Consider the following 71497-nt stretch of genomic DNA (forward strand, 5'->3'; position numbering starts at 1 on the left):
GTTCAAGGCCAGCCTGGACAACACAGCAAGACTCTGTCTCTACAAAAAATAAAAATAAAAATAAAATAAAATAAAATATAAAAGATGAGGAAACAACGTGTATATACTTAAGCAGCTGCTTCCCTATAAAATACAAGTTTAATGTTGGATGATGATTTATTTCCTGATATCCTGGGTGTATTACACCACCTAGAACTTAAAAGGTTTTTAGTAATTTCTGCAGACTTAAGTGACAGGCGTCTCAAAGGGGATCATATGATAGAAGCAAGACACAGAACAAGTGACCTTGGCTTTCAAGGGTTTTTCTAAATTAATCTGCCATTATTCTTTACCTATTTAATGTATATTAAATCCTATACATATGGCAGTAATTCAAATTATTTATCTCTAATAATCTCAAACCCCAGAATCTGCATTAGAATGAGGGAAGAAGTTAGACTCTAACTCCTTTTTTTTTTTTTTGAGATGGAGTCTCACTCTTGTCACCCAGGCTGGAGTGCAGTGGCGTGATCTTGGCTCATTGCAACCTCTGCCTCCCAAGCTCGAGTGATTCTCCTGCCTCAGTCTCCCAAGTAGCTGGGAATACAGGTGCCCACCACCATGCCCGGCTAAATTTTGTATTATTAGTAGAGATGGGGGTTTCACCATGTTGGCCAGGCTGGTCTCGAACTCCTGATCTCAGGTGATCCACCCACCTCAACCTCCCAAAGTGCTGAGATTACAGGCATGAGCCACTATGCCTGGCCTTAGACTATAACTCCTAAATGTCAACCAAGTGTTTAAATTCTTATTTGTCTTGTTTGTTTGAACTGCTTTTCAAAGTTTCCTGCCCAGGCTCCCCAACTTACACAATTTCTTTTTTACTTCCCCCTCCTCCACCTTTTTTTTTTTTAATCTCTTGAAGAGACAAGTACATAAAGCACCCAGCAGAAAGCCTGAAACAAGGAAATGTTCATCACTTAACGTTTATTAAAGCAAGGGGATGAACAACATAGCCTTTGTTCTCCAGAAGCAAACAAAACAGCTCGCCCTAAATCCACAGGGAAGCTACCTAGATTGAAGCTCTTGGAGAGCGCCTCCCAGTGGCCAACCTGGGCAACTGGTTGAGAGTGGCTGGGTTCAGCACACCAGGAAACCTGTGCGGTTCCAGTTCCCGGACCCTTCCCCACACATCTGGCGCCATGTCTTGCTGTGTAATGTTAAAGGCGAATATTGTCAAGCTGAATTGGGTCTTTAAATATTTCCGAGATAAGAAGAGTGTTGTGACTTTTTGTTTGTAATATTTTGACTCACCATCAATCAGATTTCGTATTTTATTTCTGAAATACTCAGTTAGTTTTCTCACTCCTAAATAGTAGCTTATCTCTTCAGTTGAAATACGTGTTAGCCCTTAAAGGTCCAGGTCGAATGCCACTTCTCCAAGAAGTTTTTTATAATTGTTCCAGCAAGAATGTCATGTTCCCGCCACTAAAATGCCAAAGCAGTTAATTAATTTAAATTCTACCACTCTCAAGGCACACGTCCTTTCATTTTGTAGATTTTTCTTCTTCTTTTGCCCATATATCTTCTGCTCCCAAAGAAAAGAAATAATTTTTAGTCACTTTCAGCACTGAGCTCATTGCTATCTGTATAATAGAGGTGCAATATCTATTCGATAAATAAATAAAAGCTGCCATTGAAATTGCAGACTACTAAAAAATTTTATTATATCACAGCTGAAACCAATCTTCAGAGACAATTTTATCCTTAAAGCTGAGGAAAATTGCTTCATTAATTGGCTTACTCCAAGTCACACCTCACATTTCTTAGCTCCTCCTCCATTCTCCAATATTTCTTTACTGAAAAAACTGCTGACAAATTATTTAGTGTGTGTGTGTGTATTTGGAGACAGGGTCTTGCTCTGTCACCCAGGGTGGAATGAAGTAACAATCAGCTCACTGCAGCCTTGAATTCCTGAGCTCAAGAGATCCTTGTGCCTCAGCCTCCCAAGTAGCTGGGACTCAAGCCTGTAATCCCAGCACTTTGGGAGGCCGAGGCGGGTGGATCAGAAGGTCAGGAGTTCGAGACCAGCCTGGCCAAGATGGTGAAACCCCGTCTCTACTAAAAATAAAAAATTAGCCGGGCGCGGTGGCACGCGCCTGTGGTCCCAGCTACTCGGGAGGCTGAGGCAGGAGAATCCCTTGAACCCAGGAGGTGGAGGTTGCAGTGAGCCGAGATTGTGCCACTGCACTCTAGCCCGGGTGACAGAGCGAGACTCCATCTCAGAAAAAAAAAAAAAAATTCCGTCTCAAAAAAAAAAACCAAAAGCTATTATTTTAAGTATACATTCATGGAAGTCCTCTCCCGAATTTCAGAGTATATGTTTGACAACTGTTGCAAATTCTCTTTCCTGGAAATATATAAATAAATAAGGTGAAAAAAGCAATAAGAAAGGAAATAATATGAGTAGAAATTCATATTTAGAGGGGAAAAAATAGACTCGCCCCCTCCCCCCCAACATACACACACACACGTATCCTGTATGTATCTACCTGGAATACACTTTGGTGTAAGTTGCGAGGTAGAGATCAACTGAAAGTATTCTCCAGATGACTCCCCGACTTTCCCTGAGCTGTGCTGAGTAACCTGTCTTTTCCAGACTGGTAGGAAATGACAGATGTACAGATGACTTTTGAACAACGTGGGTTTGAACTCCTCAACATGGACACTTATACATGGATTTTTCTCAGTAAAAGTTACACCAGGAACGCCTGCCTCTCTTGCCCAGCCTTCCACTTCCTCTACCTGCCTGGCCTCTGCCACACCTGAGACAGCAAGGCCGGCCCTCCCACCCTCACCTCCTCCTCCGCAGCCTCCTCAACGTGGTCATGGCAAGGGTGAGGACTTTTATGATGATCCACTTCCACTTAGTGAACAGATTTTCTCGTAATAACATTTTCTTTTCTCTAGCTTATTTGATAAGAATAAAATAATACATGTAACACAAAAACATATTAATTGATTGTTTCTGTAATTGATAAGGCTTTTGGTCAACAGTAGACTATTAGTAGTTATGTTCTGGGAAAGGTAAAGACAGTTTTTGACTGTGCGAGGGGTCAGCACCTGTAACCCCTGCATTGCTCAAGGGTCAACTGTAGTTTTTTCTTGTTTGAAATCTCGCTCAGTGCCCAGGCTGGAGTGCCCCAGTGATTGTGTCTCACTGCTGGCTTTGTCTCCTGGGTTCAAGTGATTCTCATGCCTCAGCCCCGAGTGGCTGGGATTACAGGCACCCACCACCACGCCCGGCTAATTTTTGTATTTTTGTAGAGACGGGGTTTCACCGTGTTGGCCAGGATGGTCTTGAATTCCTGACCTCAGGTGATCCACCTGCCTTGGCCTTCCAAAGCTCTGGGATTACTGGCGTAAGCCACTGGGCCTTGTTAACTTTATTTTTAAAACCAGGCTTTTAAGCAATGCATTTTTCAAATAAGCTCCCATATAGTCCACTGCCGCATCAACAAATAAGCCCTTACTAATTATATTTATAAAATTTCTTGTTTTCTGCATGTACCAACCCTGATGGCATCTGGGTGATAGTTGATAGTTGTGACTGTGACCCCCTTGGGGTCCCCCTAGCGTCACCCTCTCAGGAGAGAAAAGCCAGAGAAGGAGCTACTTGAGCTGTTGATCTCCGAAGCCGTGTCTGGCAGTGCGACTGGGTCATATATTTTGGGAAGGCTGGTCTGCTCTATGAATGCATTTCATCTATGAAATAAGCCCAGGTAATATGTTTAGAAAGACGGTAAGGAAGTCTGCCTTCCCAAGAGTGAATGTGGCCAGTGATTTCAGATGCCTGTCACAGGAGTGATGACTCCATCGTGACAGCTGTCTGACTTCCTTCTGACAGCAATTGGACAATGTTCATTTTATCAAGAAAACTGGAAATTTTCACCCACTCACCAGTCAATAAGTGAGACGCAGTATAGTGTGTTGACAAAATAGAAAGAGTGGGAGGTAGGCGCTCCAGTTTCCTGTCCTAATCTGGCCTATGTAGTAAGTAAGTATCAGGGGACGAATTCAATTTATTTGAGCCTCAGTTTTCTTTAGCATCTGTGGAAGGTAGTTGGACTATAAGATCTCTTGACTTCCAGCTAAATATAAGACTATGATTCCATAATAATATAGTTCCTCTATTCATCTGTAACCCATGTAGAGAAAAATCGAGCCGTGTACAAAGAATTCTTGTAGTCACCAATGAATAGCACATGGTCATTGTGTTACAATGCTTATAAAATAAAACAATTTATCCAGAAGAGGGAAGTGGGATGGATCAGATTGGCGTGACTTGAAGACAGACTATGCCAGCCTCTCTATTCCAAACTGGAATGCTGGCTCTGTGATGTGCTGTAACTGTATTGTGAGGCTTATTCTAATGATTTCGGTCAATGGTAAAAACTCCTCCTGGGGTTGTGTTGGAATAATACACTGAATGGAGGTGCTGGCTAGTTCATAAACTCTTTTTCTAATGGTGGTAGTTAGTTGTAGACCTTTTTTTTTTTCCTTCTTTGAGATGGAGTCTTTCTCTCCTAAGCTGGAGTGCAGTGGCGGGATCTTGGCTCACTGCAAGCTCCACCTCTTGGCTTCAAGTGATTCTCCTGCCTCAGCCTCCCAAGTAGCTGGGATTACAGGTGTGCAACACCACGCCCTGTAATTTTAATTTTTAACTGTTTTTTTTGAGACAGAGTTTCGCTTTTGTTGCCCAGGCCGGAGCGCAATGGCACAATCTTGCCTCACCCCAACCTCTGCCTCCTGGGTTCAAGCAATTCTTCTGTCTCAGCCTCCTGACTAGCTGAGATTACAGGCATGCGCCACCACGCCTGGCTAATTTTGTATTTTTAGTAGAGACAGAGTTTCTCCATGTTGGCCAGCCTGGTCTTGAACTCCTAACCTCAAGTGATCTGCCTGCCTCAGCCTCCCAAAGTGCTGGGATTACAGGCATGAGCCATAGCACCCGGCCTAATTTTCATATTTCTAGTAGATACGGAGTTTCACCATGTTGGCCAGGCTGGTCTTGAACTCCTGACCTCGAGTGATCCACCCACCTCGGCCTCCCAAAGTGCTGGGATTACAGACGTGAGCCACCACGCCCGGCCAACTTTTTTTTTTTTTTTTTTTTTTGCAAGCCTTACTTAAGACTAACTCATAGCAATATTCTGAAGCTGTGACAAGTCAGTATCCTGGAAGCTATCTCGGTAGAGGTTTCACAATACCACCGTGATACCACCTCTCTTCCTCTTTACAGTAGTGTAACTTTCGCTCTGTGTGTGTGTTTTTTTTAATAGCTTAAATTCTCATCCTAGTAATTCACGTATGTTTACGAAGGATGTATATAGGATTTAAACATTTTGAATTAATGATTTCAGAAAGGTGAGTTTTGACTCGGAGAAAGGAAGGTGAGGAAAAAACATTCTCAGCCAAAAACTCCTTTTTCCCAAAGTTCAAGGTAAGAAAACATCTAACATCCTCTTGGAGGTAAGTGGAAGAGAAGCGGCAGTCAGAGCCTTGACAGTCAGAAACCAATGAATGGAACGACCTGAGTAACGGACCCGACCCACGGAAGGTTGCCAAGCCGGAGAGTGAGGAACGGAAACAGAAACACGGCGTGATGGGTGAGTGGGGGGTCAAACGCTCTAGCGTTTGAGGAACAGCTTTTGAGGTGCCACTTCCCGGCGTGCAGCGAGCGGAAGGCGGGTCAGGACGGGAGCTGACCCCCGAGCAGGGGACACAGTGAATCTGTGGCATTTGGCACCAATCTCGGTGTTCACTGTGCACAGTCTCTGCACTAGGTATTTATTTTTTCATATGTCTAAAAAAAAGTCTGCACACTTCATTTCTGTCCAGTGAGAACTGATAGAGAATCAGGGATTTGAAAGGGCCTAGTCTGGAAATTTTCAATGGGTGAAAATAAGTGAGCAAAATTACATTCATACTAAAGTATAATTCTTTCCATCTGCTCCATAGTGGGATAGCCTCTTGAGGCAACTTCCAATTACAATATCATTTTAGATGCTTTCCATGGTGGCAGATGGGTGAGGACTAGGGTCTGCAGCGAAGAATAATAAACACAGCTCTGGGCATCCGTGGTGCTTCTAACACCAAGGAATACTCCAGTGGAAGAGTTCTCATTTTGTTGGGATGAATAAAATTAAATAAAAGTACACAGTACCCAATAAAGGATCAGAAAGCTTAAGCTTTGGTCAAGCAGAACAAAGGGCTAATGAGAAAAGGACGATGTATTGCAGTTTTCTTCTTTCAGTTCAAAACTAGGTTTTATTAGCGGAGTCTCCCAAAAGATTTGGACCAAATTTCCAATTCAGATATTATTAGAGATCATCAAAACTCAAGTCTCTTTACTGGTTTACACCAAATCACCCAAACTTCCAGCCCAAAACCCACATGTTCACATGGTTCCACAGTGCTGTTTATGGATGATAACCAGTTCTCGAAATGATAATCCTGTTAGAAGCCAGAGCCCTCAGCCTCTAGCATGTGTGCTTTGCACAGAAATGAGTCTCAAAGTTTGGGGCTGGTGAGGAGCCCAGTGCACAGGAGTTCCACATTAAGTCATAATTGGCTTTGTGTTGGACAGTGGATGTCAGTTGGTGAAATCAGGCACAGAAGAGGTAAGGGTTTCTTGTAATAACAACATAGCAACAAGCCACCCACGTGTTACTCAAAACTGTGGGACTGCAGGGAGGGCTTCGCTAGTCCCAGAACAGAGGTGTGACCTTGCCCCATGTCCGGCCTCGAGAAAATGTCTACAGCAGATTTGATGGAGAATCTCAGGGAAGAACTCACCTGTTTCATCTGCTTGGACTATTTTAGCAGCCCAGTGACCACCGAGTGTGGGCATAGCTTTTGTCTGGTGTGTCTCCTCCGGAGCTGGGAGGAGCATAACACACCTTTATCTTGTCCTGAGTGCTGGAGGACCTTGGAGGGCCCGCATTTCCAACCGAACGAGCGTCTGGGGAGGCTGGCCAGCATTGCCAGGCAGCTCCGGTCCCAGGTGCTGCAGAGCGAGGATGAGCAGGGCAGCTACGGGAGGATGCCCGCCGCTGCCAAGGCGCTCTCCGATGACGAGCAGGGTGGAGGCGTCTTCGCACTCCAGAGCCATGGTGTAAACAGAGAGCATCTCTCCAGCGAGGCTGAGGAGCATCACAGGGTAAGACAGCTGCTCAGCGTGAACCCCAGGACTCATCATAGGCTCCCCCCGTTAGCTTTCCTAACGTCCTCTATGGGGGACAGTCAGGAGTGCCCATCTGAGCACCACATCACAAACCGGTGTGGGTCCCGCTTACACCCCCCTTTTTCTTTCTTTCTTTCTTTCTTTCTTTCTTTCTTTCTTTCTTTCTTTCTTTCTTTCTTTCTTTCTTTCTTTCCTTCTTTCTTTCTTTCTTTCTTTCTTTCTTTCTTTCTTTCTTTCTTTCTTTCTTTCTTTCTTTCTTTCTTTCTTTCTTTCTTTCTCTTTCTTTTCCTTCCCTCCTTCCTTCCTTCCTTCCTTCCTTCCTTCCTTCCTTCCTTCCTTCCTTCCTTCCTTCCTTCCTTCTTCCCTCCCTCCCTCCCTCCCTCTCTCTCTCTCTCTCTCTCTCTCTCTCTCTCTCTCTCTCTTTCTTTCTTTCTTTCTTTCTTTCTTTCTGTCTGTCTGTCTGTCTGTCTTTTTTGAGATGGAGTCTTGCTCTGTCACCCAGGCTGGCGAGAAGGGGCATGATCTCGGCTCACTGCAACCTCTGCCTCCTGGGTTCAAGCGATTCTCCTGTCTCAGCCTCCTGAGTAGCTGGGACTACAGGCACCCGCCACAATGCCTGGCTAATTTTTTGTATTTTTAATAGAGATGGAGTTTCACCATGTTGGCCAGGCTGGCCTTGAACTACTGACCACAAGTGATCTGCCTGCTTCGGCCTCCCAAAGTGCTGTGATTACGGGTGTGAGCCACCGCCCCCGGCCTGCCCTTTGTTTCAGAGGCCTAGTACTATGCTGTCACCGGTCTTCAAAGCCCCTTCATGACCTGGTACTCTGCTCATTTGCCACAAAGGGTTTGTTTCTATTGCAGGAGAAACTTCAGGAAATCCTGAATCTTTTGTGTATGAGGAGAAAGGAAGCTCAGGCTGTACTAACCCACGAGAAGGAGAGAGTGAAACTGTGCCAGGTCGGTGTCTGTCTGACTTTTGGTGCTTGTGTATGACCCCATGAGGGGGACTAAAGGGAAATTTAGTGAAATATCAGGAAAAAAAAAAAGACAAATTTTTCCAGTCTCACCCCTAAAATATGTAGTTTCCTTACACTGGACTGCCTTCTTCTGACTGTCTTCGTTGGAATCTCAAGGCTCAGCTCCAATTCCCCCGCTCTGGGCAGACTCCTTTGTGCAGCTAGACAGTACCGTGGCTTCCTCTATGATGGCTCTGGTAGAATTATTTAAAACATAAGTGATACTTATAGACACATAACAGAAGACGGAAAGCAATTTAAAAAACAAATAGCTCAAAAGCATTGAGGGAAAAATGCAAATTAAAAAGAAATAAAGAGAAAGACATATAAAAGCAAAATACTGGTTTAGATGAGACCTGACAAGTCCTCAAGGTTGGTCACAGACATGGATTTGAGCTCTGCGGCAGTCAAAGCATTTGAATTCTTTTTTTTTTTTTTTTGGAGATGGAGTTTCACTGTCACCCAGGCTGGAGTGCAGTGGTGTGATCCCGGCTCACTGCAACCGCCACCTCCCAGGTTCAAGCGATTCTCCTGCCTCAGCCTTCCGAGTAGCTGGGATGACAGGCGCGCGCCACCATGCCCAGCTAGCTTTGCATATTCGTAGAGATGGGTTTTTACCATGTTAGCCAGGCTGATCTCGAACTCCTGACCTCAGGTGATCCACCTGTCTCAGTCTCCCAAAGTGCTGGGATTCCAGGCGTGAGCCACCGTGCTTGGCCATAGACTTTTAATTCTTCAGTGAGAATATTTGCCATATATATTTCTATTCCTTTATGGTTATCTGATACCTATTTTCACTGAATAAATATTTATTGAATAAATGAAAACGCATTTTTCATAATTTTTCTTAATTGTGTTTTATTTGTATCCTAGTCCTGATCACTACCTGTCATACTTCTTACTCGTTTTCGGTTTTCTCCACTAGAACGACAGCCTCCTGGAATGGAGATTTTGGTTTTGTTCACTATTGTGTCTACAGTGCACATACCTCTGAAAACATCAGCCTCTACACCCAGCGCATCAATAGAATATATGTGTTATATGTTGGGTTTCAGGAATTGCTGCCATGAAACTCTAGGACTTGGCCAGGCACAGTGGCTCACACCTGTAATCCCAGCACTTTGGGAGGCCAAGGACAGTGGGTCACTAGGTCAAGACACTGAGAAAATCCTGGCCAACATGGTGAAACCCTGTCTTTACTAAAAATACAAAAATTAGCCGGGTGTGGTGGGGGCGCCTGTAGTCCCGGGTGCTTGGGAGGCTGAGGCAGGAGAATGGCGTGAACCCAGGAGGCAGAGCTTGCAGTGAGCCGAGATTGCACCACTGCACTCCAGCCTGGGCAACAGAGCGAGACTCTGTCTCGAAAAAAAAGAAAAAAAAAGAAACACTAAGACTTGTAAGGATTAAAAATCTACAGACAGGTGCATTTCTCTTACTATATCTCGTGTGTGTGTGTGTGTGTGTGTGTGTGTGTATGTGTGCATGTGTGTTTTGGCAGGAAGAAACAAAGACTTGCAAACAGGTTGTTGTGTCAGAATACATGAAAATGCACCAGTTCCTGAAGGAAGAAGAGCAGCTGCAACTCCAGCTACTAGAACAGGAAGAGAGAGAGAACATGAGGAAACTGAGGAACAATGAGATCAGATTGACCCAGCAAATCAGAGGCCTGAGCAAAATGATCGGACAGATGGAGTCCTCCAGTCAAAGCTCGGCTTTAGAATCTCTTGAGGTGAGAGTAACATTCACGAGAATCATGGGAAAAATTATAGTAACTCATAGTACTTCAAGCCATAGGAAATCATGTTTTCTTTATTCATCTTAAAAACTAAGTTCTGGTCCAAAAGTAGTTTTCCTAAAGAATTGACATTCTATATGTCAATAAAGCCTTACAGAAGAGAGAGAGAAAAGAAAATCCAGAGGAATGCTTATCCCAAACAAGCCTGACGGTGGCTTCAATTTCTTCTGTACCTGCCTCTCTGCAACCTCAGCTTTGTTAATTTTTTTTCTAGTTTATTAATGTGTATTTACTGTGTGCTGGGCAGATTAAATTTAATCTTCACAAAGACCTGACGAAGGTAAGTACCATTATGATATGAACTCTAGGTCTACATGACTGTCATCTACAGGATGGGTTAATAGCAGCACTGAATTAATCATTCATACCGTGGTACTCGGGCGATCTGCCCACCTGATAGTTAATAGATGGGAGAGCCCCACTGTTCCGTGCAGGGGACTCCTATTTGTCACCACTTTTGGTCTACTGTCTTTCTAGGCTACTGCATTCTTCAGGACCTTCTTTTTTTTTTTTTTTTTTTTGAGACAGAGTCTCACACTGTCACCTAGGCTGGAGTGCAATGGCTCAGTCTTGGCTCACTGAAACCTACACCTCCTGGGTTCAAGCAATTCTCCTGCCTCAGCCTCCTGAGTAGCTGGGATTACAGGTGTGCACCACCACGCCCGGCTAATTTTTGTATTTTTGGTAGAGACAGGATTTCACAATGTTGGCCAGTCTGGTCTCGATCTCTTGACCTTGTGATCCACCCACCTCAGCCTCCCAAAGTGCTGGGATGACAGGCGTGAGCCGCCGTGCCCGGCCATGGACTTTCTTATACATAAGCCACGTGATCCAACCCCAGCTTCAGGTCTGTTTGTAGACTGGTTCCACAGAATGCTACTGTTTAATTGAGGGCCTTCCAAACACACCACCCCAAGCCAACACAGGCTTGGTTAGCCTCAGTTGTCACCAGCCCATTTTCCTTTGTTATCTCTGTCCTCTCGCTGGATGGTCAATGAGATCAGCAAGTTGGCTTGTTTGCAGAACAGGTTCCCTGGACAAAGTGATGACACGAGAAAAAGAAAAGGAGCAAGTATTCTCTAGTCATTGTGAGGAACATCCTGTGTTCACCACGGCACACCCCTTTTCTCTGCTCTGTGTGCTCCCACTCGTGGCGTGCTTCATGGGAAGCAGATTCTGTGAGCTTTGCAAGGACTGCATGCAACATGAATTTCGTCTGTGTTATGATCAGAACGCACAGTGCTAACTTCTTTCTTTTTTACCCTTAGGAAGTGAGAGGAGCCCTGGAAAGGTAGGCTTTCATTCTGTGTTCCGTTATGCAAGCTGTGGGGAAGGGGTGCTGATAGCCGGTTTGGAGTGGGGAGAGAAGGTCTGTGCTGTTGCTGGGGGAGAAATGAGGTGGACTCTCCAGCGGGAGCAGGTCACGCGGTCTGTGCTGAGGAGTGAACCTGTCTGCTGTCTTGCAGGAGCGAGCCACTCTTGCTTCAGTGTCCAGAGGCCACCACCACAGAGCTGAGTCTGTGCCGCATCACGGGAATGAAGGAAATGCTAAGAAAATTCAGCAGTAAGTCAGCCTGATGTGTTACCCCTCCGGGGCTCGTAGAATTAACTTCAGCAGACGTTCTTCCAGTGTCATTCACTGTCTGACACTAGGCTCCCGGTTACGGAATCTGGGCCGGCAAGGAACATCAGGGAGGGCTGGGGCCACAGACCGTCTCTGAGCGTGAGCAGAGAGAAGCAGTGAGACTTCACTCAGGCTTTGTCTGGCTTCGTTTTCTGTCTAAGAAGTCCTGGTCTTTCCCTTTTTTTTTGAGATGGAGTCTCACTTTGTCACCCAGGCTGGAGTGAGTGGCGCGAACTCAGCTCACTGCAAGCTCCGCCTCCCAGGTTCACGCCATTCTCCTGCCTCAGCCTCCCAAGTAGCTGGGACTACAGACACCGGCCACCACGCCCGGCTAATTTTTTGTATTTTTAGTAGAGACGGGGTTTCACCGTGTTAGCCAGGATGGTCTCCATCTCCTGACCTCATGATCTGCTTGCCTCGGCCTCCCAAAGTGCTGGGATTACAGGCATGAGCCACCACGCCCGGCCAATCCTGGTCCTTTCTTTGTTGGTTTTGTCATTGTTTCCATCCCCACCTTGCACATGCAGACACACCCCCTCATGCAGGGGCGTCTACGTTTCTAGCTCTGTTCCTGTTAGGATAAAAGCTGACTTAAATTCTACAATCCCAGCAAGGGTGCATTCGATGAACTGTGCTTGTAGAATGCTCCAGATGTTTAGTCTGGCTAACAACACCCAGAGACGTCAGGATTAGTTCTCAGCTTTTATCTTGGGGACAGTCTGACCCTCAGAGGAAGGTCTAGTGAGCTTTGAACTCCAGAGTGTTGAATGAAGCCCTGCCATGGGCCCGGCGCTGTGCTGTTGGGCTGTGCGCTTACTCACAACGATAAATAAGGCAGATTTGGCCTGTGCTGTCGTAGAATTTTCAATGAAATTGAGGAGACAGGCATTAATCACACAGATAATTAGTTATGGTGGGATCTGGTATATACATAAAAGCATGAAATGGTATGAGTGGGGCCGGGTGCAGTGGCTCACGCTTGTAATCCCAGCACTTTGGGAGGCCAAGGAGGGCGGATTGCTTGAGGCCAGGAGTTCGAAACCAGCCTGGCCAACATGGTGAAACCCCGTCTCTACTAAAAATACAAAAAAAAATTAGGTTTGTGTGATGGTGGCGTCTGTAATCCCAGCTACTCGGGAGTCTGAGGCAGGAGAATCACTTGAATCCGGGAGGCAGAGGTTGCAGTGAGCCAAGATTGCACCACTGCACTCCAGCCTGGGCAACAAGAGAGAATCTCCGTCTCAAAAAAAAAAAAAAAAAAAAGGAATGATTGGGGCACCTGATCGTGTCTGGACAGTGAGTAAAAGTTGGAGTCCTTAACCGGGCACAGTGGCCCATGCCTGTAACCCCAGCACTTTGGGAGGCTGAGGCGGGTGGGTCACCAGAGGTCAGGAGTTTGAGACCAGCCTGGCCAGGATGATGAAACCCCATCTCCCACTAAAAATACAAAATCCAGCCGGGCGTAAGTGGCGGACATTTGTAATCCCAGCTACTTGGGAGGCTGAGGCAGCAGAATCGCTTAAATCTGGGAGGTGGAGGTTTCAGTGAGTCAAAATCGCACCACTGCACTCCAACCTCAACAACCAAGAGTGAAACTCTGTCTCAGAAAAAAAAAAAAAAAAAAAAAAAAAAAGGCCCGTATGTGACTATCGGTTCACAGCGTGTGTGTGCTTCATCACGTGGTCCCCGGATGCTGCACTGAACCCAGGAAGCTGCATTTGTCATGACGTAATGAAAAAAGCTGGTTAGGGATTGTGATTCAAACACTCAGTAACTGTGTAATCTTGGTGAAGTTTCCTAACCCTCGTGAACCTGTTTTCTGTTTTGTAAAAATGATAAAAGAATGCTTGCAGTGATTAAATGAGATAATGTATAGAAAATGTTGGGCACATTAGAAGTTCAGCTAAAGGTAAGTGCTATTTTCTCTCCCACCCAAAACGAAGAACCAGAACCTACCATGGCTAATATGAATGCAAACAACCAAGGGTATCCCTGTGTGGACACACAGTTCAGAGCTCTAAAGATGTCCTGTAAACAGAGCAACGTCCATTCCCTCACAGGGATTCTCCTCCCCACCCCAGGCAGGCCAAAGCTCCTTCTCCACGAGGCTCTTCTCTCTTTCCATTTGGAGCTTCATGCTATGTGTTGTGGAACAGTAGAAGAGGAACTCAGAAATTTTGTTCTAAACCAAATCCTTTTTTTTTTTTTGTTGAGGCTGAGTCTTGCTCTGTCACCCAGGCTGGAGTGCAGTGGTGTAATCTTGGCTCACTGCAGCCTCCACCTCCTGAGTTCAAGCAATTCTCATGCCTCAGCCTCCTGAGTAGCTGGGATTACAGGCACACGCCACCATGCCTGGCTATGTTTTGTATTTTTAGTGCAGACGGGGTTTCACCATGTTGGCCAGGCAGGTCTCGAACTCCCGATCTTGTGATCTGCCTCCCTCGCCCTCCCAAAGTGCTGCATTACAGGTGTGAGCCACCGCGCTTGGCCCCAAATTACGTTTAAAAAACCAGGACTAAATACTAAGAATTCAATGTAAATCTCACATATGTAAGAGGTTTTTCAAGCATGCCCAAGGGAAATTTCTTCTTTCCTCCTCTTGCAGCGGAGATAACGCTGGACCCAGCCACAGCCAATGCCTATCTCGTGTTGTCCGAGGATCTGAAGAGTGTGAAATACGGGGGAAGCAGACAGCAGCTACCCGACAACCCGGAGAGATTTGACCAGTCTGCGACCGTGCTGGGCGCTCAGATCTTCACCAGTGGGAGACACTACTGGGAGGTGGAGGTGGGAAACAAGACGGAGTGGGAAGTGGGCATCTGCAAGGACTCGGTGAGCCGAAAGGGGAACCTCCCTAAGCCACCCGGGGACCTGTTCTCACTGATCGGTTTAAAAATCGGAGACGATTACAGCCTCTGGGTCTCGTCCCCTCTGAAAGGTCAGCACGTCAGAGAGCCCGTGTGTAAGGTTGGTGTCTTCCTGGACTATGAGTCTGGACATATAGCATTCTACAACGGGATGGATGAGTCCCTCATCTACAGCTTCCCGCCGGCTTCTTTCCAAGAAGCTCTCAGGCCAATCTTTTCCCCCTGCCTCCCAAATGAGGGGACAAACACAGACCCTCTCACCATCTGCTCACTCAACAGCCACGTCTGAGGGGCGTGCCCTGAGCCTTCACAGCGGGCCATGTCTGAGACCAAGACATAACTATTAAGATGATGAAGGCGTCGACAGTATTAATGTCAGGTGATCTGAAATAAACTCCCCTACCCCCACCCCACCCCCAAGAGTTTCCATTAACTTGATCCCACTATGAGCAGCCAAATTACACGATCGACTTCAACCCCAACAGAAGAGAGCTGATCATATTCTGTGTCGTTAACTAAATGAATTCTCTAGGCTACCCCATGTATGTGCTGGTCACTCAAATACTGAGACCCTGTTACCATGAATCCTACTGCTATAGGCTGGATTTTATAAATAGATGTCACTTTTTCAAGTGTATTTAATTATTTGACTCTGAAAAACTGTGCTGTTCGAATGTGTCTTTGTCCTCCATGCAGAGCTCTGCAGGCTGGGGCAACTCAAATCCGTCTGGGAAACTGAGGCACGGGCACATCTTTCCAGGGCGGGTGAAAGGGCTCAGGCCTCATCCTTCTCCCGAAAGCCATTTTCCTTCCCATCCCACGAGGCTGCAGTGTTTGTACTCAGGAAGGCTTATATATACTTATATACGTAAGTGTGTTTCAGAACACTGCAAAGATTTGTGTGAATATCGTCATACCATTCATGTTTCCATAATCACAAGAGACTGGATCCTTCCATTAATATGTTAAAAGGTGACAGAGTAAAGTCTCTATTCAGTAAATGTATCACGGCAGGGGATGCCAAGCGACTATACTGCACTGTATATAAGGCTCTTTTCTGGGCTTTTGTGATGTTCTGTGAGCAGAAGGCTTTCAATCTCTGTAAGGCCAAAGAGCCTACCCTCCTCTTACCTCAAAACGTCAGGGCAGGCCGGGCACGGTGGCTCACGCCTGTAATCCCAGCACTTTGGGAGGCTGAGACGGGTGGATCACCCGAGGTCGAAAGTTTGAGACCAGCCTGACCAACGTGGAGAAACCCCATCTCTACTAAAAATACAAAATTAGCTGAGTGTGGTGGTGGGCGCCTGTACTCCCAGCTACTCGGGAGGCTGAGGCAGCAGAATCGCCTGAACCTGGGAGACAGATGTTGCAGTAAGCAGAGATCGCTCCATTGCACTCCAGCCTGGGCAACAAGAGCGAAACGCCATCTCAAAAAAAAAAAAAAAAAGAAAGAAAGAAAAGTCAGGGTTTGTTAGGAAGGCGTGGTGGCTGAGGGGAGCTCTTTCGGCTGGTGGTCTGCGTTAGGCTCGCTGTCTTTAGTGATCTATCCTGGCAGGTGTGTGTTGTTTGTTTGTTTGTTTGTTTTAAGATGGAGTCTCGCTCTGTCACCCAGGCTGGCGTGCAATGGAGCGATCTTGGCTCACTGCAACCTCTGCCTCCGGAGTTCAAGCAATTCTCCTGCCTCAGCCTCCCAAGTAGCTGGGATTACCGGCACTCGCCACCATGCCCAGCTAATTTTTCTATTTTTAGTAGAGACGGGGTTTCACCATGTTGGCCAGGGTGATCTTGATCTCCTGACCGCCCGCCTTGGCGTTAGCCAAGGTGTTGGGATTACAGGCGTGAGCCACTGCGCCCGGCCTTATTTTATTTATTTTTAAAAATTATTGTTTTTTGAGATGGAATTTTGCTCTGTCGCCCAGGCTGGAGTGAAGTGGCGCAATCTCAGCTCACTGCAGCCTCCTCCACCCAGGGTTCAAGTGATTCTCCTGCCTCAGCCTCCTGAATAGCTTAATCCCTATAGACACCTGCCACCATGCCCAGCAAATTTTTGTATTTTTAGTAGAGATGGGGTTTTGCCATGTTGGCCAGGCTGGTCTTGAATTCCTGACCTCAAGTGATCCGCCCGCCTTGGTCTCTCAAGTGCTGGGATTATAGGTGTGAGCCACCACACCTGGGCTCCACTTATTTTATTATATAGATTTTATATCTTGATTTCTCACCTCAAAAAGCTAAGAAACAAAATTATAAAAAGCAAACTGCAAACATTTGGAATATATCTTTACTTGATTACCGAAAATCCCAATTTTGTGGAAGGACTAAGTGAATAAAAAAGTACAAAAGTAATTTACATTTACTTTGGGGAGTGAGAGTGGGGATGAAGGGGAGTGAGAGTGGGGGTGAGATGAGGAGTGAGAGTGGGGGTGAAGGGGAGTGAGAGTGGGGGTGGGAAGGGGAGTGAGAGTGGGGGTGAAGGGGAGTGAGAGTGGGGGTGGGAAGGAGAGTGAGAGTGGGGGTGGGAAGGGGAATGAAAGTGGGGTGAAGGGGAGTGAGAGTGGGGGTGAAGGGGAGTGAGAGTGGGGGTGGGAAGGGGAGTGAGAGTGGGGTGGGAAGGGGAGTGAGAGTGGGGGTGGGAAGGGGAGTGAGAGGGGGGGTGAAGGGGAGTGAGGGTGGGGTGAAGGGGAGTGAGAGTGGGGGTGAAGGGGAGTGAGAGTGGGGGTGAGATGAGGAGTGAGAGTGGGGGTGAAGGGGAGTGAGAGTGGGGGTGGGAAGGGGAGTGAGAGTGGGGGTGAAGGGGAGTGAGAGTGGGGGTGGGAAGGAGAGTGAGAGTGGGGGTGGGAAGGGGAATGAAAGTGGGGTGAGGGGGAGTGAGAGTGGGGGTGAAGGGGAGTGAGAGTGGGGGTGGGAAGGGGAGTGAGAGTGGGGTGGGAAGGGGAGTGAGAGTGGGGGTGGGAAGGGGAGTGAGGGGGGGGTGAGAAGGGGAGTGAGAGTGGGGGTGGGAAGGGGAGTGAGAGTGGGGGTGAGAAGGAGAGTGAGAGTGGGGTGAGAAGGGGAGTGAGAGTGGGGGTGAAGGGGAGTGAGAGTGGGGGTGAAGGGGAGTGAGAGTGGGGTGGGAAGGGGAGTGAGAGTGGGGGTGAAGGGGAGTGAGAGTGGGGTGGGAAGGGGAGTGAGAGTGGGGGTGAAGGGGAGTGAGAGTGGGGGTGAAGGGGAGTGAGAGTGGGGGTGGGAAGGGGAGTGAGAGTGGGGTGAAGGGGAGTGAGAGTGGGGTGAGAAGGAGAGTGAGAGTGGGGGTGAGAAGGGGAGTGAGAGTGGGGGTGGGAAGGGGAGTGAGAGTGGGGTGAGAAGGGGAGTGAGAGTGGGGTGAGAAGGAGAGTGAGAGTGGGGGTGGGAAGGGGAGTGAGAGTGGGGTGAAGGGGAGTGAGAGTGGGGTGAGAAGGAGAGTGAGAGTGGGGGTGAGAAGGAGAGTGAGAGTGGGGGTGGGAAGGGGAGTGAAAGTGGGGTGAAGGGGAGTGAGAGTGGGGGTGGGAAGGGGAGTCAAAGTGGGGTGAAGGGGAGTGAGAGTGGGGGTGGGAAGGGGAGTGAGAGTGGGGGTGAGAAGGGGAGTGAGAGTGGGGGTGGGAAGGGGAGTGAGAGTGGGGGTGGGAAGGGGAGTGAGAGTGGGGGTGAGAAGGGGAGTGAGAGTGGGGGTGGGAAGGGGAGTGAGAGTGGGGTGAGAAGGAGAGTGAGAGTGGGGGTGGGAAGGGGAGTGAGAGTGGGGGTGGGAAGGGGAGTGAGAGTGGGGTGAGAAGGAGAGTGAGAGTGGGGGTGGGAAGGAGAGTGAGAGTGGGGTGAAGGGGAGTGAGAGTGGGGTGAGAAGGAGAGTGAGAGTGGGGGTGAGAAGGAGAGTGAGAGTGGGGGTGGGAAGGGGAGTGAAAGTGGGGTGAAGGGGAGTGAGAGTGGGGGTGGGAAGGGGAGTGAGAGTGGGGGTGAGAAGGGGAGTGAGAGTGGGGGTGGGAAGGGGAGTGAGAGTGGGGTGAGAAGGGGAGTGAGAGTGGGGGTGGGAAGGGGAGTGAGAGTGGGGATGAAGGGGAGTGAGAGTGGGGGTGAGAAGGAGAGTGAGAGTGGGGGTGGGAAGGGGAGTGAGAGTGGGGGTGGGAAGGGGAGTGAGAGTGGGGGTGAGAAGGGGAGTGAGGGTGGGGATGAAGGGGAGTGAGAGTGGGGGTGAGAAGGAGAGTGAGAGTGGGGTGAAGGGGAGTGAGAGTGGGGTGAGAAGGGGAGTGAGAGTGGGGGTGGGAAGGGGAGTGAGAGTGGGGTGAGAAGGGGAGTGAGAGTGGGGGTGGGAAGGGGAGTGAGGGTGGGGATGAAGGGGAGTGAGAGTGGGGGTGAGAAGGAGAGTGAGAGTGGGGGTGGGAAGGAGAGTGAGAGTGGGCGTGGGAAGGGGAGTGAGAGTGGGGGTGAGAAGGGGAGTGAGGGTGGGGATGAAGGGGAGTGAGAGTGGGGGTGGGAAGGGGAGTGAGAGTGGGGGTGAGAAGGAGAGTGAGAGTGGGGGTGGGAAGGAGAGTGAGAGTGGGGGTGGGAAGGAGAGTGAGAGTGGGGGTGGGAAGGGGAGTGAGAGTGGGGGTGGGAAGGGGAGTGAGAGTGGGGGTGAGAAGGGGAGTGAGAGTGGGGGTGAGAAGGGGAGTGAGAGTGGGGGTGAGAAGGGGAGTGAGAGTGGGGGTGAGAAGGGGAGTGAGAGTGGGGGTGAGAAGGGGAGTGAGAGTGGGGGTGAGAAGGGGAGTGAGAGTGGACCCCGGGAGGTGTGTTCCTCGTGTAGACACTCATCCCTTCCACTGCTCAGGGCGGGGTCTCACTGCTTCGGCCTTTGAACTTGTGATAACGACATTCCCTGAATATGAGGGTGTCCCCACAGAACCTGCCACCATTCCTTAAGCTGTTCCCTCATCCTCCCTTGTTAATTCCTCTCCAAATCCCTGTCTTCCCTTGTTTCCTGAGTGGTCCGTATCCCCAGGACATAGCTATTCCAAGTGGAATTTGCTTCTCTACCTCTTCAAAATTAGCTAGAAGAGGGAGGAAGGACATCAGGAGGAATCTTCCGCATCGGACTGCAATTTGCTTCATTTTTAAATTTTCTTCCTCCCGGAGCACTTTAAAAATAAAATATTGCCAATCTCTTATGCTGAAATCTGATATTCAAAACAACTTCAGATAAGATCTTTATCTACTTTTTTGCTCTGATTATTCCCAGCTTCCTGGTGTACCTCCCCCTGCCCTGCCACAATCTCCCTATCACGCTTAGAGAGTAGAGAGTATCCGTACCTTATCTGACCTTAGATCACTTTACAAGGCCCTCTTACACTGAGTTAACTGAAGAATGTGGCCAATCCAGCCTTCCGTATTCTTGGATTTATCCCTGGCTTGTACCTTGGAAGGATGAGAACTAATACATCACCACAGGAAAATGAGAACATGCTGCAATGTGCAAAGGTTAAAATAAAAATTGCATGTAATTTTACAACATGCAGATAACCAGTGCTAATATTTTTGTGTATATCTTTCTAATCCTTTGTTTTTTAACGTATGTATGCTTTTAGCAAAATGAAAAAAAAGTTACCATAATATTACATAGTGAACTTCCTTCAATCATTAGATAGTTCTTGAAAATATGAATTTTTATATTCCTAAATGTATATGCATGTGTCTTCTACAAATTAGCACATTTTATTACATTACACTTATCCAAAAATCTACATCCAATAAATGATACAATGATATCACCTAATAAACACTTCATATAAAAATTTCTCACTTGTCCTTGTAATGTTCTTTATAGTTATTTTTCAGTCTTCCAGTGACCAGGAATAATATAGCAGCATGCATTGAATTTAATTGTCTTAGAAACTATGATTTTTTTTTTTTTTTTGAGGTGGAGTCTCACTCTGTCCCCCAGGCTGGAGTGCAGTGGCGCGATCTTGGCTCACTGCAACCTCTACCTCCCAGGTTCAAACAATTCTCCTCTCTCAGCCTCCCCAGTAGCTGGGACTACAGGCGCGCACCACCATGCCTGGCTAATTTTTTTTTTTCAATAGAGATGGGGTTTCACCATATTGGTCAGGCTTGTCTCGAACTCCTGACCTCAGGTGATCCACCTACTTCAGCCTCCCAAAGTGCTGGGATTACAGGTATGAGCCACCACACACAGCCTGATTTTTTTTTTTTTTTTTTGAGATAGAGTCCCACTCTGTCACCCAGGCTGAAGTGCAATGGCATGGTCTTGGTTCACTGCAACTTCCACCTCCGGGGTTCAAGTGATTCTCCTGCCTCAGCCTCCCTTGTAGCTGGGTTTACAGGCACGTGCCACCACACTTGGCTGATTTGTGTATTTTTAGTAGAGATGGGGCTTCGCTGTGTTGGTGAGGCTGGTCTTGAACTCCTGACCTTGTGATCCACCTGCCTTGGCCTCCCAAAGTGCTGGGATTACAGGCGTGAGCCACTGTGCCAGGCAGAAAATATGATTTTTAATGGGAGTAGTACTTCTTTATATAACTGTCCCTAATTCATGTAATCATTCCACCATGGTGTAGCATTCAGATTTTCTGTTGGTCACTATTATACCTCCCACTGTGGTGAACACAGTGCACAGAAAGCCCTGGGTGTCTCTCTGATTCTTCCCCAAGTGCGTCTCCGGCAGGCAGGAAGGCTCCCTGTGCGTCCTGTGCTGTGTGTGTGTTGATTGTCCCCTCCCTTCGTTCTACCAGCACTGCAAGGAGTCCCAGAGGCTTCCCTCACACGCCCACACCGAAGGGACAGACACACTAGTTCCAGACCAGCGAAAGGCCATGTGTGCCCTGCCTTCTGGTCTCGCCAGAGCACTGCGTTTATTCCCCAGGAAACTACGCTGGGAAGGACTGGAGAAGTGCTTAGACTTTGAAACTAGACACTGAGGCTGGGTCGTGACTCGCACCTCTAATCCCAGCACTTTGGGAGGCCAAGGTGGGAGGATCGCTCGAACCCAGGAGTTTGAGACCAGCCTTGGCAACATAGTGAGAACTTATTTCTACAAAAAACTGAGGGCTGGGCACCGTGGTTCATGCCTGTAATCCCAATATTTTGGGAGGCTGAGGTGGGCGGATCACCAGAGGTCAGGAGTTTGAGACCAGTCTGGCCAAAATGGCAAAATCCCGTCTCTACTAAAAAATACAAAAAATTAGCTGGGTGTGGTGGTGTGTGTCTGTGATCCCAGCTACTCAGCAGCCTGAGGCAGGAGAATAGCTTGAACTCGGGAGGCAGAGGTTTCAGTGAGCCCAGATTGCCCCACTGCACTCCAGCTTGGGTGACAGAGTGAGACTCGGTCTCAAAACACAAACACAAAAACAAAAAAAACTAAAAACTAAAAAATTAGCTGGGCGTGGTGGCACACACTGGGGCATCCAGTCACTCTGGAGGCTGAGGTGGGAAGAGGGCTTGAGCCCAGGAGGTCAAGGCTGCAGTGAGCCGTGACTGCGACACGCCAACCTGGGTTGAGGGAGCCAGACTCTGTCTCACAGGAAAAAAAAAAAGTTAAAGAAATGAAACTAGACAACCTGGGCTTGAATGCTTGACTTTGCCACAAAGTGACGGTTTTAACGTTCAGAAGTTATTTCAACTCTCAGAGACTTAGTTGCCTCTTCTCAACAGTGTGGGGAAGACCTCGTCCCTGTGATAATTACATGAGCACAAATCAAAACAACGTGTGGGGCACCACGACTTTTGTTAGCTCTCCTGTCTCCCCCAGAGGCTCTATTTTGTGTTCTTCAGAAAGGAGACAGAAAGACACTGGACTTGTGGGGAAGACAGAACACACAGGCACCAACATCTTTGAAACGTTTCCAAGCTTGGTGTTACTACTTTAGAGGGGAAAATATTAATAAAAGTTCAGTTGTAGTAAAATAAAGCCTCCACACATTGTTTTCTTATGTCTGTGCAGTTCTTCTGAGCCTGCATGCTGAACATTCTGTTCCCCAACGTTTAAAAAATCAACTAATCTAATATACAGTAAATACATACAACTAGGTCGGGCCTGGTGACACAGGCTGTGATCCCAGCACTTTGGGAGGCTGAAGTGGGAGGATCCCTTGAGGCCAAAAATGTGAGACCAGCCTGAGCAACACAGCAAGACTCTGCTTCCACTAAAAATAAAAACGAAAACAGACTAGCCAGGCATGGCGGCAGGTGCCTACAGGCCCAGCTACTTGGGAAGCTGAGCTGGGAGGATCACTTGAGCCCAGTGCTGGAGGCTGTGGTGAGCCATGATGGTGCCATTGTCCTCCAGCCTGGGCAGCAGAGCGACACCCTGTCTTAAAAATACATTGAAAATGAATACGTAACTATTTTAAAGAGGAAGTCTTGTTTTCATCCTTCCGTCCTGGGACTCTCATACCTTTGCCCTGAGCTCCTAGGCCATGGTGTGAACTTTGCTAAATGTTATGAGTGTGTGCGCTTCACGTCCTGCATGTGGAAGAATGGGCTGATGTCGCTCGGCCTGTCTACGTTTTTATATTGCATACACGCATGGAGTCCTGTGAGACCCCCCGGGCCTGCTGCGGGTCTCCCATGTGATGGCTTGTGGGGCCAACACCCGCTATCCTGGCTTCATAAAGCATCTGTGCAAGGAGCTGATCATGTCTCCTTCACCAAGGCTACGATCTGGGCGGGTTCCAACAGAAGCTTTACCGTCACTGTGCCTCGGTTCGTGTTCCACGTGGATTAAAGTGTCCTGAGATGTGGACCTCAGCCATTGGGTGGGGTTCAGGAAGGTGACCACCAGCTGTGTGAGCATTCCCGTCTGCCTCGCAAAACACATGCCAGATGTGTGCCATGACGTGAACAAGGCTGGAAAGCACGGCATCCTCTCCTTGTAAGCTTTTTTTTTGGAGCCGGAGTCTCGCTCTGTTGCCCAGGCTGGCATGAGCGGCGCGATCTCGGCTCACTGCAAGCTCCGCCTCCCAGGTTCAAGCGATTCTCCTGCCTCAGCCTCAAGTAGCTGGGACCACAGGCGCCGCCACCACGCCCGGCTAATTTTTTGTATTTTTAGTAGAGACGGGGTTTCACCATGTTAGCCAGGATGGTCTCGATCTCCTGACCTCGTGATCCACCCACCTCGGCCTCCCAAAGTGCTGGGATTACAGGCGTGAGCCACCGCACTCGGCCTGTCTACGTTTTTATATTGCATACATACATGGAGTCCTGTGAGACCTCCCCGGGCCTGCTGCCGGTCTCCCACGTGATGGCCTGTGGGGACAACACCCTCTATTCCAGCCTCACAAAGCGTCTGTACAAGGAGCTGAGCACGAATCATGTCTCCTTCACCAAGGCCACGATCTGGGCGGGCTCCAATAGAAACTTTACTCTCTGGCTAGGAGTGTCAGTTGTGGCTCACCTTTCTACCTGCAAGTCCGAGTGAACGACCCAGGAGGAGAATGGTGAGTGTCTGAGGACGTGACCTACCCACTCCTGAGAAGGGGCTCCTGCTAGATGGGCAGGGGTGGATTCATTTCAGCAAAATGCTCTGGGCAGGGGTAGGATGGGATGAGGTGGGGTTAGCTGACTTTGGAATTCTGGGGACTTGAGTGTATATTTTAGGTTCTAAGGTTTTATGGTTTTATCTTCTTTCAAGTGTGGGAACCCCCCAGGGAGAGGACGGGAAGTCACACTCGGAAACCCTCCAGGAGCAGGTTTTCCAGGGTGACCTGTCGCTGGGGTGGGAGTGGCTGGCTGCGAGCTCCATGCCTGATAGCCACTGATTTCTCATTGGCATCTCTGTTGGTTTGTCTCATTCTTCTTGGTTGAGTAGGTTTTAACTGGGGTAACCCTTCTGCTAGAGTCGCAGTTGTTTTTGACTGGGGACAAGCGAGTGTTGGGGATCGGGAGGGTTGACATTTCTGGTCCTACAGGCCCTTTCTGGCCAGGGAGGCATTGCTGCAGGTGAGCCTGGAATGCCCTTGCCACCCATTGGGGTCTTTGTTTTGTGTTTGTTTGTTTTTGAGGCAGAGTCTCGCTCTGCTGCCCAGGCTGGAGTGCAATGGCGTGATCTCGGCTCACTGCAACTTCTGCCTCCCGGGCTCGAGTGATCCTCCTGCCTCAGACTCCCGAGTAACTGGGATTAGAGGTGCATGCCACCATGCCCGGCTACCTTTCTTTCTTTTTTTTTTTTTTTTGTATTTGTAGTAGAGATGGGTTTCACCATGTTGGCCAGGCTGGTCCTGAACCCCTGACCTCAAGTGATCCGCCCGCCTCGGCCTCCCCAAGTGCTGGGATTACAGGTGCGAGCCATCACACCTGGCTGGGGTCTTGTTTTACATCTGCAAATAAACAGCTTATTTGCAAAAAAAAGAAAAAGAAAGAAAAAGACAGAGAGAGAAAGAGAGACAGAAAGTTACCCATAGTTGCACTGTTGCACAGTTGCCTGAGATACGCTGTTGCAACTTTCTTATTGACAGCTCACAGAATGGTGCAAGGTTTTTTGAGGCCCGACCTCTTTAAGAAAAATAATTTAAGCTGGGCACGGCGGCTCACACCTGTAATCCCAGCACTTTGGGAGCCTGAGGCGGGTGGATCACCTGAGGTCAGGAGTTCAAGACCAGCCTGACCAACATGGAGAAACCTCACCTCTACTAAAAATACAAAAATGAGCCAGGTGTGGTGGCTCACGCCTGTAATCCCAGCACTTTGGGAGGCTGAGGTGGGCGGATCACGAGGTCAAGAGAATGAGACCATCCTGGGCAACATAGTGAAACCTTGTCTCTACTAAAAATACAAAAATTAGCCTGCTGTGGTGGCACGTGCCTGTAATTTCTGCTATTGGGGAGGTTGAGGCAGGAGAATCACTTGAACCTGAGAGGCGGAAGTTGCAGTGAGCCAAGATTGTGCCACTGCACTCTAGCCTGGTGACAGAGCGAGACTCTGTCTCAAAAAAAAAAAAAAGAAAGAAAAAAGAAAAATCATTTAAAAATTACAAATGATAAAATTAAGCCCAGGGTCTTAGAGAGTCTCAAATAAATAAGATCCTGAAACTGAAGTTTCTCTGGCTCCACGGTGCATCTGCCTCTGGGTCAGCCAGATGCGAAGACGAAGCGCAAAGGCAGTAAAGCCGGGTCTCCTGCGTTCAAATCTAGGCTCCACCACTCCGCCACTTACTAACTGAACCACCTTGTCTCCCTGTGCCTCAGTTCCCTCATCAGGAAAACGTGTTTGAAAATAATATCTGGGCTGGCACATTGTAATCTCAGCACTTTGGGAGGCCCTGGCAGGAGGATCGCTTGAGCCCCGTTCAAGACCAGCTTGGGCACCATAGTGAGACCCCAAATAGTATTATTACCAAAAAGAAAAAGAATGAGCCAGGCGTGGAGGCACACCTGTGGTCCCAGTTACTCAGGAGGCTGAGGTGGGAGGATCACTTAAGCCTGGGAGGTCGAGGCTGCAGTGAGCCGTGATTGTGCCATCACATTCTGGCCTGAGTGACAGAGTGATACCCTCTCTCAAAAAAAAAAAGAAGAAGAAAATGGAAATAATACCTGTTTCACAGGGCTGTATAGGGCCGTGCAGGGCCGTGTGAGGCTGTACAGGGCTGTATAGGGCTGTTGTATGTATGAAATGACATAACACTAGTACTTGGAGCATCACTTAATTTAAGGTGTAAACACCCAACAGTGCTAACTATGAATCACTCCTCACCAGGCTTGGACATCTACACTAGCATGATTCTGTTTGCATTTTTAGACACTGCCCAGATTCCTCACCGTTCTGACCGAGAACCTGAATCTGAGGTCAGAATTTTGCCTTCTATTCCTCCCACTTCTGCCTGGGGGTCCTGGTTCTGTCCTTATGGAAACTCTACCTCCCCAGTTTTGCAATGGCCTCTGTGGGGTCCCCCAGTAACCCTTCTCCCCTACTTCACTTTCTTTCTGTGTCCCGACCAAAAATCGCAGAGTGCCTTGACCGCTCTGTGACCCAGCCAGGTGCAGGCTTCTCCCAGCACACCCAAACCCAAACCGGGCCCAAACCGGAGTCTTGAACCTTCCCAGACACTCACAAAGGCCTTGAGGTTGTCGCCCAAAACATGAGAAGAAACTGGCCCTGGCCCCCAACCAAATTTCTGAAACCCTCACACTCCATAATCCCTGAACCCCTCACTGCAGACACACCCAGGTAGAACCCTTTTTCTTTTTTGAGACAGAGTCTTACTCTGTCACCCAGGCTGAAGTGCAGTGGCATGGTCCCGGCTCACTGCATCCTCTGCCTCCCGGGTTCAAGCAATTCTCGTGCCTCAGCCTTCTGAGTAGCTGGGATTACAGGCACGCGCTAACATGCCCGGCTAATTTTTGTATTTTTAGTAGAGATGGGGTTTCACCACATTGGCCAGGCTGGTCTTGAACTCCTGACCTCAGGAGAGCCGCCCACCTCAGCCTCCCAAAGTGCTGGGATTACAGATGTGAGCCACGGTGCCCAGTCTCTATCTCTCTTTTTTTTTCTTTTCTGGTTACTATATAAATACTTTTTAAAAATGTAATTTAATTTTATTTTAAGTTCTGGAATGCATGTGGGGACACGTTGGTTTGTTACATAGGTAAACATGTGCCACGGTGGTTTGCTGAACCCATCAACCCGTCACTTAGGTATTTAAGCCCTGCATGGATTCGCTATGTATCCTGATGCTCTCCCTCCCCCTGCCCCACAGACAGGCCCCAGTGTGTGTTCCCCTCCCTGCGCCCGGGCAGAGCACCTCTTTCTCTCCGAGGATCGCTGTGGCCTCGGTAATCTCCCCCATAACTGCTCTGAACCGAGCACCCTGCTGCTGAGGGCTTCTTTCTTTGGAATCCCCACCGACCCGGTCCTGGAACAGTTCAGAGCACTCCCTTGTGGGAACTCCCCCCCGCGGCTTTCGGGGTGATTCAGCCTTGGGCTGGCCGGACCAGACAGCCTCAAACCATACTGCCCCAAATCCGGTCCTTCTGAGTCTCTCATGCCCCAAATCCGGTCCTTCTGAGTCTCTCATTCCCTCACTCTGCCTCCGGCAGGAAGCCTTCCTGAACATTCCTGAGAGTTTCAGACATTGTCTTTTATTTGACTCACGGATCCACCTCCTTCTGGTCTAAATAGTAAACTCCTCTGCCTTGTAAGTCAGTGTCTAGAGTGGGGATTTGCTTTCTGGGGTGTGTTTTTCACAGTGATGGTGGATCCACGGCTTTCAAACAAATTCCTTCTCCACCAGTTCCGTTCGGTTCTAGTTTGGTGGGGCCCACCCCTCCTTACAGAGTGTCTGGGAGCCCTGCCCTCCAGCAGATGGGACGGAAGGCCCAGGTGCTCAGGAGAAGGCCACTGTCCTCTAGGTGAGGGGTGTGAGTGTGAGAGGAGTGAGGTGCGGTGTGGCAGGGTCCTTGCAGGGTCCTCTAGGTGAGGGGTGTGAGTGTGTGGGTGTGAGTGTAAGTGTGAGTGTGAGTGGAGTGAGGTGCTGTGTGGCAGGGTCCTTGCAGGGTCCGGCTGCTTTCAGACGCTGTTTTTCTCAGCTCCCCATCTTGTCCCTTCAAATCGTGCCCCTCTCCTTCCAATTGTCACTCTCCTTTCCCCTAACCCTGTCTCCCAGTTATCTCGCGTCTCAGAAATGAAACACTGGTTCTGTAAACCTGTTTGAGAAGAAAAGCTTAGGGCGATTTCTGGCCTCTCTGCTTCTGGAGCAAGGGATAAAAATAGCCCCAGGCTAAAGACAGGAGGGACCAGATTACTGCTTGGTGACGCTATCTCACTGCCCAGGCAGCCAGGAGACCTCCTGAGAGGAATCACGGAGTCCACGCTGCTTTTACACGCATCCTAGTTATTTTATAACTAGCCTTTCCTATTAACGGACATCATTCAAAAGCCAATTTTAAGCAACATAAATATTGAAAACAATACTATACTATTTAGAATTAATTATAAGTTTTGTTTTTAAAGCCTAAATCTTCTATTGTTGTTTGAACCCTGGGCACTGAAGCTAATAATGTAACTTTTCTCCCTTCTTTCTTCTTTGGCATAGATCTAAAGCACTGTTAGACTCATTTAAAATGCTATTAGGCATTTTAAAGAGTAACTGTTAAATGTGCAGTCCTTTTATGGGGCTGGAAATGTTCTGTTCTTGTCTGGCGCTGGTTACATCCTGTTTTTCATTGGGAAAGTGCATTGAGCTGGAAATTTATATGTTCAATTTCTGTACGTAAATTGTACTTCAGTAAAAATTTTCAAAAAAGTGGCTGCCTTTTATAGCAGGTGTCCCATGCTGCCATATACATATATATATTTATTTATATGTATATATTTGTTGTTGCTGTTGTTGTTGTTAAGGGGATGACCTCAAGACCACGACTGGTTTAAAGGTGGGGAAGGAAGCAGGATTGCACAGAGGGTTAAGTCTAGCTGCCATGCAGGGCCCACTACAGGCTGCCTCAGCCGCACACAGGGCGCCCTGGAGCTAAATTGGCTCTGCAAACTAGCCTGGCTGGAGTTGGACTGAGCTATCCTAGCCCTTAGGCACCCTTGGGCAAGGCGGCTCCCCCAGCAGAGGCAGTTCCTCAAGGCGCTGACAGCTGCAGCCCATCTGGCCAGGGCACGCCCCGTAAGAAGCAACCAAGTCCTTCTTTGCTGGGAGGAATCTGGGACATGCATCAAAGTGTCCACCTTGGCCGGGCGCGGTGGCTCACACCTGTAATCCCAGCACTTTGGGAGGCCGTGGCGGGCAGACCTGGGGTCAGGAGATCGAGACCGTCCTGGCCAACATGGAAAAACTCCGCCTCTACTAAAAATACAAAAATTAGCTGGGTATGGTGGTGCATGCCTGTAGTCCCAGCTACTTGGGAGGCTGAGGCAGGAGAATCACTTGGACCAGGGAGGTGGAGGTTGCAGTGAGCCGAGATCAGGCCACCGTACTCCAGCCTGGGCGACAGGGCGAGACTGCGTCTCAAAAAAAAAAAAAAGAAAAAAAATGTCTACCTTAATTCTGGAGACCGGGACTTCAGGAGGGAAGAGGTGGAGCAGAGTTCTTGTTGGCCTTTCACTTTAAAACTCCATTTTATTTATTTATTTATTTGTTTGTTTATTTATTGAGACAGAGTCTCACTCTGTCACCAGGCTGGAGTGCAGTGGCATAATCTCGGCTCACTGCAGTTTCTGCCTCCCAGGTTGAGGGGATTCTTGTGCCTCAGCCTCCCGAATAGCTGGAATTTTAGGCACGTGCCACCATGCCTAGCTAATTTTTGTTTGTTTGTTTTTGTTTTTTTTTAGTAGAGAATGGGGTTTTGTCATGTTGGCCAGACTGGTCTCGAACTCCTGTCCTCAAGTGGTCTGCCCACCTTGGCTTCCCAAAGGGCTGAGATTACAGGTGTAAGCCACTGTGCCTGGTCCAGCACTCTGTATTATTTAATTTTTAAAAATCCTGGCCGGGCGCGGTGGCTCAAGCCTGTAATCCCAGCACTTTGGGAGGCTGAGACGGGTGGATCACGAGGTCAGGAGATCGAGACCATCCTGGCTAACACAGTGAAACCCCGTCTCTACTAAAAAATACAAAAAAACTAGCCGGGCGCGGTGGCGGCGCCTGTAGTCCCAGCTACTCAGGAGGCTGAGGCAGGAGAATGGCGGGAACCCGGGAGGCAGAGCTTGCAGTGAGCTGAGATCGTGCCACCGCACTCTAGCCTGGGGGACAGAGCAAGACTCCGTCTCAAAAAAAAAAAAAAAAAAAAAAAATTCCTTGTAGGTGTGTTCCTTTAATTCAATGGATTAGTGGTTGACACGTCCACACACCAGCATCATTATTTTAAAATCACATACACTGCATCATTCTTCTGCCAGTAAAAGTTCAAATTGGGGCTTATCATCTCAAATCCGCACAGAGAGATTTGGATATATTTTGCTTTATTTCCATGTGATGTCTTCCACAAGACTCCCTTTCCTTGGATTCAACCTTTCTCTTATTTTAGTCCGAATTTGACTTACTACCTACTCTTTACTTTGATTGACTTTGTATTTATAAATTTTCATTTCATTTTGAACATTAATTTTTAATTTTTTAGTTTTATTTTTTTAAAGAGACAAGGTCTTGCTACATTGCCCAGGTTGGCCTCAAACTCCTGGGCTCAAGCGATCTTCCCTCCCAAAGTGCTGAGATTATGGGAGTACCACCAGTTTGAGACATTAATTTTTGTTTAATTGATGGATGAACTGTTTTTTATCGCATATTTTGATTTTGATCAATTTGATCATCAAATTCATTCTTCCCATGGTTACTCTCTACTAGGTAAGGAAATTCAGAATGAAACGAGGCTTGAATGGGAAGAAAACCTTTGCAAGGTACAGCATCCATGGCCTGAAAATGCATCTCCATGATCCCCAATTTTGGGAGCTGTAGTTGACCAAGGTCCCAGCTGCTGGCCTTTGAAATCCATCACAGTGTCTGTGCATGGGCCATGCCTCCTACTGGGTTTGGCCAAGAGTGGCAGGGATGATAGTGCAGACCCAATTCTGGGACACACAGGACTCCTCCGATGTTTGGCTCTGGCTGTGGGATCCTTGACAGCTTTGCCAGTCTCCCTTTCTCCTTCCCTTGGGGTGCAGCTGTGGACAGCGCCCTCCTTGTATCCCTGGCAGAGGTGGTGTGCTACAGGCGGCCGGACTGGTGCTGGCGCAGGGGGATTGTACCCATCTCTTCTCAACTTGAGGTTTACTGACACTACACTGAGAGCCTGAAATGGGCTGAGGTGGGAGAGTTGCATCTAACAGTTGGCAGACATTACAAATCAGGGCTTTTTCCTCCTACAGACCTATTATCAGGCTCTGTGGCTCATCCCACCACTTTGGGAGGCTGAGGCGGCTGGGTCACTTGAGGTCAGGAGATCAAGACCAGCCTGGCCAACATGGTGAAACCCCATCTCTACTAAAAATACAAAAATTAGCTGAGCATGGTGGCAGGTGCCTGTAATCCCAGCTACTTGTGAGGTTGAGGCAGGAGAATTGCTTGAACCCAGGAGGCAGAGCTTGCAGTGAGCCAAGATCACGCCACTGCACTCCGGCCTGAGTGACAGAGTGAGACTGTATCTCAAAACAACAAAGACAAAATCAGTTATCAGCATACCACTGACTTCATCAGCATCTTACCTCCAAACGTCCTTGCACATTTAATCCTGTCTGTTGTCTCTTTCTTGGAGAAGATAGATGAACACAAATGGGGAGGAAAGATGAAACCTGTTTGGACATGTTGATACAGAGGGTGGAAATCTTGAGGCTCATCAAGGTCATCAAAATATCAGCGAGGAGGTCGGGCACGGCGGCTCACACCTGTAATCCCAGCACTTTGGGAGGTTGAGGCGGGTGGATCATGAGGTCAGGAGATCAAGACCATCCTGGCCAACATGGTTGAAACCCCGTCTCTACTAAAATGTGAAAACTTAGCCAGGCGTGGTGGCGGGCGCCTGTAGTACTGGCTACTCAGGAGGCTGAGGCAGGAGAATTGCTTGAACTGGAGAGGTGGAGGTTGTAGTGAGTCCAGATTGCGCCACTGCACTGCAGCCTGGGTGACAGAGCAAGACTCTGTCTAAAAAAAAAAAAAAAAAAAAAAAAAATCAGCAAATAAACAGAATTTCTTTTCTTTTCTTTCTTTTTTTTTTTTTTTTTTGAGACCTCACTGCAACCTCCCTCTCAGTTCCCGCCATTCTCCTGCCTCAGCCTCCCGAGTAGCCGGTACTACAGGCGCCGCCACCACCCCTGGCTCATTTTTTTTTTGTATTTTTAGTAGAGACAGGGTTTCACCTTGTTAGCCAGGTTGGTCTCGAACTCCTGATCTCGTGATCTGCTGCCTCGGCCTCCCAAAGTGCTGGGATTATAGGCGGGAGCCACCGCATCTGGCCAATTTTTTTCCTTTTTAAAAAAGAGCATGAAAATAAAATGGCTTTCTCCAGTTAGAAACTTGTTATCAACCAAGGCTGGTATTGCCCTAAGGAACTGAAGTTTAAGATGTAGACTTTTAACAGAAATAGCACCTCAGTTGAAGGTAGCACACATTTGCTGGCTTTGGGGCCCCTAAAACCTTCCAAATCAGACCTTGCTCCCAAGCTCCCGGTCTGTGAATTCCACAATGGGACTGGAATTAGTTTTTCCTTGAAGGGTATTTCTGACTTTCCTCACTTCATTTATCATCATAGGCTAACCTCAATTTTCCCTTCTATTTCTGTATTTTTATCACCTCTTGGCTGCTCTTGAAAATCTGTAGTGTATTTTTTTTAGAAAATCAAACCTATTACAAGTCAATTCATAAAATTTGTCCCCCTCTTTTTCTCAAATTACTTATCATTTAAAAAGTATATCCCCCACATCTTTCTCTAACGGCCCTGGCCTAGGGCACACCTTCCTTACCACCTGCAGCCCAGAAACACCTGGTAAGTCATCCGGCTGCAGGGCTTGTCCCTTAAGCAAGAAAAATTTTATTCCTCTCCAGTGGCTTTGTCCTTTTAAACCTGGAGGCTCTGGGAATTGCTCTCCTTGGTCTCCTTTGCCTGCTATGTGGCTCCTTCCTGGGGTCTTTTCTCCAAACCCTGTGACTCACAGACTAATTCTAACGTGTGTGTGTGTTCGTTTCTGGCTACACAGGTTCTTAATAATTGTACTGGTTGCTAAAACTTGTAAATTAGGCAATTAATCTAAACATAGAGATTTCTACCTTCTTTTGGCAAACTGACGTATATGCAAATACTGGGCCTTCATTCACACATGAAAAAAATCAGCTAGGGGCCTTTAGCAAGTTAGAAGGTTTCCCATGTTCTTTGTCCTCCTCCAGCCTAATCAACTTATTTATTTATTTTGAGACTGAGTCTCGCTTTGTCACCCAGGCTGGAGTGCAGTGGCACAATCTTGGCTTACGGCAACCTCAGCCTCCCAGTTTCAAACGATTCTCCTGCCTTAGCCTCCCCATTAGTTGGATTACAGGTGCCTATCACCGCGCCTGGCTAATTTTTTGTATTTTTAGTAGAGACAGGGTTTCACCATATTGGCCAGGCTGGTCTTGAACTCCTGACCTCGGGTGATCCACCCACGTCGGCCACCCAAGGTGCTGGGATTACAGACATGAGCCATTGCGTCCAGCCTCAACTCATTTTTAAATAGCCCCTGGAGTCCTGAGAGTATTTGGGTGCACACCCTCTCCTCCAGCCTATCAGGTAATAGGAAAACCTATGGAAGTGGCTGCCTCTTCTCTACGTTTCTCCTTAGACTTGCATTTGTTTTTGTTTTTCTTTGAGACAGAGTCTCTCTCCTGTTGCCCAGGCTGGAGTGCAGGGCTGCGATCTTGGCCCACTGCAATCTCCACCTCCTGAGTTCGAGCGATTCTCCTGCCTCAGCCTCACAAGTAGCTGGCATTACAGGTATGCACCATCACGCCCGGCTAATTTGTGTATTTTTAGTAGAGACAAGTTTTCGCCATGTTGGCCAGGCTGGTCTCGAACTCAACCTCAGGTGATCCGCCCACCTTGGCCTCCCGAAGTGCTAGGATTACAGGCGTGAGCCACCGTCCCCGGCCTTAAATTTATTTTCCATCAGAGAGTATACATGGATACAGGTGAATATATTCCCTTTCTACGCCGTATTTCAGACTCAGAACACCATTTTAGGTAGGTTCTGTTTAAGGCCTAACAACAGTCTCCTTTGATATTGTTTGACTTTGCCTGTAGAACAGTATATGCATCATACATACAAAGAGAAGGATAATAAAAATACAATTTGCCCAAGCCAATGAAGGTTTTGTACTTTTGTGGTAGTGGAACAATGCAGGTTTTAAAAATTTATTTTATTTTATTTTATTTTTTTTATTTTGGAGTCTCGCTCTGTTGCCAGGCTGGAGTGCAGTGGCACGATCTCGGCTCGCTGCAACCTCCGACTCCCTGGTTCAAGCGATTCTCCTGCCTCAGCCTCCTGAGTAGCTGGGATTACAGGCACATGCCACCACGCCCAGCTGATTTTTATATTTTTAGTAGAGACAGGTTTTCACCATGTTGGCCAGGATGGTCTCGATCTCCTGACCTCATGATCCACCCACCTTGGCCTCCCAAAGTGCTGGGATTACAGGCGAACAGTGTTTAACTATCATGCTATTCCACCCACCTCTTTGAACGCGTTTTTCATCTATGTTCACAGGGAGAAGACTTTGCTATGCATCAGGTAGTGAAGGCTATTAATTGATGTGGTTTAAAGTGCTTTATATTATGTTCTTTGCCAGCTCATTTAGAGTGCAAATAGATGCAGTGAGATTTGGTGATAAACGTTACTTTTATGGCCCACATTTGTCTGCCCTTCCGGATTCGTCTCCTGTAATGCACATGTATGTACATTATGTTGATACATGGACAGCTGTAAATTCTCTCTTTTTTTTTTTTTTCTGAGATAGACTATTGCTCTGTCACCCAGGCTAGAGTTCAATGGTGTGATCTTGGCTCACTCAACCTCTACCTCCCAGGTTCAAGCGAATCTCCTGCCTTAGCCTCCTGAGTAGCTGGGATTACAGGCGCCCACCACCATGCCCGATTAATTTTTGTACTTTTAGTAGAGACGGGGTTTCACCATGTTGGCCAGGCTGGTCTCGATCTCCTGACCTCGTGATCCGCCCACCTCGGTCTCCCAAAGTGCTGGGATTACAGGCGTGAGCCACCGCGCCTGGCCAGACAGCTGTAAATTCTAAACATACCCACATAACAAAAAAAACAACACAAGCAGGGGCTTGTTCTCGACTCCATTACTGACATTTAATTTTTTACTGCTGTCATTAGCAGGAGAGTTCCTTGAGAACAGAGATGTGTTAAAAGGGCGATGGTAATAGTGATTCAATGAGGAGAGCAAATGCTCATAACACTCACTGTTTGCTTGGAACTGGTCACAGCGCTTCACTCACTGTATCCCCACAACAGCCTAGAGAGACCCTTGGTGTCATTATCTCCAGTTTCTAGGTGAGGAGATGAAGCACAGGGAGCTTGAGAAATGATCCCATGCTCACAGAGCTAACAGGAGACACAGGATTTGAATGCAGGTGGTCTGGCCCCGAGTCTGTGACATTTAATCATACGGATTGCAGCATAAAATGTACCTATAGGCCGGGTGCTCACATACTGAATGTACAAAGCTGTTTTTAATTCTTTAGGAGTTACATACGTTGCTTTTTTTTTTTTTTTTTTTCTTATGAGCTACTATAAGGAAGAGGCTGAGAATATGTCTTTAAAAAGAGCAGGCTGTGGAAGATCTAGCTGGTAATGCCGTTAGTATTCTGCTGCTACAAATCAGATTGCATTTTATGTGCCTCTTCTCATCTCCAGGGCTTTTATCTTCCACTTCATTGATAATATCTTGGCTCTGTGTTTGGATTCAGATGCTTATCTCTTCCCAGAAACTTGGCCCTCTGGGGACTGTCGTCCTGCCTTCCTCCCCGATGGCTGATGGCTGCAGCTTGGTGCTTAGACAAGCAGCCACTGAACTGGACTGAGCCGCTGCTGGGCAGCTTTGGTGTACGCACGCAATCAAGGCAAAGAGAATAGCTACGACTCGAAGTCTTTCCTATGCATATGTGCTTTCTCGCTGATAACGATTATAATCTTTAATCTCTTGGGTAATATATCCCAGATGTTTCATAAATTCTCACATTTATGAAATGGCTGTAACAGGTCAAGTATGTGCATAATAGTCACACCACTTTTAGACAGGTTAAAGAAGTTGCCTAGGCCGGGTGCAGTGGCTCATGCCTGTAATCCCATTGCTTTGGGAGGCCAAGGCAGGAGGATCACTCTAGGCTGGAAGTTGAAGATTAGCCTGGGCAACATAGTGAGACCCCCATTTCTACAAAAATAAAATAAAATAAATTAGCCAGCTGTTGTGGCACATGCCTGTTGACCTAGAACTCAGGAGGCGAGGCGGAAGGATCGCTTGAGGCTAGGAGTTCAAGGCCAGCCTGGGCAATATAAAATGTTCAGTGCCAGCCTGGGCAATGTAAAATCTCACATTCTTGGTTATTAATTAACCAGAGGGTACCATGAGTATGGCAAGCCAAGTATCAGTGCTCTGGACTTGAAATAACCAATAGTTTTCTCAATAGGGCTGAGGGTTTGCTGATTGCTGCTGGATATTCATCAGCAAATCCCTGACATCCTGGTGTCAACATCTTGGGTAGCAGATGTTAACCTCTGGAACATTAATAAAAAGTGGTAGATCGAGGCCATACTGATTAGAAATTGGGGTATTATAAGAAGTCAATCATTAAGAAGAATAATCCCTATAGTTTATAAGGATATGTTTTATACATGTTTATTATTTTACCACTTTGTAAAAGGTCATTTTTTAAAAAGACCAAGGTCGGGTATGGTGGCTCACACCTGTAATCACAGCATTTTGGGAGGCTGAGGTGGGCGGATTGCCTGAGTTCAGGAGTTTGAGACCAGCCTGGGCAACCTGGTGAAACCTTATCTCTACTACAAATACAAAAATTAGCCGGGCATGGTGGTGCACACCTGTAGTCCCAGCTACTTGGGAGGTTGAGGCAGGAGAAATTGCTTGAACTCAAGAGGCGAACTGAGATCACACCACTGCACTCCAGCCTGGGCGAGAGAGCGAGACTCCATCTCAAAAAAAAAAAAAAAAAAAAAAAAAAGTCTGGGTGTGGTGGCTCACACCTGTAATCCCAGAACTTTGGGAGGCCAAGGCGGGCAAATAATGAGGTCAGGAGTTTGAGACCAGCCTGACCAACATAGTGAAACCTCATCTCTACTAAAAATACAAAAAAAATTAGCCAGGCATGGTGGCCCACGCCTGTAATCCCAGCTACTCAGGAGGCTGAGGCAGGAGAATCGCTTGAACCCAGGAGGCGGAGGTTGTGGTGAGCCGAGATCAGACTCCAGCCTCGGCAACAGAGAGAGACTCCGTCTCAAAAAAAAAAAAAAAAAAAAAGACCAAGATGACTTTTGCCTTTTTCTTCTTTTGAGATCTACACAGGAGCTTCGAGGGCTGCTATGCCTATGCCTCAGCAGAGAGAAAAGACTACTGTTGGAGAAAGTTGTTAATTAAGGAACTTATTAAATGATGGAAACAAAGGAAAGGAAAACAGTTTTGTCAATTTGGGCCAATGCTGATGAGCTAATTGTTTGGCTAAGCGAGATTCAATGAGAGGAAGAAAAATCAAAGAGCTGAAAAGGCGTCTTATTTAATCTAAGAAACCTTTTCAAAAAAGTCTGAGAACAAATTGTCTTTTTTTTTTTTTTTTGATGGAGTCTTGCTCTGTTGCCCAGGCTGGAGTGCAGTGGTGTCATCTCGGTTCACTGCAACCTCCGCCTCCTGGGCTCAAGCAATTCTCCTGCCTCAGCCTCCAAAGCAGCCGGGATTACAGGTACCTGCCACCACATCCAGCTAATTTTTGTATTTTTAGTAGAGACTAGAAATACATGGGGTTTCGGCATGTTGACCAGGCTGGTCAGATCTTAAACTCCTGACCTCAAGTGATCCGCCCACCTCAACTTCACAAAGTGCTGGGACTACAGGTGTGAGCCACTGCGCCCGGCCTAAATGTTCTTTTTTTTTGATAAAAATAATGAAACCTCATTAAGTCACTATGTGCTAACTGCATGTTGATGATCTTATAATAGGTAAAGGCCAGGTGCTACACCAAAGATAACCCCGAATAGGTGGATTAAACAGCAGACAACTCTCTCTCATGTAACCATTCTAGGTGAATTAGTGGCCTCTGCTCCACGGTCGTTCAGGAACTGGGGCTGGCCGAGTGTCTCTGCCACGCCCAGCACAGGGTTTTAAAGTCAGCTTCAGGCATGACCATTTCAAGCTACTAGAAGCTGGGGTGGGGGGAGTAAGTGAGCCTGGAAGTTCAGAATGAGAGGCTCTTTTATCCTACCCTTCCATTCCCTTCCGTTCCCTTCGCTTCCCTTCCCTTCCCTTTTTCCTTCCCTTCCCTTTTTCCTTTCCTTCCCTTTTTCCTTTCCTTCCCTCTTTCCTTTCCTTCCCTTTTTCCTTTTCTTTCCTTTTTCCTTTCCTTTCTCCTTTCCTTTCCTTTTTCCTTTCCTTTCCTTTTTCCTTTCTTTCCCTTTTTTCCTTTCCTTTCCTTTCCTTTTTCCTTTCCTTTCCTTCCCTTTTTCTTTTCCTTTCCTTTCCCCTTTCCTTTCCTTTCCTTTCCTTTCCTTTCCTTTCCTTTCCTTTCCTTTCCTTTCCTTTCCTTTCCTTTCCTTTCCTTTCCTTTCCTTTCCTTTCCTTTCCTTTCCTTTCCTTTCCTTTCCTTTCCTTTCCTTTCCTTTCCTTTCCTTTCCTTTCCTTTCCTTTTTTTTTCTTTTATTTTCTTTCTTTTCTTTTCTTTCAGAGTTTTGCTCTTGTTGCCCAGGCTGGAGTTCAATGGCGTGATCTCGGCTCACTGTAAACTCTGCTTCCCAGGTTCAAACGATTCTCCTGCCTCAGTCTCCTGAGTAGCTGGGATTACAGGCATGCACCACCACGCCCAGCTAGTTTTGTATTTTTAGCAGAGACAGGGTTTCGCCATGTTGGTCAGGCTGGTCTCAAACTCCCGACCTCAGGTGATCCGCTCGCCTCGGCCTCCCAAAGTGCTGGATTACAGGCCTGAGCCGCCGCGCCTGGCGAGAGGCTGTTCTTTACCCGGTTGATGCAGAAGCTTCAGCATCTCTTCGCCTCAGGTTCCAAAGCTCATCCGGTCGCAGGTATCTGCAGAAACGGTTAGGTACTGGGTGCAGCCCAGCGCTAAGAGAGCACATTTAGGGACCCCAGCAGCCTCTGCAGCAGCTGCACTGAAACCTCACACGCGTTACCTGCTTGACAGGAAAAATGCTTTGAAAAGCGTGCGGGCTTTCAATTCCTTAACCCCCTTGGGCTCCATGTGCTTTGAAAGTCAGGAATTTTTGGTTTATAGAAAAGTAACAAATTACACATGCTCTACACCGTGTAGCACCCCAGTGGGGTCTGAGGCAGCACCCTTTACACAAATCACTCGATATTTCTGGAGTGAAACATAAAATTATTCCGACGAAACGGGATCAGTAAAGACTAAAAGCATCCTCCTGTCAGTGCAGGGCAGGTTGTCTCCGAATACACTTCCCCCCCCCCACCCCAGATTGAGGAAAACACTTTTAGGCCTGGATTTATAAATTGCTGATAAGAAATTATGGAACTGAATTAATGGTAAAACCATGTAAGTTAAGCATGATTAAGTAATTTTAAAGCAAAACTTTTAAAGCAATTATAATGACACAAGGTCAGAGAATTTTTATTTAAGTTCTATTCTTTAAAATTATGGTGTTTTTTTTTTTTTTTTTTTTTTGAGACAGTCTCACTCTGTTGCCCAGGCTGGAGTGCAGTGGCACAATCTCGGCTCACTGCAAGCTCCGCCTCCTGGGTTCACACCATTCTCCTACCTCAGCCTCCTGAGTAGCTGGGACTACAGGCGCCCGCCACCACGCCCAGCTAATTTTTTTGTGTTTTTAGTAGAGATGGGGTTTCACCGTGTTAGCCAGGATGGTCTTGATCTCCTGACCTTGTGATCTGCCCACCTTGGCCTCCCAAAGTGCTGGGATTACAGGAGTGAGTCATCACGCCCAGACAAAATTATGGTTCTTTATATATAAATATAGTATTTGTGTGTATGACAACTACAGTAATGACAGGGTGGCTTAAAATTCTAGGAATAGGCCATGTGCGGTGGCTCACGCCTGTAATCCCAGCACTTTGGGAGGCTGAGGTAGGTGGATCACCTGACATCAGGAGATCAAGACCAGCCTGGCCAACATGGTGAAATCCTGTCTCTACTAAAAACACAAAAATTAGCCGGGCGTGGTGGCGGGCACCTGTAGTCTCAGCTACTCAGGAGGCTGAGGCAGGAGAATGACGTGAACCTGGGAGGCAGAGCTTGCAGTGAGCCGAGATTGCGCCACTGCACTCCAGCCTGGGCGACAGAGCGAGACTCTGCCCCCCCTCCAAAAAAAAGTCTAGGGAATAAAGGACTAAAAGGAGTCTCACACTTAACAGCAACACGACTAAGGAAGGTGGAAGCGATGGCCCAGGAGAAGAGAGGATGGCACAGGAGTGGGAGAGTCCATGTGTCCCCTGGGCAAAATTTCTAACAGTAGATACTGTTTAAAAGGAAGGAAATACATTGACATTGTGGCTGTCATAAGTGCAAGAGAAGGTGGTCAGTGGATGGTGCTAGGAAGCAGCACTGCTCTCATCCATAACTGACTCTCGCCCAGCTTAACCCCAGGGCCTTTTCCTATGAGGCTGGAACCCCACTAGGCCTTTGCCTCCAAAGGCTACCCTAAACTCTTCTTTTCCTCCTTTTGGGAAGAGAAACTCAGAAGTGCATGCGTTTTCATTCGGAGCTTGCTCACCATCCCTTAGTGCTCTCACGTTTGGGTGCTCATTTGTGTCTCTGCACTTAGCATCACGCACAATGTAGAAACGACCACTTTTTCCTGATGCCCAAGAAAAACTGGTTGAGATGCAGGAGTATCCCCAAACAGGAACTTGTGCCTGATCAATGTGAGCAATGTGAATTTGGTCCTCCCCGTCCGGATGAGCTCAGCTTCACTCCAGGGTACTATGAGAAGTGAGGGCTAGAAAATCTCTGTGTGAGAAACAGTATCACTTGAGGAAGTCTCAAGGCTTCTTAGAGCAGTTTTAGGTTCGAAGCAAAATTGGGAGAAACATACAGAGATTTTCCATGAACTCCTGCCTCTGCACACGCAGCCTCCCTCACGATCGCCTTCGCCCACGAGCGCGGTTCATTTTTCAGAACGATGAGCCTACACGGGTACATCTTTATTATACAGAGTCCAGGGTTCACATTAGGGTTCACCCTTGGGCTCAATGTATTTCAAAAGTGCTGCACATTCCTTGGGTTTGACAAGTGTATAATGACATGCAGCCACCACTATCGTATCGTACCGAGTCGTTTCTCTGCCCTAAAAATCCTCTGTGCTCTGCCTATTCATCCTTCTCTCCCTAGTAACCCTTGGCAACCATTGATCTTTGTAATGTCTCCATAGCTTTGCCTTTTCCAAAACACCATATAGTTGGAATCACACAGGATGTCACTGAAATTTTTAGAGCAAGGATTTAGTGACTATTCCTTTCTACCAGGACAGGCTGCTTCCTTGCCTACATCTTCTGCTGTGAGACAGCTTCACAGTCGTCTCCATTTTGCTCTTGATGTGGGAGAGCAATTCCCATTTCTCACCATCTGTCTAAGAATACCCAGAGATGCCTGACAACTGAAAACAGCTTATGTTTAATAGCTCGATAGGCTACGATCTGATGCATATCTCCCTGAGGAGGATCTGATCAGGTCGCTCGTATAGAAATACATTCAGTTCTGCTATTCATTTGTTTTGAAAATGCAAATTTGTTCCAATGCAGTTGGTGTATTGGAGAGCAATTGAAGCAGAACGAGAATTTCATGTTTGTGTATGCATGATTCCATCCATGAAAAACACTAGGTGAGCAGAGACAACTGCACTTAGCTGAATCCAGCTGCCCAGGAAGGCATAAAACACTGACACACTCACACACACGCACACGCGCAGACACCCCTCGACACCTGCCAGCCACCTCAGTTCACTGCCAGTGTTATGAGCCGCACCCACACACATTTGGTGTAACAGCTTTCTGTTTGATTTCCTTTCTTTTCTGTCCCTCCTGATAACCCTCCTTCTGCTGCTTCAGAATAACTCATAAGCTGTAATCCTTCTGATGCCCACTTCCATGAGCAAGCTTCAGATATTTTTCGAGGTACAGTGCCATATTTATTGTAGTATTTATGCATTTCTTAACCATTTAACAATGTAAAACCGTACTACAGTGTTTACTAGGGTCCTTCTTTTTTTAATGTGTCAGTTGACAATGTTTCTAGGTGTTGTGCCCAGGAACCCAGAAACCCAGTAGTTTGTTGCTATGTTTCTTTATTTTTTAATAAATTAATTTATTTATTTTTGAGATAGAGTCTTGTTCTGTTGCCAGGCTGGACCGCAGTGGTACGATTTCGGCTCACTGCAAGCTCTGCCTCCTGGGTACACGCCATTCTCCTGGCTCAGCCTCCCAAAGTAGCTGGGACTACAGGTACCTGCCACCACGCCTGGCTAATTTTTGTATTTTTTTTTTTTTAGAGATGGGGTTTCACCATGTTAGCCAGGATGGTCTCGATCTCCTGACCTCGTGATTGACCCACCTTGGCCTCCCAAAGTGCTGGGATTACAGGCATGAGCCACCATGCCTGGCCTTAATTTTTTTGGTATTTTTAGTAGAGATGGAGTTTCACCATGTTGGCCAGGTTGGTCTCAATCTCTTGACCTTGTGATCCACCCACCTTGGCCTCCCAAAGTGCTGGGATTACAGGCATGAGCCACCACAGCCGGCCAAACCCAGTAATTGTTATGACACAATTCTGTATATTGCAACGATTTTTAGAAATGCATGTGGCACTCCAGCAGAAATGACTGTGTATAACAGGATGCGAAAATGGAATTCCTTTTCTCTCGGATTCCACCAAGAGTCCAAGATCATTTATGCATCAACTTCCTCATTTTTTCTCACGTTAAACTTGCAAAGGAGTTAGAAAAGAATCACTTTTTTACTTACTCTCGCACGGGCCAGTACTAAAGTTGAAGAAGATGGAAATGTATTTGGAAATTGGAGGTGCTAAAGCAAAATATGCAGGAGGTCATTAGCCTGGGGTTGGTTCTGTGCCTAGAACACTTACACAAGCAAACCAAAGTTCAACTTGGAAGCATTTCTTGAAATGGATTATTATTTTTTTTGTGGGTTTGGGGAGACAACAAGCAATAAGCAGCCAATCAGAAACAGCCAACCAGCAACCAGTCACAACTAACTAGCAACCAATCAGTGAACTAGCAACCAGTCATGGACAACCAACCAGCAGCCAATCACAAACAGCCAACTGGCAACCAGACACAAACAGCCAATTAGCAATTAATTATAAAAAGCCAATCAGCAACCAGTTACGAATAGCAAACCAGTAAGCAGTCACTAACAATCAGCTAGTAGTCAATCACAAACGGCCAACTAGGAACCAATCTCAAACACCCAACCACAAACAGCTAATTAGCAACCATTCACAAGCAGCCAACTAGTACTCAATCACAAACAGCCAACTTGCAACTGGCCACAAACAGCCAACTAGCTGTTAGTTATGTAACTAAGGACTTTTCACAAGATCATACTCAAATGAGGCCTGGCTGGACCAGTCAGTCGAGTAATTCCTTTGTTTTCATGGTCAGCCGATAAAAGCTTGTTGCTCACTCTGCTAGAGCGGAGCTCTCTGCACCTCTTCTGTGTCTGAGTGCTGCCCGATTCATGAATGCCTTAATGCTCAAATAAACTCTGTTAAATTTATTTTGTCTAAACTTTTTCTTTTCATGGAAGCTTTCTTTGGAAAGAGTAACTTGAGCACGTAGGTCCCTAAATCTCCCCTCTCTGGGAGAAGGATGGGTGTACTGTCCCCTCACATCATGCCTGGTAAGAGGAGCTTCAGACCCCTGCTACAGCTGACTGTGCATCCACACAGCTTGCAGTTACACAATGGAGCAGTGTCTGCCTCACGGCTGAGAAAAGCCAACAACCTGGCTCCAGTGGTCTGAAATACGTGAACAACACTATGTTTTGTGTATCTGCCACAACTGCTTGAAATAACCATTTAGAATGGTGTCACGGGTCCTGAGAATAGAAATGATGACCGAGGAGAGTTGTGGACAAGATGTAAGGACGTAAGGAGAAGGCAGAGAGGACACAAGATGCCACTCTCCTGGCTGTGAAGATAGAGTAAGGGACCACAAGCCAAGGAATGCAGGCAGCCTCTAGTGGCTGGAAAAGGCATGGAAACAGCTCCTCCCCTTATCTTCCAGAAGGAATGCAGGCCTGCCTACACCTAATCTTAATCTAGTCAAAATAATGTCAGACTTCTGAGACCTCCAGAACTGCGAGATAATAAATTTGTGTTGTTTTAAAACCACAGAAGGCGTGATGATTTGTTAACCCAGCTATAGAACACCAACAAGGGTGTAAGCAGAGGAGAAGGGGAAGAAGGGGGAAAGACCTTCAATTCTTCTTGGAGAGTTTGGAGACTAAGGCTCACAGTCACACTGCACACTGAGTACAAATTTACCTCCAGGGACTGAGGCCAACCTAGCTCAGGACCAGGGCAAAAGCACCCTGAAGTGCTGAGACCAGTCTGATCATATCACCACCGACAGCACAGGGAGGCTCAGTTCCAGCAGACACACCCTGCCGACTCCATTGATGACACAGTCTGTCTGCTATTGGCGAACTCTTCTTTGTCTGTGAGTAAAATGATGCTGTTTACAAGCAAAGTTGAAAGCATAAAAGATTTTCGATAAACTCCTAAGGGCTCATTACGATTGGGATCAATTTTATGCACTCTGGTTTGGGTAGCATCCTTCTCTGATTAGAGGGTGGATCCCAAGCAGCCTATCGTGTTACAAATAGGAAGAGGTGCTGTGTAAAAAGACTGTAGGAGTGTCTAAGCAGAGTGGAAAAACAGGCTGAAAGAGTTCAGTGGGTTTCTGTCACTTTGTCTTGTAATAAAGTCAGCAAGTGAAAAGCGAGGGAAGGTTTTATCCTCCTCTTCTGCCTCAGTTTTCTTTCTTTTTTTTTCTGCCTGAATTTGAATATAGATTTCACTAATTTAAACAGAAATATGGTCTATCCTCTTTGTATACTGATCTCTTGTATTCCCCGCTTTTTCACTTTCGTTTCTTCCTCGTTACTTACAAGCAGGATGGAAGTCAGGTAGAGCCGACTGCATTCCAGTTCCTTCACTTCCTCTTCGGGTAGCTGGGCCCTGGGTCTGGCATCTTGTGAGTATAAAATGAAGGTTGCCTTTTGTCTGGTCCTTCTTTCATATAACAGATCATAGTGACTGGCGCTCATCACACACACATTTTTATTCCAGGATATAGTCTCAGAAAATCCTGCTGAAGGTTCAAGCCAAGAAGACACTTCCATGCCAACGAATCCTAAAACCACCCTTGGGTAATTATAAATATTGAGAGAACTCTGACATGACCCATCTTGCTTTTAACCTCACCTGCTAACTTGTTTTTGTTTTGCTTATTATAGTAGAGAGGCCAATATAACTATGAGAGGAATGTGGTCATAGTTAAACTCGGAGGCCAGGGAAACTGATTCCCCTTCTTGTCTGGAGATTAAAGGTACATTCATAAAACAAAGTTAGAATTATGGTTGGGGATTAAACTTCGCTAAGGTCCAGGAAGCACTAATGGCCTGCCATTGCCTAGTGATTATTAAACTCCTTCTTTGCTGCAGTAACTGTTGTTCTTGGGCCAGGCAGGGATGGCTTATGCCTAGAATCTCAGTGCTTTAGGAGGCCAAGGAAGGAGGATCACTTGAGTCCAGGAACTGGAGCCTGGGCAACATAGTGAGACCTCGTTTCTCCAAAAAATTTTAAAAATTAGCTGAAGGCTGAGCGCAATGGCTCACACCTGTAATCCTAGCACTCTGGAAGGCCGATGCGGGTGGATCACATGAGGTCAGGACTTTGAGGCCAGCCTGGCCAACATGGTGAAACCCTGTCTCTACTAAAAATACAAAATAAATAAATAAATAAAAATGGCCAGGAGCGGTGGCTCACGCCTGTAATCCCAGCACTTTGGGAAGCTTGGGCGGGCGGATCACCAGGTCAAGAGATCGAGACCATCCTGGCCAACATGGTGAAGCCCTGTCTCTACTAAAACTACAAAAATTAGCTGGGCGTGGTGGCACCTGCCTGTAGTCCCAGCTACTCGGGAGGCTGAGGCAGGAGAATCACTTGAACCCAGGAGGCGGAGGTTGCAGTGAACCGAGATTGTGCCACTGCACTCCAGCCTGGTGACAGAATGAGACTCTGTCTCAAAACAAAACAACAACAAGAAGAAAAATTAGGTGGGTGTGGTGGGGTGTACCTGTAATCTCAGCTACTTGGGAGGCTGAGGCAGGCAGGAGAATTGCTTGAGCCAGGAGGTGAAGGTTACTGTGAGCCAAGATCATGCCACTGCACTCCAGCCTGGGCTACAGAGCTGTCTCTGTCTCAAAAAAATATAATAATAATAATTAGCTGGCTATGGTGGTGAATGCCGATAGTCCCAGATATTTGGGAGGCTGAGGTGGAGGTTGAGGCTGCAGTGAGCCATGATTGCACCACTGTACTCCAGCCTGGGTGACAGAGTGAGAACCTGTCTCAAAAATAAATACATAAATTAAATACCTTCCATCTCATTGGCTTTTTTTGGGGGGTGGGCAGTGGAAGAACCTGTCAGTCTGTGACGGTCCCTCAATATTAGCCATCAGTGACTTTTATGGTCTGGATGGTCAAAGAGAAAAATGGCGTCAGAAAAACCCAACATGTCCCTATTTAATTAGGAAAAGGGGAATTAGTATTACTGTATGCCTACTATTTACTAGGTACTGATTAAAGTGTTGGTTACTTAGAAATATTTCATTTCTTTACCATGTTCATAGTTACACCAAAGTGTAGGTTTAATTGTCAAATAGCACAATCTCTTGCAACTGGTATAACTTAGGCTATTAATAAATGCTAGGTATTTGGAATAAGAGTGGAGTTTGAAACTTTATTTTGCTTTTTAGAAAGTGGTGGATTTCAGACAATTTTCTTAACCTTTTCAAGCCTCATTTATTCGACTGACCTTTTACTCAGTGTCTGCAATGGGTCTACCATTGGCCTGTCCTGAAGGGGTAACAGATACACGACAAAGTCCCTTCTTTGCAGAGAAAACCATCAGCTTTTAGTTTCTTCCACGTCAAAATTTGAATAGTACCCATCTTGCAGTGTGTTGTGAGGATTAAATGAGATAAATTTTTATGAGAGTGCTTCACATTTAGAAGAAACTCAATAAATGTTAATTTCTTGCTTTCCCTAGTGGCAGCCTAGGGGGAAGGAAATTTTTCAGCTGGGAAGCCTTTATTTGTGCTTCTCAAATAATATTAACACTGCCTTGGGGGTGACTGGTTCTGAATAACAAGCACGGGAACAGTATTAGAATGAAGGTACCTCCATGGATTGGTGAAAATTATAGTGAGATTCTGATCAATATTCAACATCTGACAGTAATCTTATTATAAGAATAATTCTAGTATATTCAATTTTATCGTTTGGTGAGATGTGCTGGAGCATAACCTCATTGATGGAGACAAAGTGAGAAACAGTAGCGATTTTGAGTAGAATTAGCAGAAGTATGTGTTACTGGTCCTGGGCTTATTAAAGGGTCTGTTATAGCCAGTGCAGTAACTCCTGTAAGATGTGCTGATAAGAGTAGTGTAATACTGTGACCATTCATTCACAAATGGTAGGACCAATGTTCTCTCTTTTTTTTTTTTTTTTGAAATGGAGTTTCACTCACGTTGCTGAGGCTGGAGTACAATGGCGCGATCTTGGCTCACTGCAACCTCTGTCTCCTGGGTTCAAGCAGTTCTCCTACTTCAGCCTCCCTAGTAGCTGGGACTACAGGTGTGTGCCACCACGCCTGGTTAGTTTTTGTATTTTTAGTAGCGACGGGGTTTCACCATGTTGGTCAGGCTGGTCTCGAACTCCTGACCTCAGGTGATCCACCTGCCTCGGCCTCCCAAAGTGCTGGGATTACAGGTGTGAGCCACTGCGCCTGCCCTGGACCAACGTTCTTCTAACAGGACGAGTATGCTTAACTCCTATGAAACTAGACTGCAGTCTGCTCTAAAGGTGTGCCTCTTTCTTTGGTGAATTTATAAGGAAGTCCCCACAGCCCTGAGGACACAGACTGAACAAGGGACGTGACTGCTGTGGGTACTCCCAGCCAAAGGCCATCAGGACACCCGGAGTTGAACAAGGTGGGCTTATTGCTAACACGGAGACTACCCTCCGGAGACCCACTGGACGTCTCAGGAAGAGGGTGATAGAACAGGCTCGTGATGGGGTTTGAGCTTACGCTAGGTGATTCTGAGTGAGTAATCAATGAAGCATGGTTTTTCTCTGGTGCTGTCAGCGAGCAGTGGAGATTCTGTGATAAAGCATGGTAGTAATTTTTATCTAGGAGGCAGGAGGAACACAGGAGCGCTTAAGCTTAATCCACACAGAGGCAGTTGTTCACATTAGCGGAAGAAGGGGATGTTCAGGCAGTATTATGGTTTGCACAGTCTTCTTGTGTTTTGTTTTTGAGACGGAGTTTTCATTCTTGCCGCCCAGGCTGGAGTACAATGGCGCGATCTCGTCTCACTGCAACCTCCACCTCCCGGATTCGAGTGATTCTCCTGCCTCAGCCCCCCAAGTGGCTGGGATTACAGGCCCTTGCCACCACGCCCAGTTAATTTTGTATTTTTAGTAGGGACAGGGTTTCTCCATGTCGGTCAGGCTGTTCTCGAACTCCCAACCTCAGGTGATCCGCCCACCCCGGCCTCCCAAAGTGCTGGGATTACAGGCGTGAGCCACCGCGCCCGGCCAGTGTTCTTGTATTAATCTGTGCTCAGACTGTTTATGGAGTGGTCTTGTTTTTGTCTCCCTCTGTCACAGTCACAGAGTGACCCTGTTGCTGCTGGTGCTCTGTGAAATTGTTTACGTTCACCAGAACACGGGGCCCAGCTGTGAGCGCCAGGCCAGCTCCTGGCAGGCGACCGGCAGATGACTGGCAGGAGCTGCTCTTTTCTTGTGTTTTTCCCGCCCTCACCACATGGCCTATTTCCTTCCAGTCCAGTAGAAATGGGCAGTGACTGGCCCAATAGTAGGAGCCCTTAGCCACTGACACTGGGAACAGGCCTAAGGCTGGTGAGTCTGCAACACACAACAAAGAGATAGTCTGCCAAATAGGAGAAAAAAAAGGGGAGAAATGGAGGGACTGAACAGGGAGATTAGACAGAAAGAGAAGGGTGGAAAGGGAGACAGAGGGAGAGAGAGGGCCCATGGAGACACGCTCCTTTCCAAGTCTATAAGACTCCTTTCTTTATTTGCAAGAAAATGTAAATTATATAGGACTTACGCGTAGGAATGGTCTTTTGAAATCCTTTGTGCATAATTTTGTACACTTCCCTTGGAGTTTGGTATATGTTTGTCCACCCAGCAATGCAGGAGGTGCTTAAGGGACAGAAAGCACCTTTTTTTTTTTTTTTTTTTTTTTTTTTTGAGACAGTGTCTTGCTGTGTCTCCCAGGTTGGAGTGCAGTGGCACAGTCTTGGCTCACTGCAACCTCTGCCTCCCAGGTTCAAGCGATTCTCCTGCCTCAGCCTCCTGAGTAGCTGGAATTACAGGCGTGCACCACTACCCCCGGCTTTTTTTTTTTTTTTTTTTTTTGAGACGGAGTTTTGTTCTTGTTGCCCAGGCTGGAGTGCATGGCGTGATCTCGGCTCATCACAACCTCCGCCTCCTGAGTTCAAGAGATTCTCCTGCCTCAGCCTCCCGAGTAGCTGGGATTACAGGCATGCGCCACCATGCCCGACTAATTTTGTATTTTTAGTAGAGGCAGGGTTTCTCCATGTTGGTTAGGCTGGTCCCGAACTCCTGACCTCAGGTGATCCGTCCGCCTCGGTCTCCCAAAGTGCTGGGATTACAGGCGTGAGCCACTGTGCCTAGCCCTAATTTTTGTATTTTTAGTAGACACAGGGTTTTGCTATGTTGGCCAAGTTGGTCCTGAACTCCTGACCTCAGATGATCTGCCTGCCTCAGCTTCCCAAAGTGTTGGGATTACAGGCGTGAGCCACCACGCCCAGCTGGAAAGCACCTCTTAAACCTGAATTGGGCCAGGCCCGGTGGCTCACGCCTGTAATCCCAGCACTTTGGGAGGCTGAGGTGGGCAGATTGCCTGAGGTCAGGAGATGGAGATCATCCTGGCCAACATGGCGAAACCCTGTCTAAACTAAAAATACAAACAATTAGCCGGGCGCGGTGGCGGCTCCTGTGGTCCCAGCTACTAGGGAGGCTGAGGCAGGAGAACGGCGGGAACCCGGGGGCGGAGCTCGCAGTGAGCCGAGATCGGGCCGCTCACTCCAGCCTGGGGGACCCAGACTCTGTCTCAAAAAAAAAAAAAAAAAAAAGAGAGAGATGGGGGCGGGGACAGGCATTATGCCAGGAGCCGGAGGGGATGCTTCCTGTAGTTTAGAAAACAAAACCAAACAAAACACGCTCCAACACAAACAGTGGACCCGAGGGCAGTCAAGATCGAAAAGTTAAGAATGTTCACAATGTTTCGTATCCTACTGAACTGTTTCCTGAGAGAATGATAATGAAGTTTTCGGCTTGGAAATACAAAAATTGTATCTTGAATACAAGTATGTTTACTAAAAATAAGTTGTCTTAAATACATTCTTATATTTAAACTTTATTTTCTGTACCTTAATTTAGTCACCCCAAAATTAGGTTTAGAGGAATTTTTTGAGATATGCTCTAGCGGAGAGAGGAGAAAATTTGTTTGGTGCAGCTGAAGAGCTATCCCAAGGCAGAGCTCTGCAATGAGACTGGAATTCCACGCAGGAAAGGATTTTCCAGCCAAAAGGGGTTTAAAATATGCCTCCTCCTGGCCGCCATCATTGCTACAAATCTATGGGAATACTGATCACAGACAGAAAAGAACTAACTGGTAGTGTCGCCGCAGACCACAGAGTTGGGATGAGAAAAGCTGGGTGCTGTAGGGTGCACAGCACCGCGGAAGGAAACACTCAGTGATACGATAACGACAGGAAGAATAGGCTCGAAGCAAGTGCAAACACAAACACTGAAATTTGCAGGGGTTCGAAACTGCCCTGAAGGAAGAGGTGGGCAATTCTGCCAGACACTGTCTGGAAAGATCAGGGCGGAACACACGGACAGGATCCGGCCAGGCAGAACTGAGACTCCCCCGTCAATCACATCTTTGCAGGAAAATCTACACTAGAGCTTACTAGATTCCTAGGTTAGTAAAAAAGGTTTTCTTTTTCTTTTCTTTTTTTTTTTTTTTGGTAACTAACATTGCAAAGTAAACATTATATCATGTTCATTATACATAAGTAATGATTTCAGCTATTGTTTGAAATCCGTGGTCAACATCAAAAAGCCTGTAGGTTCTTTTCTAAAAATGATAGGACAAGCTAAGAAACCTATCCCCATCCCCTTAAGCAATCTTGAGGAGCCATGCTCAGAACAAATTAGATGACACACTTAGATATATTAGATAAGGGTCATTTCTGCTTCTCAGGTTGAGAAAGTTCTTTGCATTTAAACTGTGAGACCAAGCTGAAGGCAAAAACAATCTACCTAAATATATCTTAATGTTATTATTATGAAAACTAGGATCAATGTGACAGGATCAACCTAGGATCAATATGCTCAGAACATTTATTTTAAATTTTGTGTAAATTTCTTATTTGTAATATATCGGGCAGTTAAATGGTTCAAAATTCAGGTACAGTAAGACATATAATGACAAGCAAATATGTGACTCTTTTTTTTTTTAGTACTATGATGAGCTAATAACCCCCAAACTTCCCAGCCATAAAGCAGAGAAATCAAACGAGGCCAGTAACAAAGACAGTTTGAGTCCAGGGCAGTGCCTGAAGGCACTAGATATGCTGGGACCCTTCCTTGCCTTAGAGCAGGGATGGGATCTGAGTTCAAAGTCCCTGCTCCTCTTGTGGTGGAGAGTTGGGTTGGGCATCATGTTCACATAGCCAGAGGAAACAGAGGGTGTCATCTATGTCAGCACTGGCTGCAGTGGAGCTTAAAAAACACCCTCTCTCCGGCTCTCACTTGGGTTGAGTCTGAATTTCCACTGTTTACATGGTCTGAAAACTGCAAGCAGGAATTTAAATTGAAAGCACATGGAGTCTATAGTATCCCCAAGTACCTCAGAGAAGCAAACATCAATACTCCCTTGAGGAATACGTCTTCAAACAAGGCCTCTGAGTCACCTCACAGGGCGAGTGGCACCAACTTTTAACTAATATAACTAATAAAGAGAAGCCGTGGGTACATATGAAGTTGTTGACGAGCATTTGCCAACAAAAACAGACCTGCAAAGACATCAGATACTGGAAGGACAGAGTATAGAATATAAAATGGGTATTCTTAATATGTTTCAATGAGTAAAGGCAGAAATAGGATGAAGAGTCGGGATGGAGAGATCACCAAATATTAGCAGACACATTTGGGCAAAACTACTAGAAATATAAACTATAATAATTGAAGTAAAACAAAAACTCAATGGAAGGGTTAAAAAAGCAAATTGCTAGAGATGAGAGAGCAATTAGTAAACTGAGTTATTCAAAAATTATATTGACAAAGACATCAATACACTGAAAATAGAAAAGTTTAAGAGACAAGTAGAAAATCTACCATACATATAATCAGAATTTGAGAGGAAGATTATTGAAAAAATACAAGGAATAAAATATATATACACACATATATATATATTTTTGAGATGGAGTCTTGCTCTGTCACCCAGGCTGGAGTGCAGTGTCAGGATCTCGGCTCACTGCAACCTCCACCTCCCAGGTTCAAGCGATGCTCCCGCCTCAGGCTCCTGAGTAGCTGGAATTACAGGTGCCCGCCACCATGTCCAGCTAACTTTTGTGTTTTTAATAGAGACGGGGTTTCATCATATTGTCCAGGCTGGTCTCGAACTCCTGACCTCAGGTGACCCACCTGCCTCAGCCTCCCAAAGTGCTGGGATTTCAGGCGTGAGCCACCGCGCCTGGCCAAAATATTTCAAGAAATAATGACTAACAATGTTTCTGGAATGAATAAAAGACATAAACCCATCCTGTGTCTTTCATTCATTCCATTTGATTTCTCATTTGATTATTTCTCTTTGTGTAGCTGGGAAGTTTCCGGGTTGTTGGCTCATCATGGTACCAAATCACCACAGATCCAAAGAAAGATAAAGGGCCGGGCGCGGTGGCTCACGGGAGGCTGAGGCAGGAGAATGGCGCGAACCCGGGAGGCGGAGCTTGCCGTGAGCCAAGATGGCGCCACTCACTCCAGCCTGGTGAGAGAGACTCCGCCTCAAAACACAGAAAAATAAAACCAGAGAAAGATAAATAAGAGCGAGTCAATATTAGGACAGACTGCAGTGCAACAGCGGAACAACATGAACAGTACGGGATCACGAAGGAAGAGACCTTTGCACGGGGCATGGTACAGAAGCATATGTAAAGATGATGTGGACATCTTGTATCATCAAGCCCTGCAAATTTTTTAAAACACGAGACAGCACGACCCACCTATTAAAAACGTGAGCAGGCCGGGAGCGGCGGCTCCTGCCTGTAATCCCAGCACTTTGGGAGGCCGAGGCAGGCGGATCACCTGAGATTGGGAGTTCAAGACCATCCTGGCCAACCTGGAGAAACCCCGTCTCTACTAAAAATACAGAATCAGCCGGGCGTGGTGGCCGGTGCCTGTAATCCCAGCTACTTGAGAGGCTGAGTCAGGAGAATTGCTTGAACCTGAGAGGCGGAGGCTGCGGTGAGCCGAGATCGTGCCACGGCACTGCAGTCTGGGTAACAAGAGCGAAAGTCCGTCTCAAAAAAACAAAACAAAACAAAAAAATGGTGAGCATCCCAAACACCAATGCGGGCCAGGATGTGGAGCCGCAGGACTCGATCCACTGTGCTGGGAGCGGATGTACTCGTAAAACAGTACAGATGCCATGGAGGGCAGTTTGGTGGTTTCCTCTAAAACTAGACATTCTTTTACTATATAGTCCAGTCACTGCACTCCTTGATATGTACCCAAATGAACACATTCATGTTTATAGCAGCTTTATTTGTAATTGCCAAAGCTTAGACACAACTAAGATGTTGTCCATTAGATTAAAAAAGAAAAGAAACTGTGGCACATGCAGAAAATAGGATATTATTTAGTGCTAAAAAGAAAGAAGCTATCAAGTCACAATTCATGGAGGAATCTTAAAGGTGTATAAGGACTGAAACAAAAACCAATCTGAAAAGGTTATGAACTGCATGATTCCAGTCATGTGATGCTTTGGAAAAGGCAAAACTGTGGAAACGGTAAAAGGATCAGTGGTTGCCAGAGGTTAAGGGTAAAGAGAGATGGTTAGGTGGAGAACAGAAGATTTTTAGGATAGCGAAACCATTTTGGATGATAATATAATGGTGGATATGTGTGATTATACGTTCGTTAAAAACCATGGGATGGACAACCCTGAGAGTAAACCCTAATGTAAACTGTGAAATTTGAGTAAAATCATAATGTATCATTGCAGGTCTTTAGATTTGTCAAAAATGCACCACTCTGGTGGGGGATGGTGGTAGTGGGGTAGGTTATGTGTGTATAAGGACCGAGGGTACATGAGAACTCTCCGAACTTTCTGATCAATTTTGCTGTGAAGCTAAAGCTGGTCTAAAAAATACAGTTTATTAAATTACAAAAATCTAACAGGGTTAAAAGGAAATGGGAAAATTATTTTAAAAATATATATGGACAGCCACGGTGGCTCACACCTGTAATCCTAGCACTTTGGGAGGCTGAGGCAGGTGGATCACAAGGTCAAGAGATCGAGACCATCCTGTCCAACATGGTGAAACCCTGTCTCTACTAAGAATACAAAAATCAGCCAGGCATGGTGCAATGCGCTTGAAGTCCCAGCTACTCAGGAGGCTGAGGCAGGAGAATCACTTGAACCTGGGAGGCAGAGGTTGCAGTGAACTGAGATTGTGCCACTGCACTCCAGCCTGGGGACAGAATGAAACTCTATCTCAGAAAAAAAAAAAAAAAAAAAGAAAGAAAGAAAGGAAAGGAAGAAAGAACAAACATGTATGTGGCAGCATGAAGATCAAGAATAGATGGGAGAAACTCTTCAAGTGGAATGAGGTGGGAACATATGCTACCTCAGATATCAAGACGCATTATAATCCACAGACTATAAGACAGTGGCATTAGCACAAGAATAGACCAATAGAGAAAAGAAATTTGATAGATTGTCTGGAAATAACACAATGAGAGTGTGGATGCTTGATAAGTGGTGAAATTATCCTGCATATGAATGGGGATAATATGCGCTAGTCCATTAAATTAATCTTCTCTCTATGACTTTTTCTCCCTCTCACTTTCTTTCTCTGTGTGTGTATGTGCATATATGAGTGTGTGTGCATGCGTGTTTGATATGGACAGGAGGCAGAGAAACACCGGGTAGAAGAAGGCAGTTCTCCAGCAAAGGCCCCACCTTCAAGCCTGGAAACTGTGGCCCTAAATGAGAACAGTTATCTCTGTTTTCCTGCCCAAATGCTGCTTTATTCAAAACCACCCTGGCCTGCCACCCCCAGGCCCCCTTGACTCTGCTGCATCTTGTACTCATAAAACCCCCAAACCCCTGGTTCAATGAGCAGAAGGGTGGCACAGCAGCAGAGCAGCAGAGTGGCACAGTGGAGAAGGAGAGAAGAGAAGAAGTGTCTGAACGTGGGGAGGAGTTTGGTTGGGGGCAGTCAGAAAAGAGATTCGCCCCAAGATGGCTGAACTCCAGGGGAAGATCATCTTCCCACTCCATCCCCTCTCCACCTCCCCATCCCACTGAGAACCACCTCCACCTCTCAATAAAATCCCTGCATTCACCATTCTTCAAGTCCATGGGACCTGATTCTTCCTGGAAGCTAGACAGGAATTCAGGACCCACTGGGTACAGGAACCCAAAAAGGCTGTCACACTGACTCTTCACTGAGCTGTTTAACACTTTAGCTTTCCCTGGGTGGCAGGGCTAAAGGAGCATTGTAATACCCCTAGCCACTGCTGGGGGGCCAGAGCCTAGATGTGCTCTCCCCAGCTCACCTGTGTGCTCTCCCTCCTGAAGGGTTTGAACATGCAGCAGCCAAATAAATGAGCCACATCCCATCACTTGTCCCGTGAGGGGGTTAGGGAACTCTCCCGTTTCATGTTGACAGATTTTGTAAGCATTAATGGTTTTAAATGCAAAAGGAAAACTCAGAAATTTTAAAGGCAGTATAGAATAAATTCATTATGGCCTTTGAATAGGAAAGTATTTCTGAAACTGCATATAAGATGTACAAGCCACAAAAGCATCTCGATAAATTTGACTACATTAAAATTAAAAATTTCTTTTTATCAAAAGATACAAGAAAGAAAGCAAAAATATGATACACATGCAGGGAGAATTTTTTTTTTTTTTTTTTTTTTTTTTGAGACAGAGTTTTGCTCTTGTTGCCCAGGCTGGAGTGCAGTGGTACGATCTCAGCTCCCCGCAACCTCCACCTCCCAGGTTCAAGGGATTCTCCTGCCTCAGCCTCCCAAGTAGCTGGGATTACAGGCGCCTACCACCACGCCTGGCTAATTTTGTATTTTTAGTAGAGACGGGGTTTCTCCATGTTGGTCGGACTGGTCTTGAACTCCTGACCTCAGGTGATCTACCCGCCTCGGCCTCCCAAAGTGCTGGGATTACAGGCACTAGCCACCATGCCTGGCCTAATTTTTTGAAATACATAAAATTAATGAAGCATTATGATCCAGAATATATAAAAATGTAATACATCAGTAAATCAATAAAAATGGGGCAAAAATGTGAAAAAATTTCACAGTAGAGGAAATAATCTGTTAGAAAAATCTGTAAAAGGTACTAACAAGTACTTTACAGAAGAGGAAATATAAGTGGCCGGTAGATATATACAAAAAGATTCTTAATTCATAGTAATCAGTGAAAGGCAATTGAATATTTAATGAAATCTCATGATACACCCAATACATAGGTAAGTATGACCAGGATATAGAACAAGGATGTCCCTGGGGCAGTTGCTAAGAGTGTGAATTGGTGCAATGACTTTGGAAATCAATTTGACATTATCTTGTAAATTGAATGTGAGTATGCCCAGTTCTAGTATGTGCTGTAGAAAAAATGTCCCTTTGCACAAGGAGTCATATAAAAGAATATCTGTAAGAGCATTGTTAATAATAGCAAAAAACAAAAACAAAAACAAAATCTTGCAAGTAACCAAATGTCTATTGGGCGTATTGGTGGGAAAATGGATAAAGAAATTGAGGTTTATTCATGAACTGGACACTATACAATGGTGAAAATGAATAAACTTGAACTACCCACGTCAAGGTGATTGAAACTCAGAAAGTTAATACATTGAGGAAGCAAGTTGTGGAAAGATATGCAGCATGATACTGTATTATAAATTCAAAACCAAGCCGACTAGGCAGTTGGCAACATGTCTGTGAGTGGAACTATAGGAGAAAACCCAGGGGCAGGGACAAAGTGACAGAAGCAAACAGGAGCTTCAGAGGGAACAGTGATGTTCCATGGCTTAGTGTGGGTGAAGGGTTCGATGTGTTTGTTTCATGAAAATCTATCTCTATTTGTCTCTCTCTATCATCTATCTATCTATCTATCTATATATCTATCTATCTATCTATCATCTATCTAATCTTATCTATCCATCCTATCTACTGATGTATATGTTTGTGTGTATATAAATATACACCTGTCACAAACATTCTCTTATGTGTATCAAATATTTTCATAATAAAAATATTTATAAAATCCACTACTCTTTCTAGTCCTGTTATTCCATAGTTTCCCCTTCTGTGTCTTGTTTTGTAAACTTAATGTGTGGGCCGGGCACGGTGGCTCAGGCTTATAATCCCAGCACTTTGGGAGGATGAGGCAGGTGGATTACCTGACATCAGGAGTTCGAGAGCAGCCTGGTTCAACATGGTGAAACCCTTTCTCTACTAAAAATACAAAAATTAGCTGGGTGTAGGGTGGTGGGTGCCTGTAATCCTAGCTACTCAGGAGGCTGAGGCAGGAGAATCACTTGAACTTGGGAGGTTGAGGTTGCAGTGAGCTGAGACGGCACCACTGCATTTCAGCCTGGTGACAGAGTGAGACTCCATCTCAAACAAAAATAAAAAAAATAAATAAAATAAACTTAATGTGTGAATATTGTTCCTTCCCAGTATACATTATTTTCCCCCAGCTTTATTTAGGTATAATTGATAAATTGAAATTATATATATTCAAGGAATACAATATGGTAATTTGAGATATGTATACATTGTGAAATGACTACCACAGTCAAGTTATTTAACTCATCATCACGTGTGTGTGTGTGTGTGTGTATTGTGTGTATGTGGTTAGGACACCTAAGATCTACTCTCTCAGACAATTTCAAGTATTCACTGCTTCCTTGTATATATGGATGCAGTGTATACTTGAAATTGTCTGAGAGAGTGGAAGCTTTCTACCTTCCTTCCTTCCTTCCTTCCTTTCTTTTCTTTCTTTCTTCTTCCTTTTTTTCTTGAGACGGAGTCTCTCTGTTGCCCAGGCTGGAGTGCAGTGGCGAGATCTCGGCTCACTGCAAGCTCCACCTCCCGGGTTCCTGCCATTCTCCTGCCTCAGCCTCCTGAGTAGCTGGGACTACAGGCACCGCCACCATGCCCGGCTAATTTTTTCTATTTTTAGTAGAGACGGGGTTTCACCGTGTTAGCCAGGATGGTCTCGATCTCCTGACCTCGTGATCCGGACCCTTCTGCTGTTAAAGCTTGAAACTTGTTTCATTTTATCTGAGTTAGGTCCTCAGGAAAGAACCTTCAGGCCTCTCAAAAAAAAGTATTGAAGAACTGAAACTCACCAGATCATACGGCTTCTTGTTTTCTTACACATTGTTATATTTCTTTCCTGCTGGATAAATCCCTGGTTGTAGTCAGTCAGGGAGAGGATTTGAGACTGAGCTCCCATCTCCTTGGCTGTAGTGTCCCATTAAAAACTTCTTCCTTGGCAATACTTGTTGATTGGTTTTCTGTGCAGTGAGCAGCAGGACCTAGACCAAACCACTGGTGTTTTGGTAACAAAATAATGTGTAAAATCTCTATGCATATAGCTATAAAACATTGCTCAGAGAAAGAAATACTGCACAATTTATGTAGGTTTTTTTTTTTTTTTTTTTTTTTTTTTAGATGGAGTCTTGCTCTGTCGCCCAGGCTGGAGTGCAATGGTGCCATCTCAGCTCATTGCAACCCCTTTCTCCCAGGTTCAAGCAATTCTCCTGCCTCAGCCACCCAAGAAGCTGGGATTACAGGCTCCCACTATCATGCCAGGCTAATTTTTGTATTTTTAATAGAGATGGGGTTTTACCATGTTGGCCAGGCTGATCTTGAACTCCTGACCTGAAGTGACCCACCCACCTTGGCCTCCCAAAGTGCTGAGATTACAGGTGTGAGCCACCTCGCCCGGCCAGGTCTTTCTTAACTAATTCAAGGTGGACTATATATCCAAATGGAATTGCTAAAATGATAAAGCTTCTCAAAGAAAACGCAGGAGAATATCTTTGTTCTCCTATGGACTGACCTTGTGACTAGGTTTTCTCAGTAGAATATGGCAGCTCTGAGCCCCTTGTCCCTTTTCGTAGGTAAAGATTGCTTACACAGAGCTTGGGAAGCGCACACACACACACACCCAGATAAATTAGACTTATTTGGTATATAATTATTTACTTTGAATAATAGTACATTTATGTACTGTAAAATTAAAATGATGGAAAAGGGTCTATTGTCTATTCCTGAGGTACTAAGTTCCCTTTCTTATGGACATTTAAGTCTATAAGTGAATTTTGCATTTTTCAAAAGATATTTTAACCCTTTGTACTTTCCCACACTAACCCTACCTTTAACCCACTTTTCTCTGTTAATTTTTTTCACTTAATGTATCCTAGTGATTGTTCATATTACTACACAAAATTTCTTTCTTTTCTTTTTTTTCTTTTTTTTTGAGACAGGGTCTCTCTGTCACCCAGGCTGAAGTGCAGGATCTTGGCTCACCACAACCTCCACCTTCCAGTTCAAGCCATCCTCTTACTTCAGCCTCCTGAGTAGCTGGGACTACAGGCATGTGCCACTACGCCAAACTAAGTTTTTGTATTTTTGGCAGAGACAGCGTTTTGCTATGTTGCCCAGGCTGGTCTTGAACTCCTGACTTCAAGCGAACTTCCTGCCTCAGCCTCCCAAAGTGAGCCACTGCGCCTGGTCTAGCATATAAAATTTCTTTAATTATTTGTTAGTTTTAATTTTTTCAAAGTTGTAAATGTACATATTTCAAAGCCTCAAATAGTTCTATAAGGATTAGTATGTAAAATTGTACTATATTCGACTGGGTGTGGTGGCTCACACCTGTAAATCCCAGCACTTTGGGAAGCTGAGGTGAGCAGATGACGAGGTCAAGAGATTGAGACCATCCTGGCCAACATGGTGAAACCACGTCTCTACTAAAAATACAAAACATTAGCTGGGCGTGGTGTCGGGCACCTGTAATCCCAGCTACTTGGGAGGCTGAGGCAGGAGAATCGCTTGAACCTGGGAGGCGGAGGTTGAAGTGAGCCGAGATCGCGCCATTGCACTGCAGCCTGGGCAAACAGAGGGAAACTCTGTCTTAAAAAAAAAAAAAAAAAAAAAATTAAATTGTACTATATTCATCTTTCTAGTTCTCATTCTTCAGAGATAATAATTAAGCTCACACAGCTTTTCTTTTGGTATTTAATGTAATATCATATTTTAATGACTATACTGCTAGTTCTGTATTTTGTTGTTGCTACTGAGTCTTAAGCTTAACTACTGACTTCTCACTAGATCAAATTTATTTTCTTTCATCACATTTCACATACGTTTATACATTTTCATGTACCATTCTACCAATTTACTTATTTTTGTTAGGTAAGTATTCAATATTTGTATTATGACGATATAAGCATGATTTACACTACACTATGTAGAATACTGACTTTAACTCTCCCGAAAGAGGACTGCTAACAATTTCTCCCACCTTTGTACGTGTGAAGTCTATTCTTTCCCACTTGAATCTGGGCTGACCTTGTGACTAGCTTTTTCTCAGTAGAGTGTGGCAGCTCTGAGCCTTGCCCCTCAGAGTTATGGCAACTTCCATGTTCTCTCTTTGGGAGACTTATGACAGCTTGTAAGAAGTCTGATTATTCTCCTGGACAGAGAAGCCCATTCAGTACCCAGCCATGCTAGCTACCACTTCAGCAACGGTACCAGACAATATGAGTGGAGTGTGGTTTTGATGGATAGCTTTTTCACATTCCTCCTTTTTTTTTTTTTCTTCTTGGACTAAGGAATTCTTTTTTGGATTGAAAGTCTGAAGTCTTTTTAACTTTCTTATTTTATTTTGCACTTCTTAGAATCATGCTCTACTTTTTGGGAGGTCTAAATTTTAATTTTTAATTAATTTCTCTGTTCTTAATTATGGACATCATATTTTTCTCTTATTCTCCAAAATAATTCTCCTCCTCCTCCTTATCCTTCCAGTCCTATTTTTCTTTCAGGGATGCCATATATCCTCTTATTTCTCTGTGGACAGTAATGACTATTTTACAGAGTTTTGGCTTCCTGCACAGTCTCAATTTTCTCCAAGTTACTTATTATTGTTTTTTTGTTCTGGTCTATTTTTAAGGTGAGAGGCTGTCTTCAGTTGCCTAGAGACACAGGGTTGTCTGCTCATATTTAAGATTGGATTTGGGGTATTAGCAGCTGGGTGAGGTGACTCACATCTATAATCCCAGCACTTTGGGAGGCTGAGGCAGGCGGATCACCTGAGGTCAAGAGATCGAGACCTTCCTGGCTAACATAGTGAAACCCTGTCTCTACTAAAAATGCAAAAATTAGCTGGGCATGGTGGCACATACCTGTAGTCCAAGCTACTTGGAGAGGCTGAGGCAGGAGAATCGCTTGAACCTGGGAGACTGAGGTTGCAGTGAGCCGAGATCGCACCATGGCACTCCAGCCCGGCGACAGAGCAAGATGCCATTTCAAAAAAAAAAAAAAAAGACTGGTATTAGCAAGGTAACTGGGCAAGGCTTGAGCCTGGCCCCGTTGCAGAGAGATTTCGTCGGGCTGACTTGTCGGAGCATCACTGTGCCGGTCTCCAAGTTTTCTTCCTTGGATAGGTCAGATTTCTCAGAAAAGTAGCTTCTGGTCAGCGTGGAGGACAACATCCTGGATATCAGGCAGGCATCTGGCACATGAGGTGGGGGAAGAAGGCTGGCTATGTGAAATTCGGTGTGTGAGCAAGCCCCAGTGTGATCCCTTTTGTTAATGTGACATCCCAGGTCTTGTCTGGTGACCTCTGATCTGTAGAGAAGAAACCTCCATCCAGCCTTCTGCTGGATGAGGTGAGCCAATTGCTTAAACAGACCTTCAGCTTCTTGGACACAATCCTATGCTAATTGCACTTCCTAAGATTACTGGAGCCAAAGATTACTGAGCCTTTCGGGATTTCTGCAAACTGGTTACTTCTGGCCTTTTCCTACCTCTGGCTTAGTATTTATTACATTTGGATTTGCTTATTTAAATATGACTTCCTTTTTTTCTTTCAGAATTTTGGTACTTTTTATTTCTTTTCCAGGTTTTTGTTCCTATGGAGTTTTATCTTCAAAATAATCCCTCTGTATCGTTTCATGGTATTTTTGGAAAGATTTGGTATTTAGACAACTATCATAAAACGAAGTCTCCTTTGTTTAGTGGCCTTATAAAAACATTATGCTGTGAATATATGAGAATTTACTTACCCAGTCAAATATTTTGTTTTTTTAAGTATGTTGTTAAACAATTAGAATTTTTCTCAGTTGAAGACTAAGAAATGCTATTTCAAATTTGTATTTATTTTACTATGAGAACATTGAGCGTATTTTCATTAGTTTAAAAACCATTTGTTTTTCTTTACTTGATCTTAGTCAAAAGGCTGAGAAGCAATGACATTTGTTTTTCTTTCATGTGAACTACCTATCATGCTTTTTCCTCATTTTTCTGTTGCAATTTTGGTGTTTCTCTTCTGAAATTTTGTGTCATGTGCTATTAGTAACAAGTAATTCCTTTAGGCTGACTCTGGGCACACTGCCTGTGAGTTACCCTGCTCTGCAAGGAGCAGCACTGTTCAGTCAAAGCTGTCTAGGCCGTGCGCTGTGGCTCACTCCTGTAATCCCAGCACTTTGGGAGGCCAAGGCAGGCAGATCACCTGAGGTCAGGAGTTCCAGACCAGCCTGGCCCTCATGGTGAAACCCTGTCTCTACTAAACATACGAAAAAAATTAGCTGGGCATGGAGGCGGGCATTGTAGTCCCAGCTACTCGGGAGGCTGAGGCAGGAGAATCACTGGAACCTGGGAGGTGGAGATTGCGGTGAGCTAATACCACACCACTGCACTCCAGCCTGGGCGACAGAGGGAGACTCCATCTCAAAAAAATAAATAAATAAATAAAAGAAAAAACAAAACCAGACTGCTGTCTAACACCACGACGACAGATTTATTTCAGTGTGCTTTTGGTCTTTTAGCTTTACTTATGTTGTGTGCTTCTGTGTGTTTGTAAAGTAGAACTCTAATAAAATTTACTTTTAAGTTCTTAAAACTGAATATTTATTGGATGAAAAAATTATAATATCACTTGAAAACTTTGTAATATTTCAATAGTTTTCAATTTTGTCTCCATATTAATAATTTTTTCTCATAAATAACACTCCTAACATTCTGAAATAAGACATCAATAAGAGCACACGACTCTTGCGAACACTCATGGCGTGATGTGCCATCCTGTTCCCTTGTCTGCCCCAGCTTCACACCACTCCTCAGTCTCCCCACAACCTCTAAGGGGCTCCCCTCTTTCCACCTTTCAGGTCCTCTCAGCTCTTTCAGAGGGGCAGAGTGGTGTAGAATGAAGATTCTCTGGGGCAGTGGTAACTTAGAGTTCCACTTGAAACCCAGACCAAGAAGTGTGGGGAGAGAAGGCTGGGGACAGATTCCTGGAGATCGCCAGTACCCTAGAGTCAGGTGGAGAAAGAGGAGCCCCTGGGAGACACTGAAAAGGAATGATTAGAGCAGTCAGAAAAAAACACTGTTCAGACATCGCCACAGAAATTAAAAAGAAGAGAGTTGACTGGGTGCCGTGACTCACATCTGTAATCTCAGCACTCGGAGGCCGAGGTGGGCGGATCATGAGGTCAGGAGATCGAGATCATCCTGGGCAACATGGTGAAACCGTGTCTCTACTAAACATACCGAAATTTGCTGGGCATGGTGGCGCACGCCTGTAATCCCAGCAACTTGGGAAGCTGAGGCAGGAGAATCGCTTGAACCCGGGAGGCGGAGGTTTTAGGGAGCCGAGATCACACCGCTGCACTCCAGCCTGGCAACAGAGTGAGACTCTGTCTCCAAAGTAAATAAATAAAATAAAATAAAAAGAAGAGAGTTTTTAGAACGATAGTCGGAAGAACTAACAGTTTTAGAGATATGAAATAATAACACCGCCAGCGGTAGTCTGCTGGAGAATTCTGTCCTAATCAGAGGAGGGTCATTCTTTTGTTCTAACCAGACCTTCACCTGATTGGATGGGGTCCACCCACAGGCTAAAGGATAATCTGCTTCCTCAAAGTTTATTGATTTAAATGGCAATCTCAGGCAAAACCACCTTTCAAGTAGACACGAAAAATTAACTGTCATGGAGTGGTAGAGAAACAATGTACCTTTTTAATGGGATGAATAGAGAAAGAAAGGGGAACGGGTGTAATAAATGAGATGGTCAGTTATGGAATTAAGTGGACTAGAGAAAAACAATACTCTGTGAGAATTTTTTCTTTGTTATTATTTTGTTTTTTAAAGATGAGTGAGACATAAGCGTGTTCTTTTGCTGGGGAGATGCAGTAGCTGAGACGAAGAGCAGGAAGGTACATGCTGAAGGAGGTTTTCAATGTCATAGTGTCACTTCTGAGCCTCACTTTTCACAGATTCTCACAAGAAGTTCTGGCCCTGATTCATAGATTTTTGCTAGCTATATCCACGGGCATCCCACACCATTCCATATACAATACAATTAAGTTTATATTTTCCGTTTCCCTTTATCAAAATCTTCCCCTGATTTCACCTTTCACATGTCTCTCAGTAACATCAGTAAATGTCCAAGGCCTACGACCTGGTAGAAGAAATTAGAAACACACACGTGAACACGAATTGTTTCACCTTAAAGAACTCTGCCTTGTCGATTTCACATACTTACTGGAATCTTTTGTTTTTTGTTGCCAGGATTTGCGGTCGCGAGTCTTGTTTCCTGATCACGGTATTGATATGTCTCGAGAACCCTCAGGATAGCTCCCTAGAGAAAGGTTTCTCAGGAGGCTTTGCAGAGGGGGAGTGATTTTCACGATGCTCGGTAGTTCTTGAAGAGAGAATGCAGAATCTCAGCTCTGGTATTCCATGAATCTCTGTTGTTTTATTCGCAGAGTCTCTGCCTGTTTTTCCTCCTTGCATTTATTAGAGAGAAAAGCATCTGGTTATCTCCATTGGCCTAAAAAGATTTAGTAATTAAGGATCTTCTTAAAATTCACATTCTATAGCATCAAGATGTACAGATGAGGTATTTCATGTAAAATAAACCTTGTAAGCAAAATATAAAAACCCATTTATAAAAGGAAGACCTGTGAGTCAGCTAGCCGTCTCAACCCTTCAAGGCAGACAGAGCACCATACAGGTGAATTACACTGAATTACCCAATATTTGAATCTTGCCACATTGATAAACAGTAATTTTTACAACAAAATTGACTAAATAAAGTGTTGCTCCATTTGTGCACTGGAGAATATGCAGCTATTATAAAAAAGGAGGAACATCTATAGAGATGCTCGTCAGCCAACAGTGGGATTACTTCTCAGTAAATCCCTAACTTGGAAACACTGTAAGTCAAAAATGCATTAGGTACCCCCAAGTAACCTGACTTGGTCACTACACATTCTCTGCACGTAACGAAGTACCACACAAGCCCTATAAATGTGTACAAATACTATGTATCAATAAAAAATGCCTTTAATACAGCTAGCCTCCTGAACATCAGCGCCTAGCCTACCTTAAGAGTTCTCTGAACACTTACAGTAGCCACATCTGGGCAGAAGCATCTGGCAACACAGTTCACTGCCGAGTACCGGCTGCTCACCCAGGTCATCACATGACTGACTGGGAGCTGTGGCTCGTTGCCACCACACAGCATCGAGAGAGTATTCTGCCTGTTTCTACTGAACACATATTGCATTTGTATCATCTTAAAGTCGCAAAATTGTAAGTGAAACCATCATGTCAGGGACTGTCTGTACATGCTGATAAAGAAATTTTTCCAGGGCCAAGCGCGGTGGCTCATGCCTGTAATCCCAGCACTGAACCTCCATCATTCAATCAGACCTTGCACTCATTCTCCAAGCCCACGTGTGATCTGATTTTTCTGGTACACCAAGGCAAGAACCCAGGGTACAGAAAGCCGTCTGTCCTTGCGATAAGGCAGAGGGTCTCATTGGGAGGCCCAGGCAGGCAGATCACCAGGTCAGGAAATCGAGACCATCCTGGCCAACATGGTGAAACCTCGTTTCCACTAAAAAAAAAAAAAAAAAAAAAAAAAAATTGGCTGGGCATGGTGGCACATGCCTGTAGCCTGTATTCCCAGCTACTCGGGAGGCTGAGGCAGGAGAATCGCTTGAACCTGGAGGCAGCCCTTGCAGTGAGCTGAGATCGCCCCACTGCACTCTAGCCTGGTGACAGAGTGAGACTCCATCTAGAAAAAAAAAAAAAGAAAAATTTCCAATGTTCACTGAAATATAAAATGTGCAAAGGTGTAATGTGCTCCATGTGCTGGAAGAATATGTTCATACACGGAAAAGATCTTTCAGAAAAAATATCCTAGACACTGGCAGCTGGGCTGGTCTCCAAGTAGGGGAACTAGGTGACTGGGATGCAGAGAAAGGCAGGACACCTACTTTTCCCTATATGTGCTTTGGATGTTTTGAATTACGTAACCATGTACATCTAGTGCATATTTTAAAAGGAATACAAATTATCGTTTTCAATTTTGGGGAAGGAAAGCAAAGAAGCGGCAGAGACACCAGGGCGAGAACATAAGGTGGTTCGGGAAAGGGTGGGACTGTGACGTGTGCCGGACCTCCAGCATCTGACGTGATGGCCGCCCACATGAATAAGGCAGGCCTGGTCTGGGCTCCACGCCAGGAGTAAAGGCTGTCACTGAGCCAAATCGTTTAGAGGCCATTCAAAACTTCCCTTTATTTAGTGGTACATTACCTGAGATACAGCCTGTCCTTTATGAGTGCCCTTTTCACCTAATGACTGCAGTGAAGAAGAGTCTAGTGACCTTCTAGAAGAGTCTACAGCTTACAGTGGCCTGCAGTGCTGGCTATGCACCAGGCTCTCCTGCAATGTCTTAACAATACAGCACCGTGTGGCCCCTCCCTGGAATTAATAATGAAAGTTTCCAGCGCTGAGGTCCAAAAACCACTGGATTGCAGTTTGTAACGGGCAGGTAGCAGGCAACGAGAAGGGGTTGGCTTAGTACCAGGAAAATTAACTGAAGAAAGTGAGACACCTATTCTAAAATTGGATCCTTCTTTCCTCACCTGCCTGCAGCCGGGGACTATGAGCACAGTCTCCGAAGAGCCCTGTGTGCTTCTTGCCAGAACGTTTTTCTGAAAAAAATAATAATAGCTGCCATTCACTGAGTACATGTTTTATTCCACCGCTGAGCAAGGAGTTCTAGATTGCTGGCTTTCGTTCTCACAGTGCCTCCGTGAGGAAGGCATATCTGTTTTACAGATAAGCATCACAAGCTGAGAAAAGTAAGATAACTGCCCAAAGTCAGGAGAGCAGTGGATCCCGGTATTAATTACTCCGGGGGACTGCCTTTAAGTTTCAGAGACTTGCGGGCTCGGAGGAAATCCCCGACTCTAGGAAACGGGCAGGGATTGGATTTGGAGGGCGCAGGAAGCTTTTAGGGGCTGCAGGCCGCGTGTTCGGGGATGCTCTCAGAGCCTGAAGCCTTGGGCTCCAGTTCCGCACGGCAGCATCTTAGACTCCAGGGCCGCGCTCACTTTTGCACAACACCTCTGCTTCCACATTCGTGCTTTTCCTTTACAGCGGCCGGCTAGGCTGGCAGAGAGAGGGGGATGTTGGCTGGGGAGAGAAGCATATGATCACTGTTAAGAGGCTTAAGTTCCGTTTCCCTCCAGTTCCTACCCACTTATATTGAGACGTAAGAGGGTCAGGGAAGTGCTGGGTGGAGAAAGGTGGGTCCCTGGCTGGGGGTCCACCTTTGGGCCTGTGCCCACAGACCTAGGTGAAGCCAGGCACTCCTGCCTTCGTGCCCAAATGCTGCATTTTCTAAGACCACCCTGGCCCACTAGGGTCCCATCCTGTGCCTATAAAAACCCTGAGACCCTAGTGGGCAAAGACACACCCGGCTGGACTTTGAGAGGAACATGCTGGTGTTAGAGCACGCAGGCAGCTGGACGTCCAGAGGAGCAGAGCGGGAAGAACACACTGGCAGGCCATCAGCCCTCAGAGATGAGGGGCTGAGGGGAATCTGGCCTGGGCAGTTGGAGGGGAGTCCGGCCATTGAGCTGCCTGAATCCAAGGGAAATTCACCTTCTCACTCCATCCCCTTCTCACTCCCCACCTACCTGCTGATAGCTGCTTCCTCCATTCAATCCTCCTCAATTCCCTTCCCGCTCCCCACCCACCTGCTGAGAGCTACTTCCTCCATTCAATCCCACCCCATCCCCTTCTCACTCCCCACCCACCTGCTGAGAGCTTCCTCCATCATTCAATCCCATTCCAGCCCCTTCCCACTCCCCACTCACCTGCTGAGAGCTTCCTCCATTGAATCCCATTCCATCCCCTTCTCACTCCCCACCTACCTGCTGACAGCTGCTTCCTCCATTCAATCCCACTCCATCCTCTTCCCACTCCCCACCCACCTGCTGAGACCTTCCTCCATCTTTCAATCCCACCCCATCCCTTCCCACTCCCACCCACCTGCTGAGAGCTTCCTCCATCATTCAATCCCACCCCATCCCCTTCCCGCTCCCCACCCACCTGCTGAGAGCTTCCTCCATCATTCAATCCCACCCCATCCCCTTTTCGCTCCCCACCCACCTGCTGAGAGCTACCTCCATCATTCAATCAGACCTTGCACTCATTCTCCAGGCCCACGTGTGATTTGATTTTTCTGGTACACCAAGGCAAGAACCCAGGGTACAGAAAGCCGTCTGTCCTTGCGATAAGGCAGAGGGCCTAACTGAGCTGAGGAACACATCCACCCACAGACGATGAAAGCTAAGAGCACCCTGTAACACAGGCCCACTGCAGCTTCAGGAGCTGTCAGCGTTCACCCCTAGACACTGCCATGGGGTTGGAGCTCCACGACCTGCCCATCTGCATGCTCCCTGTAGGGGTCTGAGCAGCAGGGAGCTGAAGAAGTCAGCCACTCCCCCTTGTGCATGCCCTGCGAGGGGGACAAGGGAACTTGTCCCGTTTCAACATGAGAAAAACTCTAGAATTAGTCCATTTAAAAAATTGAGGCCGTGGCCGGGCGCGGTGGCTCACACCTGTAATCCCCGCACTTTGGGAGGCCAAGGCGGGTGGATCACGAGGTCAGGAGATCAAGACCATGCTGACCAACACCGTGAAGCTCCGTCTCTACTAAAATACAAAAAATGATGGCATGCGCCTGTGGTCCCAGCTACTCGGGAGGCTGAGGCAGGAGAATGGCGTGAACCCGGGAGATAGAGCTTGCAGTGAGTTGAGATCACGCCACTGCCCTCCAGCCTGGGCGACACTGTGACTGTCTAAAAAATAAAAAAAAGAAAGAAAAAGAAAAAATGTTGAGGCTGTATCTCCCCATCCTCTCTGACAGCCCTGCTCTCCTTGGTCCCCTCTCAGGAAGCCCATGCATCGGGACTCCCACCCTCCAGAGGTGCTCTGGTCATCCCTCCTCACACAGCTCCCCACTTTCCCAACTCGCCACTATGACCCCAGACAGTCCGTTCTTTGGTCCACAATTTATCTTAAACTTTTGAAATCTTCACTGAATTTTTTTTTTTCTATCTTCTTGCTTGAATCAAAACTTGGATATCCACTGAGCACAGAGGTTGCCTATAATTCTTTTTTTTTTTTTTTTTTTTTGAGATGGAGTTTTGCTCTTGTTGCCCAGGCTGGAGTGCAGTGGCGCGATCTTGGCTCACTGCAACCTCCACCTCCTGGGTTCAAGTGATTATCCTGCCTCAGCCTCCTGAGTAGCAGCTGGGAATACAGGTGTCCACCACCACACCTGGATATTTTTTGTATTTTTAGTAGAAACGGGGTTTTGTCATGTTAGCCAGGCTGGTCTTGAACTCCTGACCTCAGGTGATCCACCTGCCTTGGTCCCCCAAAGTGCTGGGATTACAAGCATGAGCCTCCTGCTCAGCCAGTTGCCTACAGTTCTTTAGATCGAAGCAGCTTTTTCTTTCACAAACTAAAAACTTCAGCTTGGCTACTTTCATAAAATTGTTCCACTGCCTGAACGCGAGGCCATGTTCCTTTTGAGGCTCACCGCCTCCAGGAAGCCCACCTGTAACTTCCCTCATTGCTCATCCAGGACTCCTTGCCATTCTACACTACTCGTTGGAGATTTAAAAGCCAGGGTCACTTTTTCTCCTCCCTGAACCCTGTTGAGTCATCCAAAATGACTTCGGGGTTCATGGGGTTGCCCCATTATGCACCCTAATTTCTAAGTTCCTTGGCCTCCTTGTCTTGAGACACAATGGTTTTCATTTCATTTCAGCCACGGCTTCCCACTGGACTTTGCCATAAGAACTTGTACTATGAAATCTGAAGTTTAAGTTACTGAGTTCACGATTTATCACTCCAAAAACTCTCTTGTTATATCTCAAAACTCTGTCGTGCCCAAATCCCTATCTGTTATAAATTAAATGTCTACCTTTTCTGCCTTTTCAAATGGGAGGATCAGAGGTACTGGTAAAGAATTTCACAGCTTTAGAGATCAGTGCCACTCTATAACTGCATGGTATCTAAGCTCAATAATCAGGAGTTTCTGTCTCCTTAGCCACCTTGATCTCATTCTC

General features: G+C 46.2%; 1 protein-coding gene across 1 annotated transcript; it reads left to right on the top strand.

Moving 5' to 3' along the window:
* Positions 1-6670: 6670 nt before the first annotated feature.
* On the top strand, positions 6671-15184 carry TRIML1 (tripartite motif family like 1). The gene is made up of 6 exons (XM_008000514.3): positions 6671-7201; positions 8090-8185; positions 9743-9973; positions 11308-11330; positions 11506-11603; positions 14269-15184. Exons 1-6 carry the CDS (start codon positions 6776-6778, stop codon positions 14817-14819), a joined length of 1425 nt encoding a protein of 474 aa, XP_007998705.1. The 5' UTR covers positions 6671-6775; the 3' UTR covers positions 14820-15184.
* Positions 15185-71497: the final 56313 nt, after the last annotated feature.

This window comes from Chlorocebus sabaeus, chromosome 7, assembly GCF_047675955.1.
Source record: "Chlorocebus sabaeus isolate Y175 chromosome 7, mChlSab1.0.hap1, whole genome shotgun sequence".
NCBI lineage: Eukaryota > Metazoa > Chordata > Mammalia > Primates > Cercopithecidae > Chlorocebus > Chlorocebus sabaeus.

Excerpts from the sequence above, each read along its gene's own strand:
- TRIML1 (XM_008000514.3), top strand. The coding sequence starts at position 6,776 with ATGTCCGGCCTCGAGAAAATGTCTACAGCAGATTTGATGGAGAATCTC. Across the intron at positions 7,202-8,089 it reads AGGCTGAGGAGCATCACAGG|GAGAAACTTCAGGAAATCCT; the intron begins GTAAGACAGCTG and ends TTTCTATTGCAG. Across the intron at positions 9,974-11,307 it reads CGGCTTTAGAATCTCTTGAG|GAAGTGAGAGGAGCCCTGGA; the intron begins GTGAGAGTAACA and ends TTTTACCCTTAG.